Raw genomic sequence first — 72089 nt, 5'->3', positions numbered from 1 at the left:
ATATATATATATATATATATATATACATATATATATATATATATATATATATATATATATATATATATATATATATATATATATATATATATATATATATATATATATATATATATAGGAAGGGAGTACCACCTCTAGCTGGAAGAAGGGGGACCCATAGCCTCGGAGGAAACCACGCATAACGCATTAGAGGGAATGTTTAGATCCCCTCCAATACAGTTTCTGTGTGCTTTTCTCCTACCACCCCCTTCCTTGAATATTTTTTGTGCTTTATTATGCATTTGATGGTTACAAGATATACATGGGTTGATACAAAAATAATAATGCAAAAAGGTGCTTAAAGGTTATGGATCTCTTGAAGAACACAACAATGGGAAACATTGATGAATGTCACAGACGGGTTCGATCATTGTTGCAAGTCAAACACTTCTTCGAATTCCTCTGAAGTTGGACTAGTGCCCAAGACGCAACAGGCATTTCCCCTCTGAATCGCAACACTGAGGCGCTGGAACAAGAAACTTTTTGCTCTCTGGTCTTTTGTAGCGCTGATCAATTTGTCCCCCAATTCCTTCAGGAACTTCAATGCACATTTTCCCCACGAACCGAGGGTCTCCGAGCCGATCGGAACAAAGCTGTAGCAGTGTGCTAGACCTCTGTATTTAATAATTTTCTGCGATATCCTGAAAGAAGCAGCACCACCGCTTTCACGTGTGCTGTAGTGGAGGTAGGTACTGGCCAGTGTGGCAGCGCACGTGTAGTCCCATACCACTTGCTTACCATCCTTCCAAGGTAGCAAGGTGACCCCATCAGGGCGCTTCTGAGGGTCGTTAGGTCTGGATAAGTGTGGTTCTCTTTGTGCCGGGCAGCGGGCTGTGGCGAGGCTCCTCTTGATGATGTCGTTGACTTCTTCATGTCTTGCAATTTTACCCTGTGATTTACGACGTACCAGACCATGACGACCATATTGGTCTGCCATCGCAGTTCCGCAGATGCACCTATGTTCGGTGAGGATGGGGGCGGCAAGGCGAAGGGCAACTCCAATGCGGAGAGCGTCATGACTGAGGCGAGTTCCCAGGGCTGCATTGGGCACAGCAAATAAAAAATCCCCGGCGTGGGGTGCTGTTACCGCTAGGAGGCGGGCTTTGTTTTCAGCATCAGCGTTGTCAATCATTGCTGTGACAGTCTTTTCCATTATGGGGCTATCCCAGTGGGCCTGCTTGTGGTCTTTTGGGACTTGTGGTCGGGGTTGAGGGTGTGCAATGGTGTCCCATTGTCTGGCTGCTTCGATGAACGTTTGATCATGAGTTCCCGCTGTCTCTCTCATACGCTCTGGTAGGATCTGCCCTACCAATTCGTTGGCTGCTGTACATGAGGATAAGAATGCTGGAAGTGCTACCTCAGTTGCCTTTCGTATGCCTATCCCTCCAAATCTCACTGGTAGTGTTGCTTGGTCCCACTGACTGTCATCTAAATCTAGGTTGAGCGCCTTCCTGAATATTGACCTGAGGAGCTCATCATATTGATTTAGAAGTGGGTTGCCAAAAGTTGGTGCACACCTTAAGAAGTATGTTAGCCTGGGCAGGGTAAGGCACTTTGTGAGAAGGTAGAGGGCATCGTGGGAGTCCAAGTCCCCAATTCTCTCTTCCATCCTCTTTAGGTCTCTAAACTTTTCGTCAAGGACTGCAGCAATGGCATTGTGGCCCAGAGGTGCTCCGAGTAGTGTGCTGTCGGTAGGTTTAACGACTGAGGCTTCTGGTAGAACTGATTTCACTGCTCTAATGATTACTTCACTAGATGCAATAATTTCGCACTTGGAGGGGCTAAGAACGAGACCCATGGACTCCCCCCGTGTCTTCACCAGCTGTAAGTCTTCTAGCAGGGAATCTTGTGTGCCTGCCAGAGTGCCATCATCCAGGAACCAGATGTTGAGCTCGCTGGACAGTCTGGTTGTAATTTCTCGAACCGCTATGCAAAAGAGGAACGGTGCAAGTGGGTCACCCTGTTGAATTCCCACTGCTGAGGTGACTTCATGTTTGCCAAACAGGAGGGTTGAGTCTTTGCTGTAGCCTGCTGACACAAACGGGAGAATGCTTGGGCAATGTTCCTGGACTGCAGTGAGGATTGCTTCCCTTTTGACCGAGTTGAAAGCGTTTTTAAAATCTAATTTTACTACTGCCTGGTCTTCAGTAAGAGAGCTAATGTAGGCTCGTGCAGCATGAGCCGCTGCTTCACAGCCTTGGGGGACTCCAAACCCCAGCTGGTTGGGTTGCAGCATGGTGGCTGCTTCCGTTCGGATACCTCTGACAGCAGCCCTTGCAACTAGGCGGCGAAGGGTATTACCAACGGCAATGGGTCTGATTCCTCCCCCCTTCTTTTTGAGGGCACATAGGGATGCACCAAAGAAGAATGGTTTGATTTCATCAGGGATTAACCCGGCGAGGCAGTTGTTGACAAACGTTGTGATTTCTGTCAGGAGCGCTTCTGCAGCTGGGCCAAGAACAGGGTTCACCATTTCCTTCACATGTTGAGGTCTTACCCCTGTGTAGCCTCCTGAGGAGCCCGGGGGAAATGAAACGATAGCTTTATAAACCTCTGACTCCCGGAGGACGAGAGGTTCCTGATTAGGGGCGAGCCTGACCTGTGGGGGAGGTCCACCTACGGCCCTGACGGGGTGTTTTTCTCTCAGTGCATGGGCTGTGGTTTCATCACTGGGCAAAATTTTGTCCTCACTTGTGATTAACCTGAGTGCCCCGACTGTATTGCCCTCTTCAATTTTCTTGCTGACTTGGGTACCTAAATTTCTGTTGTCGCTGATTGTCGTACTTGGTCTGCCTCGGCGGTGTTTGGTGTGTTTGGGGAGGCGGACTAGGTTGTCAGCCCTCGGAAAATCCCTAATTGCTTTATTGACGGATGAGGCCAGTGTCTTGCCTCCTCCTTACATATATATATATATATATATATATATATATATATATATATATATATATATATATATATATATATATATATATATATATATATATATATATATATATAACTGAAAACTCACACCCCAGAAGTGACTCGAACCCATACTCCCAGGTGCAACGCAACTGGTATGTACAAGACGCCTTAATCCACTTGACCATCACGACCGGACAAAATGAGGTGATAGCCGAGGCTATTTGAACCACCCCACCGCCGGCACTCGGATAGTAATCTTGGGCATAGCATTTTACCAAATCACCTCATTCTTTGGGGCACACGTGAGGAACACAAATGCGAACAAGCCTGAATGGTCCCCAGGACAATATGCAACTGAAAACTCACCCCAGAAGTGACTCGAACCCATACTCCCAGGTGCAACGCAACTGGTATGTACAAGACGCCTTAATCCACTTGACCATCACGACCGGACAAAATGAGGTGATAGCCGAGGCTATTTGAACCACCCCACCGCCGGCACTCGGATAGTAATCTTGGGCATAGCATTTTACCAAATCACCTCATTCTTTGGGGCACACGTGAGGAACACAAATGCGAACAAGCCTGAATGGTCCCCAGGACAATATGCAACTGAAAACTCACACCCCAGAAGTGACTCGAACCCATACTCCCAGGTGCAACGCAACTGGTATGTACAAGACGCCTTAATCCACTTGACCATCACTACCGGACAAAATGAGGTGATAGCCGAGGCTATTTGAACCACCCCACCGCCGGCACTCGGATAGTAATCTTGGGCATAGCATTTTACCAAATCACCTCATTCTTTGGGGCACACGTGAGGAACACAAATGCGAACAAGCCTGAATGGTCCCCAGGACAATATGCAACTGAAAACTCACACCCCAGAAGTGACTCGAACCCATACTCCCAGGTGCAACGCAACTGGTATGTACAAGACGCCTTAATCCACTTGACCATCACGACCGGACAAAATGAGGTGATAGCCGAGGCTATTTGAACCACCCCACCGCCGGCACTCGGATAGTAATCTTGGGCATAGCATTTTACCAAATCACCTCATTCTTTGGGGCACACGTGAGGAACACAAATGCGAACAAGCCTGAATGGTCCCCAGGACAATATGCAACTGAAAACTCACACCCCAGAAGTGACTCGAACCCATACTCCCAGGTGCAACGCAACTGGTATGTACAAGAACGTTGATGTACGTTGCACCTGGGAGTATGGGTTCGAGTCACTTCTGGGGTGTGAGTTTTCAGTTGCATATTGTCCTGGGGACCATTCAGGCTTGTTCGCATTTGTGTTCCTCACGTGTGCCCCAAAGAATGAGGTGATTTGGTAAAATGCTATGCCAAGATTACTATCCGAGTGCCGGCGGTGGGGTGGTTCAAATAGCCTCGGCTATCACCTCATTTTGTCCGGTAGTGATGGTCAAGTGGATTAAGGCGTCTTGTACATACCAGTTGCGTTGCACCTGGGAGTATGGGTTCGAGTCACTTCTGGGGTGTGAGTTTTCAGTTGCATATTGTCCTGGGGACCATTCAGGCTTGTTCGCTCCAATATAGAAGCATCAAGAAATATGGACCAATAGGCTTTCTACAAACACTTCTATTCAATACCCATTGTTTCTGTTCTGTCTTGTGTTGATACTTTTAATACCCTATTAATATCCTCTCCTGTTCTGTCTTGTGTTAATGCCACATCACCCTTCCCACCTCACTCAAATGTAGATATAAAATCAGAGATACGTTCTAATCAGTTGTGTATTTGTGAAGTCTTTGAAAATGTAATAAGTTTTACGAAACGCGCCCGTGTCGCGTCAGACTAGAAATAAAAATGAATTTTAGAGAAGTGGTTACTCATGAGAAGCCTACTCATGAGAAACTCTCCAGACACAAAACAGAACGCTTTAAAAGAGACTAACGTCGTCTATGCCTTCAAATGCCCACTTGGGGACTGTAAGCTCCAAAAAACCCAGTATATAGGCAAGACAACAACATCTCTTTCTAGGCGTTTAACGATGCATAAACAACAGGGCTCCATTAAGGAACATATAATCTCTTCCCATAACCAAACCATCGCCAGAGAAATCCTAGTAAACAACACAGAAATCATCGATAGATACAGCGATAGCAGGCGGCTTGACGTTTGCGAGGCACTACACATCAAGAAGTCAACACCAGCAATCAACAGCCAATTATTGCACAACTATATTCTACCCACCTCAAGACTCCGCTCCAATATAGAAGCATCAAGAAATATGGACCAATAGGCTTTCTACAAACACTTCTATTCAATACCCATTGTTTCTGTTCTGTCTTGTGTTGATACTTTTAATACCCTATTAATATCCCCTAGTGTTCTGTCTTGTGTTAATGCCACATCACCCTTCCCACCTCACTCAAATGTAATGCCACATCACCCTTCCCACCTCACTCAAATGTAGATATAAAATCAGGGAAACGCAAGTTCTAATCAGTTGTGTATTTGTGAAGTCTTTGAAAATGTAATAAGTTTTACGAAACGCGCCTGTGTCGCGTCAGACTAGAAATAAAAATGAATTTTGGAGAAGTGATTTTTGATTTACCTCCAACAGTGAAGCGTAATGTACGAAAGATTGAGAAAATTCGTGTTAGAATTATTAATCTTACTTTTTCGGTCATATTTAATAATATATGTCTACAGGAAAGACTGCTACCTAAATATACTAATATATATATATATATATATATATATATATATATATATATATATATATATATATATATATATATATTTGAATACAAGATAAGAAGAAGGTAATAAGATAAGTAGTAAGTAACACAATAAGAAGTAAGGAAACTGTAGAAGGCCTATTGACACATGGAACAACATCACCTCACTCTCCTTTACATATGCAGTTGCTGCAGCTAATTGTATCCACTTGTGCTCTGCATTTAAAAATATTTTCAGGGTCAACGAAAGGCATCTCTTAGCTTAGGGCCATAATAATTGTAAAATGAACTATTTGGAGTCAATTTATCAATCTTATCGAATGAGAAACATAAGACACACAGAGGAGATTCATGATAGAATCATTGATCATATCCTTACTGGTATACACAATATGTAATGTTTACAATTAAGACTACCAGAATTTTTAGTAAATATGAATACTCAAATGTTTATGCAAGGTTACTCTAACTGGAACTTTGGGGCATTAGAAAAGTCACTACAGAGTAGAAGAGAAGAGAGGAGAGTGGATAAGAACAGTGATGAATCAAACAGAGTACTAAAGAGACGAGAGTGAACCATAATTACCAACCAATGAAGAAGATGTTACAAGCTGAGAGGGAATACAAGACCTCAGTGGGGCGCGCGAGGACGGGGAGTTAATTGACGTTAGAAGCAGTCAGACGGCGGTGGTTTACTGAGCCCTCGACCCACGGGCAGGTGTATATATTGGCTACGGACCTGCGCACAACACCACGACAGCTGAGCATCTACGCACAACACCACGACAGCTGAAGATCTACTCACACCACCAAGACAGCTGAGCATCTACGCACAACACCACGACAGCTGAGCATCTACGCACACCACCAAGACAGCTGAATATCTACTCACATCACCAAGACAGCTGAAGATCTACTCACATCATCAAGACAGCTGAATATCTACTCACATCACCAAGACAGCTGAACATCTACTCACAACATCACGACAGCTGAACATCTACGCACACCACAAAGACAGCTGAAGATCTACTCACACCACCAAGACAGCTGAATATCTACTCACACCACCAAGACAGCTGAATATCTACTCACATCACCAAGACAGCTGAATATCTACTCACATCACCAAGACAGCTGAAGATCTACTCACATCACCAAGACAGCTGAATATCTACTCACATCACCAAGACAGCTGAAGATCTGCGAACACCACCAAGACAGCTGAATATCTACTCACATCACCAAGACAGCTGAATATCTACTCACATCACCAAGACAGCTGAAGATCTACTCACATCACCAAGACAGCTGAATATCTACTCACATCACCAAGACAGCTGAAGATCTACTCACATCACCAAGACAGCTGAATATCTACTCACATCACCAAGACAGCTGAATATCTACTCACATCACCAAGACTGCTGAAGATCTGCGAACACCACCAAGACAGCTGAAGATCTGCGCACACCACCAAGACTGCTGAAGATCTGCGCACACCACCAAGACTGCTGAAGATCTACGCACACCACCAAGACTGCTGAAGATCTACGCACACCACCAAGACTGCTGAAGATCTACGCACACCACCAAGACAGCTGAAGATCTACGCACACCACCAAGACTGCTGAAGATCTGCGCACACCACCAAGACTGCTGAAGATCTGCGCACACCACCAAGACTGCTGAAGATCTGCGCACACCACCAAGACTGCTGAAGATCTACGCACACCACCAAGACTGCTGAAGATCTGCGCACACCACCAAGACAGCTGAAGATCTGCGCACACCACCCAGACAGCTGAAGATCTGCGCACACCACCAAGACAGCTGAAGATCTGCGCACACCACCAAGACAGCTGAAGATCTGCGCACAACACTGACGGAGGTAAATTACACACGAGACCTAACCCATTCGGAACACTTTCCAAGAACCACATTGGTTCGACGATGAAACAACGTTATTACCAACGTTGAATTACCGTCTATGACGATGATTTGCCTGTAAAAAGGAATATGACGGGATGTCACCGTGTGCTACTCTAAGGACCTGCCATCACGTCCTTGATACTTATGAGGTCAGCATTTGAAGTTCGTTTAATCTAACTCAATCATACCTGCGGTATATTACCTTATATTACTCAAATTTAATTCTATATCAAGATTACTTTTGGCATCACAAGTGAGGAGACGACCAACTAGTACAAGAACCATCTGCTGAGTTTATATTGTTGCTGGAGTTGTTAATGCTGAGTGACAGTCACCCCGTGTGTTACTGTGAGGGACGGTCACCCCGTGTGTTACTGTGAGTGACGGTCACCCCGTGTGTTACTGTGAGTGACGGTCACCCCGTGTGTTACTCTGAGGGACGGTCACCCTGTGTGTTACTGTGAGGGACGGTCACCCTGTGTGTTACTCTGAGGGACAGTCACCCCGTGTGTTACTGTGAGGGACGGTCACCCTGTGTGTTACTCTGAGGGACAGTCACCCCGTGTGTTACTGTGAGGGACAGTCACCCCGTGTGTTACTCTGAGTGACAGTCACCCCGTGTGTTACTGTGAGGGACGGTCACCCCGTGTGTTACTCTGAGTGACAGTCACCCCGTGTGTTACTGTGAGGGACGGTCACCCCGTGTGTTACTGTGAGGGACGGTCACCCCGTGTGTTACTGTGAGGGACGGTCACCCCGTGTGTTACTCTGAGGGACGGTCACCCCGTGTGTTACTGTGAGGGACGGTCACCCCGTGTGTTACTCTGAGGGACGGTCACCCCGTGTGTTACTGTGAGGGACGGTCACCCCGTGTGTTACTGTGATTGACGGTCACCCCGTGTGTTACTGTGAGGGACAGTCACCCCGTGTGTTACTCTGAGGGACGGTCATCCCGTGTGTTACTGTGAGGGACAGTCACCCCGTGTGTTACTGTGAGTGACGGTCACCCCGTGTGTTACTGTGAGTGGCAGTCACCCCGTGTGTTACTGTGAGTGACAGTCACCCCGTGTGTTACTGTGAGTGACAGTCACCCCGTGTGTTACTGTGAGTGACAGTCACCCCGTGTGTTACTGTGAGGGACGGTCACCCCGTGTGTTACTGTGAGGGACGGTCACCCTGTGTGTTACTGTGAAGGACGGTCACCCCGTGTGTTACTGTGAGGGACGGTCACCCCGTGTGTTACTGTGAGGGATGGTCACCCCGTGTGTTACTCTGAGGGACGGTCACCCCGTGTGTTACAGTGAGGGACGGTCACCCCGTGTGTTACTGTGAGGGACGGTCACCCCGTGTGTTACTCTGAGGGACGGTCACCCCGTGTGTTACTGTGAGGGACAGTCACCCCGTGTGTTACTGTGAGGGACGGTCACCCCGTGTGTTACTGTGAGGGACGGTCACCCTGTGTGTTACTGTGAGGGACAGTCACCCTGTGTGTTACTGTGAGGGACGGTCACCCCGTGTGTTACTGTGAGAGACAGTCACCCCGTGTGTTACTCTGAGGGACGGTCACCCCGTGTGTTACTGTGAGGGACGGTCACCCCGTGTGGTACTGTGAGGGACGGTCACCCTGTGTGTTACTCTGAGGGACGGTCACCCCGTGTGTTACTCTGAGGGACGGTCACCCCGTGTGTTACTGTGAGGGACGGTCACCCCGTGTGTTACTGTGAGGGACGGTCACCCCGTGTGTTACTGTGAGTGACAGTCACCCCGTGTGTTACTCTGAGGGACGGTCACCCCGTGTGTTACTGTGAGGGACGGTCACCCTGTGTGTTACTGTGAAGGACGGTCACCCCGTGTGTTACTGTGAGGGACGGTCACCCCGTGTGTTACTGTGAGGGACGGTCACCCCGTGTGTTACTGTGAGTGACAGTCACCCCGTGTGTTACTGTGAGGGACGGTCACCCCGTGTGTTACTGTGAGGGACGGTCACCCTGTGTGTTACTGTGAGGGACGGTCACCCCGTGTGTTACTCTGAGTGACAGTCACCCTGTGTGTTACTCTGAGGGACGGTCACCCCGTGTGTTACTCTGAGGGACAGTCACCCTGTGTGTTACTGTGAGGGACGGTCACCCTGTGTGTTACTGTGAGGGACGGTCACCCCGTGTGTTACTCTGAGGGACGGTCACCCGTGTGTTACTGTGAGGGACGGTCACCCCGTGTGTTACTGTGAGGGACAGTCACCCCGTGTGTTACTGTGAGGGACAGTCACCCCGTGTGTTACTGTGAGGGACGGTCACCCCGTGTGTTACTCTGAGTGACGGTCACCCTGTGTGTTACTGTGAGGGACGGTCACCCCGTGTGTTACTGTGAGGGACGGTCACCCCGTGTGTTACTGTGAGTGACGGTCACCCCGTGTGTTACTCTGAGTGACGGTCACCCCGTGTGTTACTGTGAGGGACGGTCACCCCGTGTGTTACTGTGAGTGACGGTCACCCCGTGTGTTACTGTGACGGACAGTCACCCCGTGTGTTACTGTGAGGGACGGTCATCCCGTGTGTTACTCTGAGGGACGGTCACCCCGTGTGTTACTGTGAGTGACGGTCACCCCGTGTGTTACTCTGAGTGACAGTCACCCCGTGTGTTACTGTGAGGGACGGTCACCCCGTGTGTTACTGTGAGGGACGGTCACCCTGTGTGTTACTCTGAGGGACGGTCACCCCGTGTGTTACTGTGAGGGACGGTCACCCCGTGTGTTACTGTGAGGGACGGTCACCCCGTGTGTTACTGTGAGGGACGGTCACCCCGTGTGTTACTCTGAGGGACGGTCACCCCGTGTGTTACTGTGAGGGACGGTCACCCCGTGTGTTACTGTGAGGGACGGTTACCCTGTGTGTTACTCTGAGGGACGGTCACCCCGTGTGTTACTGTGAGGGACGGTCACCCTGTGTGTTACTCTGAGGGACGGTCACCCCGTGTGTTACTCTGAGGGACGGTCACCCCGTGTGTTACTCTGAGGGACGGTCACCCCGTGTGTTACTCTGAGGGACGGTCACCCCGTGTGTTACTCTGAGGGACGGTCACCCCGTGTGTTACTCTGAGGGACGGTCACCCTGTACTCACCTAGTTGTACTCACCTAGTTGTGCTTGCGGGGGTTGAGCTCTGGCTCTTTGGTCCCGCCTCTCAACTGTCAATCAACAGGTGTACAGGTTCCTGAGCCTATTGGGCTCTATCATATATACACTTGAAACTGTGTATGGAGTCAGCCTCCACCACATCACTTCCTAATGCATTCCATTTGTCAACCACTCTGACACTAAAAAAGTTCTTTCTAATATCTCTGTGGCTCATTTGGGCACTCAGTTTCCACCTGTGTCCCCTAGTGCGTGTGCCCCTTGTGTTAAATAACCTGGCTTTATCAACCCTGTCAATTCCCTTGAGGATCTTGAATGTGGTGATCATGTCCCCCCTAACTCTACTGCCTTCCAACGAAGTGAGGTTTAATTCCCGTAGTCTCTCCTCGTAGCTCATACCTCTCAGCTCGGGTACTAGTCTGGTGGCAAACCTTTGAACCTTTTCCATTTTAGTCTTATGCTTGACTAGATATGGACTCCATGCTGGTGCCGCATACTCCAGGATTGGTCTGACATTTGTGGTATATAATGTTCTGAAAGATTCCTTACACAAGTTTCTAAAGGCCGTTCTTATGTTAGCCAACCTGGCATATGCTGCTGCTGTTATCCTCTTGATATGAGCATCAGGGGACACGTCTGGCGTGATATCAACCCCCAGGTCTTTCTCTCTCTCGGACTCTTGAAGTATTTCATCTCCCAAGTGATACCTTGTATCTGGTCTCCTGCTTCCTACCCCTATCTTCATTACATTACATTTGCTTGGATTAAACTCTAACAGCCATTTGTTCGACCATTCCTGCAGCTTGTCCAGGTCTTCTTGAAGCCTCAAGCTGTCCTCCTCTGTCTTAATCCTTCTCATAATTTTGGCGTCGTCAGCAAACATTGAGAGGAATGAGTCTATACCCTCTGGGAGATCATTTACGTATATCAGAAACAGGATAGGTCCAAGTACAGAGCCCTGTGGGACTCCACTGTTGACTTCACGCCAGTCTGAGGTCTCACCCCTCACTGTAACTCTCTGCTTCCTATTGTTTAGGTACTCCCTTATCCACTGGAGCGCCCTACCAGTTACTCCTGCCTGTTTCTCTAGCTTATGCATCAACCTTTTATGGGGTACTGTGTCAAAGGCTTTCCGACAGTCCAAAAAAAATGCAGTCCGCCCACCCTTTTCTTTCTTGTTTAATCTTTGTCACCTGATCGTAGAATTCTATCAATTCTGTAAGGCAAGATTTACCCTCCCTGAACCCATGTTGATGGGTTGTCACGAAGTCTCTTCTCTCCAGATGTGTTACTAGGTTTTTTCTCACAATCTTCTCCATCACCTTGCATGGTATACAAGTTAAGGACACTGGCCTGTAGTTCAGTGCCTCTTGTCTGTCACCCTTTTTGTATATTGGTACTACATTAGCAGTCTTCCATATTTCTGGTAGGTCCCCCGTTTCCAGTGACCTACTATACACTATGGAGAGTGGTAGGCAAAGTGCTCCTGCACACTCTTTCAATACCCATGGCGAGATTCCATCCGGCCCAACAGCTTTTCTCACATCCAGCTCCAATAGGTGCTTCTTGACCTCATCTCTTGTAATTTCGAACCTATCCAAGGTCACCTGGTTTGCTGCCACCTCTTCTAGCGCCGCGACATCTCCCTGTTCTATTGTAAAGACCTCCTGGAACTTTTTGTTGAGTTCTTCACACACCTCTTTGTCATTCTCTGTGTACCTGTCCTCGCCCACCCTAAGTTTCATCACCTGTTCCTTCACTGTTGTCTTCCTCCTGATGTGACTGTGTAGTAGCTTGGGTTCGGTCTTGGCTTTATTAGATATATCATTTTCATACCTTTTCTCAGCTGCTCTTCTCGCACTAACATACTCGTTCCTGGTTCCTGTGTGTTACTCTGAGGGACGGTCACCCCGTGTGTTACTCTGAGGGACGGTCACCCCGTGTGTTACTGTGAGGGACGGTCACCCCGTGTGTTACTGTGAGGGACGGTCACCCCGTGTGTTACTGTGAGGGACGGTCACCCCTTGTGTTACTGTGAGGGACGGTCTCCCTGTGTGTTACTCTGAGGGACGGTCACCCCGTGTGTTACTGTGAGTGACGGTCACCCCGTGTGTTACTCTGAGTGACGGTCACCCCGTGTGTTACTGTGAGGGACGGTCACCCCGTGTGTTACTGTGAGTGACGGTCACCCCGTGTGTTACTGTGAGGGACGGTCACCCTGTGTGTTACTGTGAGGGACGGTCACCCCGTGTGTTACTCTGAGGGACGGTCACCCCGTGTGTTACTGTGAGGGACGGTCACCCTGTGTGTTACTGTGAGGGACGGTCACCCCGTGTGTTACTGTGAGGGACGGTCACCCCGTGTGTTACTCTGAGGGACAATCACCCCGTGTGTTACTGTGAGGGACGGTCACCCCGTGTGTTACTGTGAGGGACGGTCACCCTGTGTGTTACTGTGAGGGACGGTCACCCCGTGTGTTACTCTGAGGGACGGTCACCCTGTGTGTTACTCTGAGGGACGGTCACCCCGTGTGTTACTCTGAGGGACAGTCACCCCGTGTGTTACTCTGAGGGACGGTCACCCTGTGTGTTACTCTGAGGGACGGTCACCCCGTGTGTTACTCTGAGGGACAGTCACCCCGTGTGTTACTCTGAGGGACGGTCACCCTGTGTGTTACTCTGAGGGACGGTCACCCCGTGTGTTACTCTGAGGGACAGTAACCTCGTGTGTTTGGTATTTTATAAGGAAAAGCAACACCAGGTCTATGACGTGCATTATTCTTTTATTTGTGAAAGGTCTCCGTTTCATCAGGGCTACAACACAAGAACAACAAAATAAGTTACCTATTTGCTAAATGCCCAATGCATCCCTTCCTCGGGTTATCCTTGTCCACGCTGCAACCAACCCCAAAGACGCAATTATAAATATGTCTGTACTGTATATTTCCTCATCTTTATTTTCTCGTTTACATTAATATCTTTATATTTTAGGAATTTGTACGTAGTTAGGCCTAGGTTAGGTTAATTGTATACATACCTTTGGAAATTATTTAGATTTGCAGCACCCAGGTGGCGCATTTCGTCAGGTGCAGTTGGAATATAGGTAGAGAGCAGCGAACTGTTCAGGAAATGATTGGATGTACTCAGTTGTGTCATATGTAAAATTTACCCTCGTGAACACGGGGCTTGGCGGCTGGATTGACGAGCCTTTGACCACTGTTGACGGGCGGAATTATAAACCAAACACTAGTAGAGTGCAGGTGATCGAATTATATTAGTGAGACTCCATTTCTCACTGTGAGCATCGTCTCTTAGGATATTAAGGTCAAGCCAATGGAAGGCTGAAAGCCAATACACTGAAGTCTGTCTGAATGATTGTGGCCAACTGTCCGAGAATAGTCACGGTCGTCAAGACAGAAAAATTGCCTTAAAGGATGGTGAATAATGTAAAGAGGAGTTCGGAGACCAAGACGATGAGAGAGAAGACGAGGCCCAGGACGAGGAGTAGGAAGGGTCCCTGCATGTGACGGAGGGTGAGGGCCTGGTTACTGTTGGTGTCCGTCTCGCTCAGGGACGCTCTCTCCTCTGCTGACTCCTGCGACTCCAGCACTCTCCTGCGGCTCTCCTGCTTCGCCTTCTCCAGTACATCCTTAACCCACTTCTCGTATAATCCCGCCTGGAAAACATATGGTGGTTATCTATAACTATTATTTCTGGTGATTTATTGAAAACTTTAAAATATATCATTGTTTACGTTGCTTGTTTCTGTATGATGCTTTCCTTTGGGAAAACAATATTTGAATTGTATGTTGTTTTATAAATAATTGTCAGCGTCGTATTCTAATGTTAAATCTATCAAATATGAAGAAATGGACACCATGTATCTGACATGATGGATTAAGTACTACTTATGGAATGTCAGTAATTTGAAGTGGCATTAAAACTCTCTTAAAATATAATGTGTTATATACACACATGTATAGTTAAGGGGCCTATGGTCTGGATTGGTAAAAGATTAGGTTATGTGAGTTGGCTGGATTTGTTTGTGTATCGTGGATGAAGATCCATGACATACTCAGTATCATGGATGAGTGTCATAGATGGTGGTTATTGAACAATTTAAAATATATCATTGCTTGTTTCTATGCGATGCTTTTCTGAGAGAAAATACTTGAATTGTATGCTGATATATATATATATATATATATATATATATATATATATATATATATATATATATATATATATATATATATATATATATATATTATTGGTAGCGTCCAGGTCTTACATTAAATTAATAAAATCATTAGATTAAACCATGTAGCTGACATGAATTAAGTACTCACGGGACGTCAGTAATTTCAATTAGCATTAGAACTCTCATATAAGGGTTTTTTATATAGGCAAGTATATCAAGGTCCTATGGTTTGGTTTTGTAAAATCCAAGGCGTAAAATAGGGTTTGTCACCCACCTTGTAGGTGCGTTTATTTGGTAAAGGAAACGTAGTTGTTTATTAATGTGAAATGAAAGGCAGACGAGATACAATCAGAATATTACAGACGTGAAGTGAAGGTCTAGGAGATGACGTCAGGCAAGTGGCAAGAAATCCGTGTGTGTTCAGCAATAAATACAAATAGCAAGTGTTTATGATGTAATTGGGTTTTGCGTCTTGTCGTTAGTGTCTGAATAAGTACGAATATTTGTTTCTATCACCCACTTTTTCATTTTTGTGTACTTTACTGTATGTGGTTAAAGAAACTGAATGGTTACAAATTAATGAGCACAAACATGCATTTATGCCTCATTACAAATAAAAGTTAAAAGAAAAACAAAACACAAATGGATTATGCAACACATATCACAAATCTACTTGGCGCACATTCAAGCATCTCCTGGAGCTTCTCGGGTTAATTGCGTGCCTAAGATACAGAAAGCACTTCCCTCTGAACCTGAACACTAAGGTGGTGGAACAAGAAACGTGTTGCTCTATGACCTTTCGTTACCCATATTAGTTTATAACCCAGTTCTGTCAAAAGCTTCAATGCACAGTTGCCACATGAGCCATCAGTTTCCGAGTAAATCGGAACGAAACTCTAGCAATGTGTCAGTGTTCTGTATATGACAGTGTTCTGCTTTTCACTGAAAGCAGCAGCACCATTTCTCTCTTTGCACTGTATTGAAGGTAGGAAATGGCCAATATGGAGACTCGCCATCCTTCCAGGAATGTCGTTCGGGCTGTATGTGTGTAGTACTCTTCGTGCTAGGCAATGGACCGGGGGATAAGAGATAGAGAAGCAGTGGTGTAGGGAAGGAAGCAGGGAGGACGATGGGAGAGACACCGGGGGTGTGGAAGAGGGCTGAAGGTTTTGGAGGAGAAGACGGATACATAAATAAGTAGATTGATTGATAAATGGACAGATGCATGGATAGAAATAGAAATAAATGGATAAGTGGATGGATAAATGCTGAGTGTATGGATGAATAGATGAATTAATATATATATATATATATATATATATATATATATATGAATGAAAACTCACACCCCAGAAGTGACTCGAACCCATACTCCCAGAAGCAACGCAACTGGTAACTACAGGGCGCCTTAATCCGCTTGACCATCACGGCCGTCAAAAGGAAGTGATAGCCGAGGCTATTTGAGCCACTTCCCCGACGGCAACTCGGATGGTAATCTTGGGCATAGCATTTCACCAAATCACCTCATTCTTTGGGGCACACGTGAGGAACACAAATGCGAATATAAATATATATATATATATATACAATATAATATATATATATATATATATATATATATAAAAATATATAAAAATATATATATATATATATATATATATACATATATATATATATATATATATATATATATATATATATATATATATATATACATATATATATATATATATATATATATATATATATATATATATATATATATATATATATATATATATATATATATACATATATATATATATATATATATATATATATATATATATATATATATATATATATATATATATATATATATATATATGTCGTACCTAGTAGCCAGAACGCACTTCTCGGCCTACTATGTATGTGTATGTACAGTAATTTCAATTAGCATTAGAACTCTCATATAAGGGTTTTTTATATAGGCATGTATATCAAGGTCCTATGGTTTGGTTTTGTAAAATCCAAGGCGTAAAATAGGGTTTGTCACCCACCTTCAGGGTGGGTGGGTGGGTGCCACAACCAAACCATCTGGCGATGGTTTGGTTGTGGGAAGAGATTATATGTTCCTTAATGGAGCCCTGTATATTGGGCTTAGCCCTGTATATGGAGCGCGATGGAGCACCATCGCGCTCCATTCCCTGGAGCGCGATGGTGGTATAGTGGTGAGCATAGCACAGGGCTCCATTAAGGAACATATAATCTCTTCCCACAAACAAACCATCGTTTGAGAAATCCTAGTAAACAACACAGAAATCATCGATAGATACAGCGATAGCAGGCGGCTTGACGTTTGTGAGGCACTACACATCAAGAAGTCAACACCAGCAATCAACAGCCAATTATTGCACAACTATATTCTACCCACCTCAAGACTCTGCTCCAATATAGAAGCATCAAGAAATATGGACCAATAGGCTTTCTACAATCACTTTTATCCAATGCCCATTGTTTCGTGTTCTGTCTTGTGTTGATGAAATTAATACCCTATTAATACTCTTGTTCTGTCTTGTGTTGATGAAATTAATACCCTATTAATTAATAGGGTATTAATTACCACATCTTGGTAATAATACCACATCTTGTTCTGTCTTGTGTTAATGCCACATCACCCCTTCCACCTCACTCAAATGTAGATATAAAATCGGAGATGCGTAAGTTCTATTCAGTGGTGTATTTGTGAACTAAAGTCTTTGAAAATGTAATAAGTTTTACGAAACGCGCTCGTGTCGCGTCAGACTAGAAATAAAAAATGAATTTTGGAGAATTCATTTTTGATTTACCTCCAACAGTGAAGCGAAATGTACGAAAGATTGAGAAAATTCGTGTTAGAATTATTAATCTTACTTTTCGGTCATATTTAATAATATATGTCTACAGGAAAGACTGCTACCAAAATATACTAATATATATATATATATATATATATATATATATATATATATATATATATATATATATATATATATATATATATATATATATATATATATATATATATATATATATATATATACATATATATATGTCGTACCTAGTAGCCAGAACGCACTTCTCAGCCTACTATGCTAGGCCCGATTTGCCTAATAAGCCAAGTTTTGATGAATTAATTGTTTTTCGACAACCTAACCTACCTAACCTAACCTAACCTAACTTTTTTGGCTACCTAACCTAACCTAACCTATAAAGATAGGTTAGGTTAGGTTAGGTAGGGTTGGTTAGGTTCGGTCATATATCTACGTTAATTTTAACTCCAATAAAAAAAATTTACCTCAAACATAATGAAATGGGTAGTTTTATCATTTCATGAGAAAAAAATTAGAGAAAATATATTAATTCAGGAAAACTTGGCTTATTAGGCAAATCGGGCCTTGCATAGTAGGCCAAAAAGTGCGTTCAGGCTACTAGGTACGACATATATATATATATATATATATATATATATATATATATATATATATATATATATATATATATATATATATATATATGTATATATATACATATTATATATATATATATATATATATATATATATGTATATATATATATATATATATATACATATTATATATATATATATATATATATATATATGTATATATACATATTTTATATATATTTATATATATATATATATATATATATATATATATATATATATATATACAACAATCTTTGGACAACACCCACCAGTGGGACTCGAACCCAGAAAGCACAACTACCTTCCAGTAGCTGGCATAACTAGTATGCTTTAACCCACTACGCCATCAGACCTTACAAAAGAAGTAGATAGTTCGAGATATATATCTCAAACATCTCTACCTCCCGAAGGCACCAGATGAGTGAGGGGTCAGTCTGCATTTTTCGTCAAGCCACTGTCAATGTGAGAGAACTCGTGTCCAGCTTATAAGCCTATACTTGCATAAACCACAAGTGAAGATAAACAATCTTTGGACAACACCCACCAGTGGGACTCGAACCCAGAAAGCACAACTACCTTCCAGTAGCTGGCATAACTAGTATGCTTTAACCCACTACGCCATCAGACCTTACAAAAGAAGTAGATAGTTCGAGATATATATCTCAAACATCTCTACCTCCCGAAGGCACCAGATGAGTGAGGGGTCAGTCTGCATTTTTCGTCAAGCCACTGTCAATGTGAGAGAACTCGTGTCCAGCTTATAAGCCTATACTTGCATAAACCACAAGTGAAGATAAACAATCTTTGGACAACACCCACCAGTGGGACTCGAACCCAGAAAGCACAACTACCTTCCAGTAGCTGGCATAACTAGTATGCTTTAACCCACTACGCCATCAGACCTTACAAAAGAAGTAGATAGTTCGAGATATATATCTCAAACATCTCTACCTCCCGAAGGCACCAGATGAGTGAGGGGTCAGTCTGCATTTTTCGTCAAGCCACTGTCAATGTGAGAGAACTCGTGTCCAGCTTATAAGCCTATACTTGCATAAACCACAAGTGAAGATAAACAATCTTTGGACAACACCCACCAGTGGGACTCGAACCCAGAAAGCACAACTACCTTCCAGTAGCTGGCATAACTAGTATGCTTTAACCCACTACGCCATCAGACCTTACAAAAGAAGTAGATAGTTCGAGATATATATCTCAAACATCTCTACCTCCCGAAGGCACCAGATGAGTGAGGGGTCAGTCTGCATTTTTCGTCAAGCCACTGTCAATGTGAGAGAACTCGTGTCCAGCTTATAAGCCTATACTTGCATAAACCACAAGTGAAGATAAACAATCTTTGGACAACACCCACCAGTGGGACTCGAACCCAGAAAGCACAACTACCTTCCAGTAGCTGGCATAACTAGTATGCTTTAACCCACTACGCCATCAGACCTTACAAAAGAAGTAGATAGTTCGAGATATATATCTCAAACATCTCTACCTCCCGAAGGCACCAGATGAGTGAGGGGTCAGTCTGCATTTTTCGTCAAGCCACTGTCAATGTGAGAGAACTCGTGTCCAGCTTATAAGCCTATACTTGCATAAACCACAAGTGAAGATAAACAATCTTTGGACAACACCCACCAGTGGGACTCGAACCCAGAAAGCACAACTACCTTCCAGTAGCTGGCATAACTAGTATGCTTTAACCCACTACGCCATCAGACCTTACAAAAGAAGTAGATAGTTCGAGATATATATCTCAAACATCTCTACCTCCCGAAGGCACCAGATGAGTGAGGGGTCAGTCTGCATTTTTCGTCAAGCCACTGTCAATGTGAGAGAACTCGTGTCCAGCTTATAAGCCTATACTTGCATAAACCACAAGTGAAGATAAACAATCTTTGGACAACACCCACCAGTGGGACTCGAACCCAGAAAGCACAACTACCTTCCAGTAGCTGGCATAACTAGTATGCTTTAACCCACTAAGCCATCAGACCTTACAAAAGAAGTAGATAGTTCGAGATATATATCTCAAACATCTCTACCTCCCGAAGGCACCAGATGAGTGAGGGGTCAGTCTGCATTTTTCGTCAAGCCACTGTCAATGTGAGAGAACTCGTGTCCAGCTTATAAGCCTATACTTGCATAAACCACAAGTGAAGATAAACAATCTTTGGACAACACCCACCAGTGGGACTCGAACCCAGAAAGCACAACTACCTTCCAGTAGCTGGCATAACTAGTATGCTTTAACCCACTACGCCATCAGACCTTACAAAAGAAGTAGATAGTTCGAGATATATATCTCAAACATCTCTACCTCCCGAAGGCACCAGATGAGTGAGGGGTCAGTCTGCATTTTTCGTCAAGCCACTGTCAATGTGAGAGAACTTGTGTCCAGCTTATAAGCCTATACTTGCATAAACCACAAGTGAAGATAAACAATCTTTGGACAACACCCACCAGTGGGACTCGAACCCAGAAAGCACAACTACCTTCCAGTAGCTGGCATAACTAGTATGCTTTAACCCACTACGCCATCAGACCTTACAAAAGAAGTAGATAGTTCGAGATATATATCTCAAACTATCTACTTCTTTTGTAAGGTCTGATGGCGTAGTGGGTTAAAGCATACTAGTTATGCCAGCTACTGGAAGGTAGTTGTGCTTTCTGGGTTCGAGTCCCACTGGTGGGTGTTGTCCAAAGATTGTTTATCTTCACTTGTGGTTTATGCAAGTATAGGCTTATAAGCTGGACACGAGTTCTCTCACATTGACAGTGGCTTGACGAAAAATGCAGACTGACCCCTCACTCATCTGGTGCCTTCGGGAGGTAGAGATGTTTGAGATATATATCTCGAACTATCTACTTCTTTTGTAAGGTCTGATGGCGTAGTGGGTTAAAGCATACTAGTTATGCCAGCTACTGGAAGGTAGTTGTGCTTTCTGGGTTCGAGTCCCACTGGTGGGTGTTGTCCAAAGATTGTTTATCTTCACTTGTGGTTTATGCAAGTATAGGCTTATAAGCTGGACACGAGTTCTCTCACATTGACAGTGGCTTGACGAAAAATGCAGACTGACCCCTCACTCATCTGGTGCCTTCGGGAGGTAGAGATGTTTGAGATATATATCTCGAACTATCTACTTCTTTTGTAAGGTCTGATGGCGTAGTGGGTTAAAGCATCCTAGTTATGCCAGCTACTGGAAGGTAGTTGTGCTTTCTGGGTTCGAGTCCCACTGGTGGGTGTTGTCCAAAGATTGTTTATCTTCACTTGTGGTTTATGCAAGTATAGGCTCATATATATATATATATATATATATATATATATATATATATATATATATATATATATATATATATATATATATATATATATATATATATATATATATATATATATATATATATATGTCGTACCTAGTAGCCAGAATGCACTTCTCAGTCTACTATGCAAGGCCTGATTTGCCTAATAAGCCAAGTTTTCATGAAATAATTGTTTTCCGGCAACCTAACCTACATAACCTAACTTTTTAGGCTACCTAACCTAACTTTTTAGGCTACCTAACCTAACCTAACCAATAAAGATAGGTTAGGTTAGGTTAGGTAGGGTTGGTTAGGTTCGGTCATATATCTATGTTAATTTTAACTCCAATAAATTTTTTTTTACCTCATACATAATGAAATGGGTAGCTTTATCATTTCATAAGAAAACAATTAGAGAAAATATATTAATTCAGGAAAACTCGGCTTATTAGGCAAATCAGGCCTTGCATAGTAGGCCGAAAAGTGCATTCTGGCTACTAGGTACGACATATATATATATATACATATATATATATATACATTATATATGTATATATATATATATATATATATATATATATATATATATATATATATATATATATATATATATATATATATATATATATATATATATAGACTTGCTTTAAACCACAAGTTTTGAAGTATAGAACTTTAGACAACCACATCCACCAGGAGACTAGACCCCTGGCCGTCAAGATGGCAGGTACGCACTTGTATCCACTACACCACACTCAGAGCCCTTAAGAGGTGGGAATTCCGGGGTATTTAACTCCCAGATATCACCACCTCTCCAGGCAATGAAAGTGGAGGGATTACTCAAATTTTCCATCAAGCCCTGTTATATGGGAGAACACAGTATCCATGCTTAATGCACTGACTTGCTTTAAACCACAAGTTTTGAAGTATAGAACTTTAGACAACCACACCCACCAGGAGACTAGAACCCTGGCCATCAAGATGGCAGGTACGCACTTGTATCCACTACACCATACTCAGAACCCTTTAGAAGTGGGAAATTCGGGGTAATTCCTCCTGCTAGGAAGATAGCAGAGCCTCCTGCTATCACTGTATCTATCGATGATTTCTGTGTTGTTTGTTAAGATTTCGCTGGTGATGGTAGAGCCGTGATCTTTTATGAGCCGTGATCTTTTTGACTACTCATAAAACGGAGGAAAGGGTCCTGAAAGATATTGTTGATAGGAACGTTATCCCTACAGACAAAAATCAGAAAATACAATTAAAGATTTACTATAAAGCCAAGACACCGAAGAACTTACTCATGAAGAACTCTCTAGACACCAAGCATAATGCCTTAAAGGAAACCAACGTCGTCTATGCATTCAAATGCCCACTTGGGGACTGTAAGCCCCAAAGAACTCAGTATATAGGCAAGACAACGTCTCTTTCCAAGTGAATAACAATGCATAAACAACAGGGCTCCATTAAGGAACATATAATCTCTTCCCACAACCAGACCATCACCAGAGAAATCTTAACAAACAACACTGAAATCATCGATAGATACAGTGATAGCAGGAGGCTCGACATCTGCGAGGCACTACACATCAAGAAGTCAACACCAGCAATCAACAGCCAATTAATACACAACTATATTCTGCCGACTTCAAGACTCCGAACCAATATAGAAGCATCAAGAGGAAGTGTTGATGCTATGGGCCAATAGGCCTTCTGCAGTTACTTCCATTCTTATGTTTATATACCCATTGGTTCGTATATATATATATATATATATATATATATATATATATATATATATATATATATATATATATATATATATATATATATATATATAAATATATATATATATATATATATATATATATATATATATATATATATATATATATATATATATATATATATATATATATATATATATATATATATATGTGTGTGTGTTACTTTTCACTGTTGATGGTAATTGAAAAATCAATTTTCCAAAATTCATTTTTATTTCTAGTCTGACGCGACACTTGAGCGCGTTTCATAAAATTTATTACATTTTCAGAGACTTTAGTTTACACACACACAACTGAACTATACCTGAATAGAGCTTAAACATCTTCGATTTTTATACCTGCAATTGGGTGAGGTGATATGTTACAACTGTTTTGGATGAGATGAAAACAAACTTTCAACACAAGACAGAACACGAAACAATAGTTATTGAATGGAAGTAATTGCAGAGGGCCTATTGGCCCATATTTCTTGATGCTTCTATATTGGAGCGGAGTCTTGAAGTGGGTAGAATATAGTTGTGCATTAATTGGCTGTTGATTGCTGGTGTTGACTTCTTGATGTGTAGTGCCTCGCAGATGTCAAGCCGCCTGCTATAGCTGTATCTATCGATGATTTCTGTGTTGTTTGCTAAGATTTCTCTGGTGATGGTTTGGTTGTGGGAAGAGATTATATGTTCCTTAATGGAGCCCTGTTGCTTATGCATCGTTAAACGCCTGGAAAGAGATGTTGTTGTCTTGCCTATATACTGAGTTTTTTGAGGCTTACAGTCCCCAAGAGGGCATTTGAAGGCATAGACGACGTTGGTCTCTTTTAAAGCGTTTTGCTTTGTGTCTGGAGAGTTTCTCATGAGTAGGCTGGCCGTTTTTTGGGTTTTATAGTAAATCGTCAGTTGTATCTTCTGATTTTTGTCTGTAGGGATAACGTTTCTATTAACAATATCTTTCAGGACCCCTTCCTCCGGTTTATGAGCTGTGGAAAAGAAGTTCCTGTAAAATAGTCTAATAGGGGGTATAGGTGTTGTGTCAGTTGTCTCTTCAGAGGTTGCATGGCGTTTCACTTTCCTTCTTATGATGTCTTCAACGAAACCATTGGAGAAGCCGTTGTTGACTAGGACTTGCCTTACCCTACAGAGTTCTTCATCGACTTGCTTCCATTCTGAGCTGTGGCTGAGAGCAAGGTCGACATAAGCGTTAACAACACTCCTCTTGTACCTGTCTGGGCAGTCACTGTTGGCATTTAGGCACATTCCTATGCTCGTTTTCTTAGTGTAGACTGCAGTGTGGAAACCTCCGCTCCTTTCTATGACTGTTACATCTAGAAAGGGCAGCTTCCCATCCTTTTCCATCTCGTAAGTAAAACGCAACACAGAATTCTGCTCAAATGCCTCCTTCAGCTCCTGCAGATATCTGACATCAGGTACCTGTGTAAAAATGTCGTCAACATACCTGCAGTATATGGCCGGTTTGAAATTCATGTCGACTAAGACTTTTTGCTCGATGGTACCCATGTAGAAGTTTGCAAACAGGACACCTAAGGGAGAACCCATGACGACCCCATCTACTTGCTTATACATGTGCCCATCCGGGTTCAAGAAGGGTGCCTCTTTAGTTCAAGCTTGGAGTACTAAAGTACTAAACTGGAGTACTTGGAGTACTAAACTTTCAACACAGGACAGAACACGAAACAATGGGTATTAATTGGGTAAATGGAAGTAACTGCAGAGGGCCTATTGGCCCATATTTCTTGATGCTTCTATATTGGAGCAGAATATAGAAGCATCAAGAAATATGGGCCAATAGGCCCTCTGCAGTTACTTCAATTTACCCAATTAATACCCATTGTTTCGTGTTGTCATGTGTTGAAAGTTTTGTTCACCTCATCCAAAACTGTTGTTGCATATCACCTCACCCAAATTGCTGGTATAAAATAAAATGAAAGCTGTTTAAATCATAGCATAGTAAGAACTCGGTTTAGTGTTTGCAGGTTATAGTTGTGTGTGTGTAAACTAAAAGTTTTTGAAAATGTAATAAGTTATTACGAAACGCGTTCAAGTGTCGCGTCAGACTAGAAATAAAAATGAATTTTGGAGAATTGATTTTTCAATTACCATCAATAGTGAAAAGAAACATAAGAAATATTGAGAAAATTCGTGTTAGAATTATTAATCTTACTTTTTCGGTCATATTTAATAATATATGTCTACAGGAAAGACTGCTACCAAAATATACTAATATATATATATATATATATATATATATATATGTCGTACCTAGTAGCCAGAACGCACTTCTCAGCCTACTATGCAGGGCCCGATTTGCCTAATAAGCCAAGTTTTCCTGCATTAATAAATTTTTTCGAATTTTTTTCTTATGAAATGATAAAGCTACCCATTTCATTATGTATGAGGTAATTTTTTTTGGTTGGAGTTAAAAATAACGTAGATATATGACTGAACCTAACCAACACTACCTAACCTCACCTAACCTATCTTTATAGGTTAGGTTAGGTTAGGTAGCCGAAAAAGTTAGGTTAGGTTAGGTTAGGTAGGTTAGATAGTCGAAAAACAATTAATTCATGAAAACTTGGCTTATTAGGCAAATCGGGCCTTGAATAGTAGGCTGAGAAGTGCGTTCTGGCTACTAGGTACGACATATATATATATATATATATATATATATATATATATATATATATATATATATATATATATATATATATATATATATATATATGTCGTACCTAGTAGCCAGAACGCACTTCTCAGCCTACTATTCAAGGCCCGATTTGCCTAATAAGCCAAGTTTTCATGAATTAATTGTTTTTCGACTATCTAACCTACCTAACCTAACCTAACTTTTTCGGCTACCTAACCTAACCTAACCTATAAAGATAGGTTAGGTGAGGTTAGGTAGTGTTGGTTAGGTTCAGTCATATATCTACGTTATTTTTAACTCCAACCAAAAAAATTACCTCATACATAATGAAATGGGTAGCTTTATCATTTCATAAGAAAAAAATTCGAAAAAATTTATTAATGCAGGAAAACTTGGCTTATTAGGCAAATCGGGCCCTGCATAGTAGGCTGAGAAGTGCGTTCTGGCTACTAGGTACGACATATATATATATATATATATATATATATATATATATATATATATATATATATATATATATATATATATATATATATATATATATATATATATATATATATATTTAATGAGAAAATCCTAGTGATTCAGGTGATTCCCAGACACCTGCCTTAACCAACTCGGCCATGATGGGACATAAGACGACCAACCCGGAACTATACTGAAATCACCGGAGGGTTCTGGAAGCCCCAAACTAGAGCCCAACCACGAATTTACAGGCGGCCCACTCACACTCTGGCCCCCATGTATTGGTGTTCATACTCTTATGAATTACAATTACATTAAAATCACACTGGTGTGCTCTATCAATGAGGAAATCATTTTGAGGCAATGGAATGACTCGAACCAGAAAATCACCGGAAGGTCAGTTCAAGTTCTTTACATGTAAATCTTACTGCAGTAAGAATTGTTAACATTGTAGATGATCTCACCTCGATGATAAACATCATTATTCTATCCAGCTGAGGTTTGTAAGGAGCGTCGTGAGGTATGGGCCACGCTCCCGTGCTGGAAACAGCACTCTCTCTTCCTACGTACAGTATAGTACTGCCGTCCACCCTCGTGTAGTGGTCGGCGATCGTCTGCTTCAGGTAAAGTCGCCCGTCCATGAAAGCCTGTCTGGACAGTGACACAGTAGTAGTTCCTTATAAACACGAAAATAATGAACAAGGTTGGAATTGGATTGGATCATGGCTTTAAGGCTTCAGCCAAACAGTGAGACTAGAAATATATTCTATGCTCTTCACTCTTTCTGGCTGCTTTCCTAAAGGTAGCCTTGCAAATTAATACTCATTATAGATAAGATTATATCCATGCAGTTCAGAGACTTTACTTATATTCAAATGTACACAAGCACCCCGTCCCCTCCCCCCGGCTCCACACATGTAAACAGAAACTCGAGGAATTATCTATCTATACCTGTAAGAGAGAATGTCTGTCTGCCCGACGTTGGATACCAGTTGGTTTCTGTTAGATTCACCCAACTTTCCATGATAAATTGTGACTGTATGGGGAGTGTCATAGGAGACTATGACACTCCTACTTAAGGAGAGGCCCCATGCCTCTCCTTCAGTAGAATTGGCTCCTGTTGCAACAACCAATGACTCTTGTGAAGTCTCAAATGTGGCGTTGATTTTTCATAGTGTGTCAGTGTCGTGTCATAATCCATAGCAAGACTCGTGGCATAGAACTTTCTCTTATAAATCAATGAGCCACCTGGCCTCAAACTGTTTAGGTGAAATAGGTCAAGAGTAGAGTGAAAGTCTAAGTAAAATCCACAGTTTATTTGGGTGAACTTATCTTCAGACAGTGGTTCTTATATACACAAATCTCTCTATACATACTCACAACCAATAACAATGATATAAATTAACACAACACACAAATCATTGCGGCTAGATGGAACTAACCGAAAATCACTTAACAACATTGGTACACTTGTCCACTCAAGACTGGCGAAAGATTTTGAACAAGGTGGGTAGTGACGTTATATAACGAGAGTTGGGGTATAATGTCTAAGCAAGAACATCAATAACACAAGTCGGTAAACTATAATTTTGCCTTCAGAAACTAAGTTCAAACTGGACTGGTAAATGGCAAAGTCTAAACGCTTCTCTAATTAATCAGAGTCCACCATGACTGGAATTAGAAGTCCAGGCTCGCCCTCTCTAGGGTGAGGTCGTGTCAGCTGAGCTCCGCTGTTGCTACCTGGAGTGTGTGGTGATTGGCTGTTGCTGGTGACGTGACGGGTGCGTCGCAGCTGTGTTGTCGGATGGGATAGAGTCACCATTGCCTCCTGTGAAGCGGTTGTTGACGGCTGAGTTGGGATTTTCCGACTCGGTGACTTATTCTACGGTGGAGGTGGTTTTGTCGGACCTCCTGCGAGTTGATGTGGCTTTCATCGGGGGTGTCCAGATAATCTCTTCCTATCGGTCGGTCGTTACTACAGCAAATGTATTCGCGGCTTTGGTGGGCTGTTATGCTGGACGCTCGTTTACGTTACCCGAAGGTGCTGGGACTGTGATCGTGTCAGATCGCAGTGATGCTACGATCTTCGTGAGTGTCCATGGTGCATTCTACGAGTTCCCTGATGATTTGCTGCACCGATATTTTGGAGAGTTTGGCCGGGTGTTGAACATTCGGATGAATGTCATTTCATCTGGCCCACTGAACGGTGTGCCCAATGGGATCCGGACCCTCGTGATGTGGCTTGCGTCAGCAGTCCCGTCTGTTGTGCTCCTGATGGGATATTATATTTGGAGTTTTTATGCAGGTCAGCAGAAGACCTGTTTCTGGTGTGGCTTGTTGGGCCATCAGGCTGCTGGATGCCAAGCGGGCGCCGTGGAGCATATCAACCTATTCCGGGAGGAGGCCTTTCTTCCTCTGGAGGCCCAGGAGGACCTCCAGAGGAGGTTGTGCTGAGGAGGTTGTTGTGCCTGCGTCATTGGGGGTTGTGAAACGTACGTTGGGAGTTGGGTTGGCGCCTGCTGCTTCCCTGGTGGACTGTGGGGGTGCATCTCCAGGTGCTGTGTCTTCTGCAGAGGTCTCTGGTGGTGCGTTGCCGCGTGATGGGGGGTTGTGTGAGATGAGTGTCTCTGTGGATATTCATGCGTTACCGTCCGTGTAGTTGGGTGGTCTGGTGCCTCCGGTGGTGGAGGCAGCTGCGGTGTTGCATGATCGGGCGATGAGGGATCATGTTCGGCGTCTTGGTGATCCTGCTGCAGCTCCTCTGAGAGAGGTCGACAGTTCAGACGACGTGTGCCCAGAGTCGAAGTGTTGCAGAAGGGCTCTCAGTCTGTCCACAAGTATGAAATTTGTCTAAGTACTGAACCTTCTCACAAGAGGTAAAGTCCACACAGGCACCAGAATATGACAATGTCCCCAAACGGCTCGAATACTGTAGAATCTGTGAAAACACTTTGATACGCAGACCCACACAAATAATTCTCCTTCTTACATACTGGTAAGAAGGCAATAGATCTATATATACAAATATCCAGAGAGTACACACATAACGTGTGACCCCTTACACCCAGACACACCAGTCACACAGGCAAGGGGAGGGCGGAGGAGGGGGGGGGGTTATGACAGCAGCCGTGCCCGACCGAAAAAACTAGCAGTTCTCACACACACACACGAACAACATCATTAATATTACATAATAATATAAATACCATAGAATATAGTAGAATACTGTAGAATACACGTGTATATAATCCCATTTCACATACTGCAGAATGAATTACATTGGAATAGAGGTACCTTGACACTTAATAGGTATATATGACCTCATCGTATCCAGTCTGAACTGGTATGTTGGGTTAAAACAGTCACACATCACAACATAATCACAACATTCTTAAAAGTTTGCATAAAATTAATAATAAAAATAACTGAGTTTATGTTTTATGTTTGCTGGGTGCATATATTGAATGTTCTGAAAGAGAATGGGAGGGAGAGAGAGAACAGTAGGTAGGAAGAGAGATTGGGTGGGAGGGGGAACGAAGTAGAATGGGAGGGATGGGGTAAAAGGGAGAATGGGAGAGAGAGAGACAGAGCCAAATAGAAAGACTGAGACCCCCCCCATGCAGCGCTGGGTACTCCATCTATATCTATAAAATAGGATGTCTGTCAGTCTGTCTATCTACCTGCCTGAGGCTGGATGCCTGGGCTAGCCTATGAAACGTTGCAGGATTAATGCGGTTGATATGAGTAGTGTCACAAGAGGCATCTTGGTCGGTCCAGTGCTTTTGAAACGTATGTTTAAAAGACAGATTCGCATTCTGGCCACGACCTTCTGGGCATAATGATAGGGATAATATGTTAAAAAAAACGGTTACAATGATGTGGGGAGAGAGGGAAAGTGTGTGTGGGAAGGATATAGGAGGGTATGTGAAGAGACAGAAGGGGAGAGTGAGTGGAGAGGGACAGTAGGGTGGAGTTGTAGAAAAGAAGAGATGGGTGAGTAGAGAGAGAGAAGGGATGTCGAAAGGGACACCAAGAACCGACCGGTTCACACCAAGGGAACCGGTCGGCCGAGCGAGGGAACCGGTTGGCCGGACGGACAGCACGCTGGACTTGTGATTCTGTGGTCCTGGGTTCGATCCCAGGCGCCGGCGAGAAACATTGGGCAGAGTTTCTTTCACCCTATGCCCCTGTTACCTAGCAGTAAAATAGGTACCTGGGTGTTAGTCAGCTGTCACGGGCTGCTTCCTGGGGGTGGAGGCCTGGTCGAGGACCGGGCCGCGGGGACACTAAAGCCCCGAAATCATCTCAAGATAACCTCAAGATGTAGAGAGGGTTAGGGGGATGTAAATAGCGAGAAGGGGATGTACAACGTGAGAGGCCGGGGTGTGTGTGGAGAAGGAGGTGGAAAGGAAAATCAGGTGTGTGGGTAGAGAGGGAGATGGCAGTGTTGATAGGGAGATAATGGAGATGTGGAAAGCTGGCTACAGGTGACGGATCTCCCAATCCTGAGCACTCCAGATGCAAACTCTGTGAGCAGGAACTGGGTCATGATCTCATATTCTACATCACTGAATGCCCAGTTATTAGACTCCTAAGACCCCTTGACATTCGGTACCTGGAGCTTTGCAATCACTTTATTAACTCTCGTGTTCTTGAGAATATACTTATAATGCACTCACAATTTGGTAGTGCAGGCTACTTGATCACATGGTCCAGTATGACTAACCATCGTGTGAGATGGGGGACCTTTTTGTATCATGTGGCTAATTCTTGACACACTTTGTGCTTCTTTTCATATTGTCCAGGGTAGCTGCATAAATTCAGATGTACCTAAATGTACAAATAAACAAAAAATACCTGTAATATCCCAACTTACAAACAGTGTAATCATATGAACAAATCCACAAGGGCCGTAACGCGAGGGTTCGAACCTAAGTCAGAGAGAATCCCAGACGCTACCTTAATCGACTGAGCTACGACATGGTAAAAAGAATGGTAAAACATGGTAAAACCCTGGTTTGTGTCTCTGAGAGACTGCAGGATCCGTCGGTAAATCAGGATGATTTCCCGGTTGCAATTCTTTTACCATGTCGTAGCTCAGTCGATTAAGGGACCGTCTCGAGTGACAACTCTCAAGTGTCACTAAACTAGATACTGAGCAACAACTTTAAACAAACGTTAATGAGGCTATCTTGAATAATTGTATTATGTTAACCATTATAACCTCACACAACAGACAGACATTCCCTCTTATGGACACTAGGTGGGGTACCCAGTGTTGTCCAAGTTGCTCCTGTGGCCAGGTCTCTTCCATACACCCCTTCCCCTGGTCTCACACCTTCTCTATCACACCCGGAACAAACCCTCACTACCTCCTGCAACACACCAACACACGCCTTCCTCATCACCTCCTCTACAAACAACCACCTCATCTTACACCCCCCCCCCCCGCTCCTGCAGTCTTCACTCATCTCATCTCCCTCGAACACACACACATGGGAATGTCTGTCTCTTCCTCCCTCCCTGCTTTCTCCTCCTTCCACCCTCTTTCCTTCTCCTCCACGCTCCATCCTCCCAATTCCTTCCCCCTATTCCACCCCTCTTATTTCTTCCCCCTCTCCTCCTCCTCCTTCTTCCCACACTTTCCCCCCTCTCAATTTCACTCCCATCTCCATTTCTATCTACTCTCCATTCCTACTTGCTCTCTCCCCATTCCACTCCACGTCTCCCCTTCTTTCCTCACCCTCTTATACTCCTTGTTCCCCTGCTCTCTCTCATACCCCTCTCTACCTCCTCACTTCCACTCCCCCTCCCTTCTCACTCTCACTCTCCCTTTCACTTCCTTCCCCTTCGTCTCTCTCTATAAAGATGCAAGCCTAGCAAGTAAGTAATTATCAATTGAAGGCACCAAGCCGGGAAAGCTATGTAGCACTGTTACGGCCACTATGGGTCGCAACCGGGTTCTTTGATGGTAGAACCAAACTTATAGTATCCGACCCCAAGTCGGTTGTACGCTTTCAAGAAAGTGGCTATGTAGTGCATAAAAAAGGAGGGGATGAACAAAACACTGTTCCTTTCGTCAATGTATTAAATATCTTTCCACCACCGTTAAGTATATGTATGTAAACCGTCACCATAAATAATATATAACGAACAGATAGGCTATTACTACACCTATGTACAATCCTTTCGCTCAGGATATCAAACGTGTTCACGTGCAGAGTTCATCAATCCCCAGTATTTCTTCACTGTCCAGTTGCGTATCCAACCTTACTGGGAAGAACACCGGCGAGTTCACCTATACGTGGGCCATCCCACTGACAGTGTCATGAGGTGATTGTACCCCCAAGACCGCTCTCCAGCTAGTTGCTGGCAGAGTACCTCAGCCACACGCTGAGCGGGGTCACAAACTAATACAGGTGAAGCGATCCCCTGGCAGCAGTCTCTAGCGACCAGCCAGCAGCACTACTCAACAGGCACCTCCCTGTCGTCAGTCTCTCCTTTGAGCCTGTCCCAAATGTACGCCGATCCTTTTCAACACTTAAGTACTTGCAGCTACCACACTGCTTCATCGGCGGCTGCTTACTCGGTCGTTTCCAGGACCTTGTAGGGAGACTGTGGACTGCCCAAGATGAAGTGCCGTCTCCAGTTTTGTTGCCCCCAGACGTCACCTCTGTGGATACAAAAAACGTCATCAATGACCTAACTGATACTAGCGAAACTAGGAAATATCCCTACCCACTAGGGAGTTGACATTGTGCTCTGTAGCACACACTAGGTGGCACTGGTCTTAATGCGTCACCTCACCAGAGGTCACTCACAACGACCCCTCTGGCTGACCAAGGCAGGAATCTTTAACCATTTGCAGGTTTTAGATAGCCACCACCAGATGGCATTGTCCATATTACGCACGATTCCCGGGCAGTTCGGGTGCGGACTCGTAGGTGGCGCTGGAACTGCCACTCTACCCCCTGACAAGGGTGACGAGTCAGTAACAAGCATCATCAAATGTGCTGAATAATTATAGGGCGCTAAATATCACTAAGGGTGCCAATATGAGAACAGAAATGCATACGGCAAACGATATCAAAATTTTCCGATTCACCAAGAATTCTATCAAGGGACAAGTGACCGTGAGGGACGGTCGTGAAGCAAGACTCATGCACGTCCTGGAAGTCAGGACATTCAACAAGGATATGCACAACTGTAAAAGGAACAATCCAGTTTGAACAATAAGGAGCAGGGTGGCACTCCATTAAGTGCCCACGAGTTAAACGTGTATGACCAATATGTAACCTCGCCAGAGCCGTTTCCCATCGCCGGTTACGGTGGTAGGAGGAAAGTCCATGGGGACACACTACTCTTAAGAGCAACCAGTTTGTTACCAGTAACAGAAGACCAACGACCTTGCCAACAGGCAAGGCTTGAGGAATAAATAACTAGGTAGAAGTCTGAATAAGAAACACCTTTACAGGAGATGGGACAAGTGTGGATAGCCTCCTTAGCGGCAGCGTCCGAACGTTCATTTAAGAGCACACCAATATGGCTGGGAACCCAGCAAAACTCCACTTATGACTTTTTGGTCCCGCCTCTCAACCGTCAGTCAACTGGTGTACAGATTCCTGAGCCTACTGGATAGCTAAATCTAAAACAACAACATGGTTGGAGACCGGGCCACGGGGCCGTTAATCCCCGGAAGCTACACACGGTAGACACAAGGTAGGTAGAGGTAGTAGGGGGTGTGAGGGAGGGTGGGAGGGGGGGGGGGGGGTGGTAAGGGGTAATCTAAATGACAATGCGACTTGAAGGTCGCTGAGGGGTCATGTGAGGCCAGCCAGGCTCCTCTCTCCCCCCTCTCATTTACCCCCTTCCCCTTGTTGACTCATCACCTCGCCTTGACTCATCATACTCACCTTCCTCGGGTTGATTCATCGTACATTTCTTAAGATGACTTGTTACTCTTGTTCGTACTGAACTACAGTTTTTTTTTCTACCACAGACTTGGCCACACATTTTCAATGCTAACCAACATATCTCTCTCTCTCTCTTCTTGCTTACTCACCATGCAGCCTCCTTCCATGTGCTGACTCATTGCCCTGATTCGCACTTCGTTTCATTCACATTCGTAATATTAATAAACGACCTTGTTTTAGTGGAGACGAAAGCCTACATCTTCACTACATTCACTCTTCATCACCGTAACACCTTCACAGCAATGGTCCTCCTTCCCAGCTTACCCCCCCCCCCTCCCCTCCACCCACCCCCACCCACATAACCCGAAATTCCTGGTTACTTGGAGTTCATTTTGGCTCGCGGGCCGGCTATGAGGGGGCCCATTTTGGCCCACTTTTACGAGGGCTTTATTTCGGGGGTTAGTCGGGAGCCCTTAGAATTTGGCGTCTGTCAAGAACACAGAAGTATTCGAGTGATTAATCAAATAATGTTACAGAAGCTTCCAACATACATGGTACAAAAAAAATACCAATTTTAGCTAAATTCATTAACCTGGCTGTGATTCTTGCATCAATATACGTGTAGCGGAGCACAATAGCCTGGTTGGCAAGTCCGTCAGCCAGGAGCCCTCGTCAAACGTCGGGCCATGAGACCATTCTCAAAAACGTCTCTAGGTAGACTCAAGGTCGGGTGTGTTAAGTTTGCAACCCAGCCTCAAGGGGAGTATGTACCTTCGTGGTAATCACCACACCTTGTCTCTCTCTCTGTTGTATGGTAGTAGTACCAGAATTCACCGCGTAATTAATGCTATGATGTACTTCTGATTCTTGGTTGGGTTACGTTACGTTAGGTTACGTGTATTGTATCCTCAATCATCTGGAACTTGTGATATTATCGTCTTCCTGATTACCTCAAGAATTTGACATTGAAAAAAAATGGCCTCAGGGTTTATTAAAGAAAATTATATATTTTTAATATACATTTAGTCAAAAGTTATAAATATATTTTTATTAAAAAGCTATACATACACATTTATTAAAAAGCTATACACATACATTTATTAAATAGTTTTAAATATACATTTATAACTTGAGAATAATCTCTGTATATGATAATGTTTTACTTGCCAGTTGACCAAGACTACTAATGGAACCTTAATAATGCTTGAGAGTATCATAACTATCTAGATTAGTATCCAGGTTATCTAACGAGGGAGGATACATACTTATTACAATCATTAAGCCCAGTTCTTAGACGTATTTTCTAAATAGTAGTAAAATGCACTGTGTATCATTTTTTTTAATGAATTAACTAACCTGAAGATGGGCGGGTTGATACTAAGATGGGGTTAATTATGCTGAGATTCACATTCTTAATTGATTCATTCTACTAATTTTGTGTTTGTTTTCCTCTTGCTGTCTGATAAATCCTGCCTGTTGACTTTTGTTGGTTTTGGAGATCAATGCCCCTACCGCCCGCTCATTTTTTTCTACTTATTTCTACTTATTTTATTATTTCGCCCGGTCATTGATAGGCCAGGAGGCCTGTCTCTGACCTGGCCTTCTGGTTGATGGTCTGATCAACCAGGCTGTTGGATGCGGCTGCTCGCAGCCTGACGTAAGGAATCACAGCCTGGTTGATCAGGTATCTTTTGGAGGTGTTTATCGATTTCTCTCTCTTGAACACTGTGAGGGGTCGGCCAGTTATGCCCCTTATGTGTAGTGGAAGCGTGTTGAACAGTCTCGGGCCTCTGATGTTGATAGAGTTCTCTCTCAGAGTACCTGTTGCACCTCTGCTGTTTGTTAGGTTACTATCCAACATACTATTTTTCTTGCAATTGTGACAGCTAAATTATTGTGTTCTTTAAAAGTAACGTCTTCCAACATTATTACTCCGACAATTGTTATATTGCTTTTTCTTGCAATATTGTGGTTTGACTGCATTTTATACCTGGTTTCCTTTTTTATATTTTCTTTTTTTTCCATATCGCAGAAGCTGGAACATATCCTCATAAACATGCTATTTTTTGTGGCCTATTGAAATACCTGATTGAAAGCTTGCTGTGTTCTCCATATTGTCTACTCTCATGCAAATCCTAGTGTCATCTGCATGGTATGATACAGTACTATAGCTTTTGTCCTTGTTTATGTCAGATATGAGGATAACAATTACTGGAGCGAGCATAGTACCCTGGGGGAGCGTACTTTTCACAGTGAATGATCAATATATGACTTTGTTGACTATTATGCACACAGTTCCGTTCGTTCGAAAATTACAAATCCATTCCTTATGTTGCCAGTACAGTAATTCCTCGTGTGTGCAATAACACCATGGTCATATTTGTCGAATGTCTTCTTCGAAATTATCAATTGTCAGTCACTACTCAAATTAGCTATACGTTATTCAGTTTGACTAAATATGTACATTTTTATTTGCTGCTTTACACGTGTTCAGTAGAGTCGGACTTGGAACGGCTTGTGCAAGTTGTTACAAATACAGAATGTGGATTTGTAACTTATTCTTCTTGCTTGTCACGCCATCTGTATTTGTCTACCAGAATTAAAGGATCTTTTTTTTTTTTTTTGTCTATGATCTTAAGTTTGGTCGAGGGATGACCCGTATGTGGAGGAGTGTCTAGGGCTGCTGCTGCTGCTGCTTCTGCTGCTGCTTCTGCGGCTGCGGCTGCTGCTGCTGCTGCTGCTGCAGGAAGAGAGGGGTAAGGTAGGGTGTGGTCGTGTTGACGTGTCGTTTCGGGGGGGGGGGAGGGTAGGGGTAAATATGTATGTGTGCGCGCTCGCGAATGCATATGCGCGTGCGTTCGAGTGTTTGGTTTGACTGATAGTTTTTCTTGTGGTTTTACTGTGGTCGTTTTCACCAGTGTTTCTTGTGTTATTCTTGGAGGCTTGCCTGAGGGGGAGGTTGATGATGATGGTGTGATCAGTGGGGCTGTTGGTGTTAGTTTACATGATGCTGGAGCCCCAGTGGGGGGAGGGGGAGACAGCCTGCTGAAGGTGTCGCCTGGTATTCACAAGGGAAATCACCAGGACCTAGATTCAGGAAGCTCTGTGTATTTCTTCGTAAGTGGGTTTGCTACGAAGGTTCCTAAGTGCGCCCTAAGAAGATGCTTAGGTGCGATTCAATAAGGTATACTTAGGAAGAAAATTGTTGGTTCACCTGCGTGCCGATAGAGGTCACTACTGTGTTTCGTTTGGCCAATCAGAGAGCAGCAACATTCTTCATATTGAAGATTTAGCGCTGGCTTATCGCAGCTCTACTGCCTCCTATTTACGTCGAATTTTCTTATAAAATTAGTATATTTCGAAGTAAAACAATGTTTTTTCAACTTCTACAGCCAGCACCGACATTGTAGTAAACAAATATGTTACATTTGTTGTTTACCTACGTAATTCTAAGAGATACTGTGTAGCTGTCCTTGTTGCTCGGAAGATGCGCTGACAATTATTGTATATATTTACTGAATTTACCCAAGGGCCACTAACTATCTAGTGACCTCGAAGAGGACAGAAAGCCGGCGGCTTGTTGAAGGGCCCGCCAATTGTCTTAATTATATTTTTTAGCTGGAATTTGGCATTTACGGCTTCAGCGGGTAGGCGGTTCCATGGGTTTATAGCCCTCTTGGTGGAAAAAAAACATCTGTTTTCAGTCCTACTTGAGAGAACATACTCTCCAACACTATATCTGTGATTGTCCTGTTATCAGTGAGTTCATACCAAATGGTATGAGGTATTTTGAGCTCTGTAATTACTTCATACACTCAGGAATATTGGAAGATATTCTTGTGCTGCACCCAGATTTTGCCAGTGGAGGCTAATAGATCAGCATTAAGTATTTTGTTCTCTCCTAATTCCATGTATGACTGGCCATCCTGTGAGGTGAGCTTGTAGCTGGTTTTTGATCTACACTGTGTGGTCCTTTAGACAGAATAGGGAAGCAGCACATTGCTGTGTATACCTAAACATGTTTAAAAATACATTGTTTGAGAGGAGTTTTGTAGAAACTGGTAAGAGTAATTATAATATAATGTTTCCATGATTCAGTGCTTACCTCTTGTGAAAATTGCTTAGAGTTGTTTAGTCAGAGTTGATTTGTTTTTTGTATTGAGGCTGGTATTTTCTAAATTGATTCCATGTACAGTATGTCTAACCATCCTGTGAGATGGGAGTATTAGATAAACTTATAGCTAGTTTTTTATCTACACTGTGTAATATTCCATATAGAATAGGGTAGCAGCACATTGCTGTGTATACCTAATCTTCTTAATAAAAAAAATCAGTAATAAAGATTTTAAATTATAGTTTGTATTATTACAAATACAGTACTGTATTATCCTTATTAAATCATGTTGACCATGGATCATTAAGATCTCATGTTGATATGTAATACAAGTCATATTTCTTTTGAACTGCTAATCCATGCTAATCATTCATTAAATTGTGCATTATGTCTCAATTTTTCACTTCCTTGGATATACTGTACAGTACAAAAAGATAGGAAAAAATAAACCAGTAATATTTCTTTCATTATATTTTTCATTTAAATAACTGCATCAATATTTTTACAGCTGACAGGATTTGTTTTCCCATACAGTTGCATTATTTGTTAAAAAAATTTGGTTTATTGTTACACACAATGGTGCTACATAGCCTTCCCAGCTTGGTGCCTTCTTTTAATACTTACTGATTAAAAAATAAATAATAAATACATTTTATTCAGGAAAAGTACATACAGTTGATTTACAAACATAATGTTGGATTTATAGGCAGAGCTAGTACATACAATACCTAAAGCCACTAATACTCTAGCATTTCGGGCAAGGTGTGGGGGGAAAAAAACAGACTAAAACTTAATAGTAATCGGGATTAGGTATAAATTGTGTTGAAAGAAGGAATAAAAAATACAAAAAGGGGGTTAACATAGCATAAATCAGCAATTGCACATGTTGGTGAACAGCGTTGTTTAAAAAATAGCAAGACATGGGTTGACATTTTGGAGGTAAGTTAGGTTACATGGAGTTAATTAGGCAGTACTTGGTTTAACTCTTAAACTGGTTGAGAGAGGTACAGCCGTTGACATGATTCGGGAGGTCATTCCACATTCTGGGTCCCTTGATTTGTAGAGCACTTCTAGTTTGGTTACACACAGCCAAATTGAGTAACAGGAAGAGGTCTTGGACACAAATTTGTTCCATGCTAAATGTAGTGGAATCAGCTGAGTATTCCTCAAATAAAATAAGTTGCCTCAGCTTATAAGGTAAATAAAATAAAGCATTTCTCAAATAAGTAGCTGCCTCACCTCACTGCCTCACTGCTACACAGCCTTCCCGGCATGGTGCCTTCTTTTCATAATTACTTGTTCCACACCCAAATTGTATAACAGGAAGAGGTCTTGGACCCCTACTTCCCTCTCTCTTTTTTAATAATCTATATAGTCATAATTATAGCTTTAAGTATTCAATGAATAAAGTTTTTGACATTTTTACCCTTCTCCTTACCTAACATCATTTGTGCAGCATATTTTTATTTTATGTCTCACCCAGATTTAATTTAAAAATAAAACCAAACTAAATAAATTAGAAATGGGTATGTATAGCTAAGGTACACCCTTACTACTAGGTGAACAGGGGCATTTGGTGATAGTAAATGATCCCATCAGGCAGGGCTCATCACCTTCTCTCATATTTCATGTTCACCAGTGTTTATTTACTTAATAACTACTGGTATAATATCTTGCTATTATAAAACTAATTCTATTATCATCAAACACATATTTACTTCAAGTTTCAAGCAGAGAATGCATATATAACTAACACGAAGGATTACTCTCCACTAGATTCACCAGCTATAATGTTTTGGTCATGTTCCAATATCATAAATCGATCCCAGTGTTATGTAGTAGAGAAAAAATGACTTATATCCAGTTTACGTAAAGCTACGAGTGGTCGAAACCACACTTAAATCCCGGAATGAACTTACGAAGATTTTTCCACTTAGGGTAGCTCTTTGAATACGGACGTAGCCGCCACGAAGGCGCTAGGAAGGAATTCGTTCTTAGCTAAGAGGAAAAACCTTCGTAAGTACCTTCCTGAATCCGGCCCCAGGTCTTGGTTGATGCTGCACGAATGGAACCCCCTTGTCAATATGTGTACTCACCTAGATGTATTTGCAGGGTTGAGCTAGGCATCTAGCCCACCACCTCCCTAACGTTCTTAAGATGAGATATGATGTAATCTTAAGATTACTCATATCTCAGGCTCTTACGATACTTGATTAAGGCTCGTGAGTTCGTACGAGGCTCGTAACACTTTGGCCTGGTTTCCCCTACTGTATCTCTTAATACTTTTTTTTGTTTAAAAAAAAAAAAAAAACTTTTTTGTTAGAAAAATACTTTTTTTGTCACAATATTGGAGTGAATAATATTGGTAGAGAGAGTCCACGTGTACAAAACCATGATTATAATGTGGGTATTATAACATAAACATGCCTACAGACTGCTGTGGTCCTTTAAGGGTCCCAGTCCGGTCCCAGTCCCAGTTAAGGGTCCGTTAAGAGTCCCTGTGGTCCCAGCAAGGATAAGAAATATTGTCGGAACAACCGTGGACATCTTCAAGAGGAAACTAGATTTATTCCTCCAAGGAGTGCCGGACCAACCGGGCTGTGGTGGGTATGTGGGCCTGCGGGCCGCTCCAAGCAATAGCCTAGTGGACCAAACTCTCACAAGTCAAGCCTGGCCTCGGGCCGGGCTTGGGGAGTAGAACAACTCCCAGAACCCCATCAAACAGGTATCAAGCAGGAGGTAGTACATACAATGCCCAAAGCCACTATTATGCAAAGCGTTTCGGGAAGGAAAAACACTAAGACTAAAACTTAATACTAATTGAGATTAAAGTATATATTGTGTTGAGAAAAAATAAGAAAAAATGAAAAAGGGTGGGGGGGGGGGAAACATGGCAGAAAAAAAGCAAAAATACAATTTGGTCAACAAACAGCATTGTTTAAAATAGTAGACATGGGTTGACATTTTGGGGGTGAGGTAGGTTAAATGAGTTAATTAGGTAGTACTTAGTTTTTATCTTAAACTGGTTGGGAGAGGTGCAGTCTTTAACATAATTGGGAAGGTCATTCCACATTCGAGGTCCCTTGATTTTAAAGCATTTCTAGTTTGATTAAGTCGTACTCTTGGAATATCAAATAGGTATTTGTTTCTGGTGTGGTGCTCATGGGATCTGTTACAACCTTCTAGGAAGCTTTTAAGGTCAGGTCATTGTAAGGTCTTTTTGTAAGGTTATTGACATTACAGTTCAGCATTTTATATATATAAAATACACATGAGAGGATGTGCAGTGACTTAATATCTTACATAATCAGATATTTGAGTAAGGGTACTGAGTGATGTCTGGGGCCAGAGTTAGATATTGTCCTAATAGCAGCTTTGTGTTGAGTAATTAGAGGACGTAAATGATTATGGGTAGTAGAACCCCAAGCACACATACCATAGTTGAGATAAGGTTAGATGAGAGAGTAATAGAGTGTCACCAGGGCAGGGCGAGGTACATAATATCTGATCTTAGAAAGATTGAAACTGATCTTAGAACAGTTTTGAAACTTTTTTTTATATATTTAGAATGTTTCCCTGGAAATTCAGCTTGTGGTCAATGAGAACGCCAAGGTATTTGCCATCTACTTTGTTACAAATTTGGGTATTGTTAATCCTGAGATTTATTTGAATTGAGGACTTATTGCTAAATAAAATATAGAAAGTTTTGTCAATATTGAGGGTGAGTTTGTTGGCAGTTAGCCAGTGATGAACTTTATTTAACTCAGTATTCACTGTAACATTTAGAGCAAGGGGGTCAGGACTGGAGTAAATGAATGTCGTGTCGTCAGCAAATCGAATTGGTTTGAGATGTTGGGACGCATTTGGAAGGTCATTAATGTAGATGAGAAAGAGGAGAGGGCCAAGTATGCTGCCCTGGGGAACACCAATGTTGATGGGTAGGGTGGGAGAAATTGAATTATTCACAGAAACATATTGAAGCCTGTCAGTAAGACTTAAGGTACTGCAGGGAGTGACCTCTGACTCCATAATGTTGTAATTTAAGAAGAAGGTTTTGGTGGTTGACAGTGTCAAAAGCCTTACGCAGGTCCACAAATAACCCAACAGGGAACTCATTTTTATCAAGTGCTGCATGTATCAAGCTAATCATTCTAATAAGTGCATCGTTAGTGTTTTTTGGGGGTCTGAAGCCATATTGACAAGAGCTAAGTATATTGAGTTTGGCTAGATAAGAGTAAAGCTGCTTGTAGATTAGTTTTTCAAACATTTTTTACAAGTTTGGCAGAATTTATATAGGTCTGAAGTTGTTAACATCAGTGGGATCACCACATTTATGGACAGGGGTTACTCTCGCTTTTTTTTTAGAATATCTGGAAAAGTTTGGAGTTCAAGTGACTTGTTGAAGAGCAATGCAATGGCAGGAGCTAAAAATCTGGAGACTATTTTGTAAATAAGAGTTGGTATCTCCTCAAGGGCACTAGACTTGGTTTTAAGGGAAAGGATTATGTAAGTAACATCAGTGGAATTAGTAGGCATTAGGTACAGAGACTGTGGATAGTTACCTGTAAGATAGTCCTGAATATTAGTACTGGAAGATGGAATATCATTTGCAAAGGATGATCCAATGGAAGAGAAGAACCTATTGAACTCAAAAGCAATGTCAGAGGCTGAAAGCAGACCATCACTATTTGACAGGAGTATTGGTTTATTATTTAAAATCTTCTTTGATCCCAATATTTGTGAAATTGTGCTCCATGTTTTCTTAATGTTGCCCTTTGTGTGGGTAAATTTATCTTCGTAGTATTTAATTTTGGCTCTCCTAATTATTTTAGATAGCAATGATGAGTAATTCTATGGAAATTCTTTGGAGACGATTCCTAACCTATACTTCTTCTCAGTTGGCAAAGAGTATACAAAATAGCATAAAGTTCAACAGTAAAGATGCTAGTCTCTGGTGGCAGGCGACACATATACGTGTGGTCAGGAAAAACAATAGAGTAACCTACACCGTCTGCAGACTTAGACCCATTGCTGAAGATGGAAATGGAGCGGGAGTGTGAAGAAAAGGGTTCAAGTTAAGGGCGTTTCAGAACTGTAGGAGGGGTAAAAGTTTTAGTCACATGGGTCAAAATTTTACAAAACTTAGGAAGGGGCACCCCTCCACGGGGGCAAGGATGGAACGACACAAGGAGAAATATTGGTAACACGAACTGAGAGAGAATCTTGTAAGGAAGACAATCGTACAGAAAGAGGTAATTGGTGAAGGGGAACGGGGACCACAGGAGGGGTAAAGATCAAAGTACAACATAAGCGAGAATGAGGGAGTTGTAAGGACCGTGCAAGGTAGCAAAGACAGTAGCGATCACGGCGTTCCTGTAAAGACAAGACGCCGGTTTCAACATACAGGCTTAGGGTAGGAGTTGAACGAAAGGCACCAGAGCTGAGGCGCAACACAGTATTGTGCAGAGTATCCAGATGGCGAAGAGTTATTAGGAGAAGCAGATGAGTAAGCAAGGCAACCATAATCGAGTTTAGACAGTACGAGAGAGGAATGTAAAGAGAGGAGCAAGCGTCTCTTCGCTCCCCAAGAAGTATGGGCCAAGGCCTTAAGTAAATTAAGGGCCTTAGAGCATTCAACTCGAAGGTAGGAGATATGGGGTGACAAAGACAACGAGTGTCAAAGATTGACCCCAAAAGCTTAGCAGAATCTTTGCTCACAAGGGGATGACCATAAAGCGGTAAATGGGGACGAAAAACGCCCTGCTTCCGAGTAAAAGTCATAGCACAAGTTTTAGTTGTAGAGAACTTAAAGCCATATTTGGTAGCCCAAGATGACACGGCATCAATAGCAAGTTGAAGCCGCCGCTGAAAAATAGGCGAGTCATCACCTCGACAGCAGAGGGTAAGATCGTTGACATAGAGAGCGGAGAAGATGTCAGAAGGAACGGAGGAAAAAAGACATTAAGGGCAACCAGAAAATGAGTAGTGCTCAGAACACTACCTTAGGCCACACCTTCGTATTGCCGAAAAGAGGCAAAGAGAGCGGCACCAAGCCTCACTCTAAAGGAATGACTAGAGAGGAAGCTTCGGAGGAAGAGAGGGAGATTACCACGATGGCCAAAAGAAAAGAGTTGGGACAGAATTTGATATCTCCAGGTGGTGTCGTATGCCTTTTCCAGGTAAAAAATGGACAGCAACAACGAAGGTCTTCACAGCAAAATCAGTACGAATATAGACCTCCAAGTTCACCAGGACATCAGTCGTGCTGCAGTACTTGCAAAAACCAAATTGAGAGGGGAAGAGGTGTAGATGGTGTTCTAAGAACCACATCAGACGAACTTTGACCATACGTTCAAAGAGTTGAAGACGCAACTCGTGTGGGCAATTGGGTGGAAGTCTTTAGGGGATGTCCCTAGATGTCTTCATTCCCCCGGAGAACGCACCTGCGCCTGCCCGGTGAGGAATAGCGAGAAACAGAGCAGAGGGCAGTGTCCAATACAGTGTCACGAGAAAGGAGGAGGACTCGAGGGAGAGGCAGAGCGGAAAGGTCGGAAAAAGTAGCATGGAGGGTGAATAGATTCCAGTCATCCTTGGCAAACTGCCAAAAAACTTTACTGTAGTAAAGTAAGCTTGAGTTTAAATGGGATGCGAGCAGCCAGTTTATAATTCTGATAAAGCTAGTACAGCTATTGAATGATATTTATTTTCTCTGTATTAAATGACATTTTTATATACTGTGTGTCACCTCCTTTCTGTTGTTTTATTTACTGATGATGACCAACACATACTGAATTTGAATATTGACAGCTGAGATACACTGCCGGATATACGTGTGTGAAGGAAGAAGCATGGCTAGAGGAATTGTAGCACATATCACTTGAGAAATTGGATTCTTAATGTAAAATGTTTGCTGATGATGCAGAACTAATGAAAGGGATTAGAACAGAAAGTGACTATGAAATCCTGGGAAGTGAAATTGACACTCTACAGAATGGTCCAAAAATTCGCTATTGTACGGAACCAATGGCAAAGTTATGAGAAGAGGAACTGACGTAAAATCACCCGGACAGAATGAAGAAGAGTCAGACTCCTTCATTATAAAAAGTAATGAGGTCTTTGAGTAGACAGATCCCAAAATATAAGAACTGAGGGAGGTCGAGGCTAATTCCATACTCAGTTTCTAGAGATTAGATAACCAACAGCAGAAAAGTCGTGGCCCAAGGACTGATACTCGACCTAGTAAACACAATTAGGTAAACACACATATTGCTTAAAAATGACAGTGATATCATAACACACTAAATTCACTGGACATTACATTTGAATAACAAAAATGTTCACCTACTTCTTCTCAACAACTTGTTGCAATCCGTATTCAGCAGACGGGACTATCTCCATGAGGCGAGACAGAGCCTGGAACACCTCGGAATCCGATTGTTTGAAGAACTGTCGAAAAGACTCTCCAAAAGACGGCATCGTTACCCTGAGGAAGAGGGCACCAGTTGCAGCACTCGATGGTGAAAGCTCATACAGAAACTCATTTTATTAGAATATGTGTACTGAACTTTATATTATATCTCTGTAGAGGGTTACATTACATGGAGCTGTGTGTTGATGTAAGATATGAATATATGAATATGTTGTAGATGTAGTATATTAAATATATATATATATATATATATATATATATATATATATATATATATATATATATATATATATATATATATATATAGAGGCTCATAGAGGCTCATGTTACAACAGATATATATATATATATATATATATATATATCTGTTGTAACATGAGCCTCTATGAGCCTCTATATATATATATATATATATATATATATATATATATATATATATATATATATATATATATATATATAGAGGCTCATAGAGGCTCATGTTACAACAGATATATATATATATATATATATATATATATATCTGTTGTAACATGAGCCTCTATGAGCCTCTATATATATATATATATATATATATATATATATATATATATATATATATATATATATATATATATATATAGAGGCTCATAGAGGCTCATGTTACAACAGATATATATATATATATATATATATATATATATATATATATATATATATATCTGTTGTAACATGAGCCTCTATATATATATATATATATATATATATATATATATATATATATATATATATATATATATATATATATATATATATATATATATATATATATATATATATATGTCGTACCTAGTAGCCAGAACGCACTTCTCAGCCTACTATGCAAGGCCCGGCCCAAGGTCGGTTTTTTCGACTACCTAACCTAACTTTTTCGGCTAGGGTTGGTTAGGTTCGGTCATATATCTACGTTAATTTTAACTCCAATAAAAAAAATGCCCTCATACATAATGAAATGGGTAGCTTCATCATTTCATAAGAAAAAAATTAGAGAAAATATATTAATTCAGAAAAACTTGGCTTATTAGGCAAATCGGGCCTTGCATAGTAGGCAGAGAAGTGCATTCTGGCTACTAGGTACGACATATATATATATATATATATATATATATATATATATATATATATAATGTATATATATATATATATATATATATATATATAATGTCGTACCTAGTAGCCAGAATGCACTTCTCTGCCTACTATGCAAGGCCCGATTTGCCTAATAAGCCAAGTTTTTCTGAATTAATATATTTTCTCTAATTTTTTTCTTATGAAATGATGAAGCTACCCATTTCATTATGTATGAGGGCATTTTTTTTATTGGAGTTAAAATTAACGTAGATATATGACCGAACCTAACCAACCCTAGCCGAAAAAGTTAGGTTAGGTAGTCGAAAAAACCGACCTTGGGCCGGGCCTTGCATAGTAGGCTGAGAAGTGCGTTCTGGCTACTAGGTACGACATATATATATATATATATATATATATATATATATATATATATATATATATATATATATATATATATATATATATATATATATATATATATATAGAGGCTCATGTTACAACAGATATATATATATATATATATATATATATATATATATATATATATATATATATATATATATCTGTTGTAACATGAGCCTCTATGAGCCTCTATATATATATATATATATATATATATATATATATATATATATATATATATATATATATATATATATATATATATATATATAGAGGCTCATAGAGGCTCATGTTACAACAGATATATATATATATATATATATATATATATATATATATATATATATATATATATATATATATATATATATATATATATATATATATATATATATATCTGTTGTAACATGAGCCTCTATGTAGAAACATCACTCACATGAGGACCCTAACTTTATAGAAGTTAGGGAAGGAGATGGGGAAGGTGGAAGGAGAGGGGAAAAAGTGGAGAGGGGAGGATAAGAGGAAATGTGAGAGAAACCAAATTTCAAATTGGTAAGCATAGCGTTAGAGCTTTCAACTCTCTCGGGTCCGAAGGCATATTAGAAAGCGATCTATTGATTGATGAAGATCAAACCACCCAAGACGTGGCACGGGCATGAATGGCCTGTAAGTGGTAGATCTTATTTTTTGGAGTGAATACATACTGTGTGCTGAGGTCGCATTTATATCGTCAGGCTGCTATCGCGGGGGAGGATACTGGTTGACAGTATTTATGAGGGTGTCCAGCTACTGGACAACTTTTTGACCAGAAGAGTGGCTGTGTTGATGGCTTCAGGGTGGTTACTGCAAGATTTAGGAACTCTTAAAGCTTTTCTAAGGTCGTTGGTTGTTTGACATTCCAGGAGATAGTTAAGTAGTGACTTCTGTCATTGTTTGGCAGAAGATGCATTCACTCTGTCTGGGGTTTACCAATTTTCCCAGTTGCATCTGTAACCTAGACGTAGTCTTTATAACCGAACTGCAATTTCCCATTGGATTCGTTTTGGGGTATTTAACCTTTCCAACTTGGTGGCGTGAAGATACCATACTGCAGAGGGTGAACCTTCTGCTACTCTGTGGTGTAGATGGGCTTTGTTGAGGTGTGCGAGTTCTTTGGTGATGGTGTTTTTTATGTACTCTAGGCTGGGTTGGAATGTTTTATGTATCCAATTTAGCAGTTTCACCGGCTTTCTCATTTATGGGATTCCAACATGGAATAGAATTTATGTTCAGGGATAGGATTTATGATCAGTTCAGGGTTATGTTGAGTGTTGACCAAACCACACATTAGAAGATGAAGAGACGACGACGTTTCGGTCCGTCCTGGACCATTATCAAGTCGATTGTGATCTTGATAAACTTGACAATCGACTTGAAAATGGTCCTGGACGGACCGAAACGTCGTCGTCTTTTCATCTTCTTGTGTGTGGTTTGGTCAACATTCTTCAGCCCCGTTATTGTGACTCATCATCTACTTATGTTGAGTCTTTTGCCTTTAGCTACTGCTCCTACATAGAAAATGGTGGTAATTATTTCCACATTGTCTTTCCACTGCTTTTTTCGAAATATTTGAAGTGCAGCTTTTCAGTCTCTGTGTATGATTGCGTTTTGAGTGTTTTGTGCAATCACACATTCGAATACCCATTGTATGGCAAACCATTGGGAGAACCAGTATCATCAGTTTGGGTTGATGATACAGGTTTTCCCAGCCTCCAATATTCCTGTTCGCTATCCGTGCAAAGAGCAGCGCCAGCACACTCGTATTCTGTGTCCACCGATCCTGTCTGTAAAGATGTGGGTGGCTCCTGCTACTGCAATGCTGCCCGTTTGCTTTTCTATGATGCGCCATAGGATTGTTGGATCATTGGCAGCCTTTTTCATCTTAAGACCTATTACTATTCTGAAGGCAGGCTCCTCTCACGGTGGGGAACATGTGTAACTTAGTTATGGGTGATCACCTCCTCTGTCAAGAATCATGTTTTTTAATTGTAGTCTGTTTAGGACTTTTCCCGCTCTGGCAGCCCAAGAGTTTCCGTTGTTTTGACCAAGTCCAACCACCAAAGCCTGTCATACTGGGACTGGATCAGGGGAAACAATTATCTTGCTGATAATCGTAGCTGTTCTTTGAGATATTCTTTCTTGAAGATTCCAGTTCCGTTTCCAGTCTGAGAGTTTCTAGCCTGGTCCACATAGGGGGGATTCCAGGGCAGCTCTCATAGCATTGTTTTGGGCTGCGAAGGCGAGGCAAGACACAATTATTTATGACTAGTCCTGGGAACTGGTAGGGGTAGAGGGAGGGGGTGGAGAGAGAGAGAGAGAGAGAGAGAGAGAGAGAGAGAGAGAGAGAGAGAGAGAGAGAGAGAGAGAGAGAGAGAGAGAGAGAGAGAGAGAGAGAGACAGACAGACAGACAGACAGACACAGAGACAGAGATAGAGAGACAGAGATGCAGAGAGAGAATGTGGAAAATTTTCTACCAACATTATAGCATAACATGTCTTAGTGGTCTATGAAAGCACATGGGACAGGCCTAGCTATTCATAGGACAAGCCAAGGTCTCTTGAGACAGAGTGTCTAATCAGCATATTATGACCATTTTGTGAACCACCATCCCAGAAAGGTCTCTCTCCATAAATGAATTCATTTCAGGATATGTAATTACATCTAACACCTATAAGCGTATCATTGTAATATGTCAAAAAAATGCATATACTCAAGAAATACTCGTCTAGCCATATACATTTGGCTAACAATAGTATAAATTGGATCATTAAAACAGGCAGGGCAATGATGCCCGGTTTGAGTGGATCACATCAATGTCAAGATGCTGGTTATGACAATGGTAAACATACTCCTCCACCATGAAGATATACTCCATGATGTTCAAGGTGCTTAATTGCTGCCGTTTAACAACCGTGGATCTGATTGGTGGTGTCAACTGCACATACAATGTGTACTAACACATTGAGAGAGAGAGAGAGAGAGAGAGAGAGAGAGAGAGAGAGAGAGAGAGAGAGAGAGAGAGAGAGAGAGACAGAGAGAGAGAGAGAGACGAGTAACTAAGTTATCGATGTTATCCATATGATGCTAAGGAGAAGAACATAACATAATAAATATTACTTGTGAACAGCTTTGACCAGCTGCTGGAGGGTCTCAGGTCTGGGTGGGTACTTGGGCATGGTGAGGGCGGCGGTGAGGTTGCCCCTGTAGACGGTGCCCACCACGAAGGAAAACACCAGCCACGTCACCAGCAGCACCCGACTCGAACTACTGCCAGGAAGGTGCTTGTTGGTGCCCTGGCCGAGCAGTGCCCCAACAGCTATCTCGGCCGCGTCTGCCATAGATATTCCCCCGCTGTGCTCCTCTCCGTGTTTAGGTCGACCGATCTATAAGTACGAACATATTGTGTGTTCTTAAAATATAGCACTGATTGTTAAATGCTCCAGATTTTTTATTTTACATTTTTCTTATTAAGTTTACGTAGTAAGGTGAAGTGGTCATTGACATCGAACTAGTTCAGTAAAGGACAATTCTCATCTGTATTGTGTGCATGCGTGCGTGCATGTATATGTATTTATGTCTATTTATCTATCTTTTCTATCTACATCTATATTGTTGGAAAGTTCCAACACTGATACATGCCTATTGTATCATAATACATCACTATTGCACATTAAGCATAGTATCTATTAACCCTATTAACTGTAGTACTAATATAAATAAATATTTTTCTATCTATGCGTCATTTACTAAAATTCTCACCATATCGCGAGGTAGTATTGCGTCAGATAATATCCAGCAAGACAGTTATTGTCAACATGTTAGAGAATTGAATAATATTCTCAACTTTTATCAGTATTCTTTATAAGAATTAATATCTGATAATATATCAACTAGTGATTCAATAACCACGAGTTACTAACTAAAATATCACTATATAACATGTTTATCTGTTATATCCAAACATCATGGAGGAAGTAGAAATTCTCTCCATTTCTCGTTTAATAAGAACACTGTTCATAATTATCATCATCTAGCGAGCATATAAAAAATATTTAATTCCCTACAATTGCGACCCTAATCTCATTAACGTATTGCAGAGAGTAATTACAAGGAAAAGAATTTTTCGTCTCTACTAAAATATGTTGCGAATGCGTCTGAGAGAGGTTGAGGGAGAGGGAGGCGTGGCAACGCCACCAGCAGTACAACACGAGCAACGCTTCTGGCAAGAGTGTCGGACGGGAGACAACGTGGCGTCCACTAGACCAGGGAGAGGCGAAGTTTCCAACAATTCTACGACAGCCCCTTGCTATTAATCGGCCTGGGAGTGTGCAACTACTTCATTAGCAATCTAAGGATTGCATCAGTGGACAACCAGCAGGTTAAGTGTTCTAGTATTGTTATAGGAGCTCACTATAATTTTTACTGTAAGCTTGTCCATCGTTACGCCGTAATACTTCCCCAAACACCAAGTACGTCTGCAAGGAATTTGCTTTTCCCTTCCATTCAATAGTAATGACACATTCTACTTTGTGTAGACAAATTTTACATTCCATTGGGTTTTCAGCGTGTGTCGGAGTTGCCGTGATCTCAACATTTCCCACGCTACGCTAATGGATCACGTGTTCTAGCAAGTTCCAGATGGCGCCATCTCGACACCGCATCTCCGTTCACTGTCACAGCTAAGCAGCTGAACCAGTTTTAATTTAGTTCTTATTTACTAATGAACGGTGAAACCTAATAATAATTTGAGAATATATTTCATTTACGTGATTTAGGAAATCAAGTATAATTTGATAGCCTCATGTACTTTAGATGAGAATAATTTTCTTGTTTAATCATTATCCAATATATTCTTGCTACTAACCAATTTATCAAATGATTATTTTATTTATATCTTAATAAGAGTTACTAATTTTATTCGAGCAAGAACCAGCCTCGATGAAGTGTACTGGGAGTACTTTACTTCTGGTATTAACCTCCCATTTTGTGAAGGAGGGAACGTTTACCCTTTGAATAGTCATTTAATATACAGTCCATTAATGTTCAAGTAATAACTCTTAATAGTTACATTATCCACAGGCACTGGTATTTCAGTCCTTTTTCTATTGTTCATTTATCTGTTTCCCTTTTCAGTAAAAATAGGGTGGTCCTTCGATTAATTTAAATCAGTTAATTATATATCAATATATTGAGAGTAAGCTTTCTTTCCCGACATATATACATATACATATACATGCACATATACAAATCTCACTAAGAACTCTATTGACCTGACCAGGATTTTAACCCCTGCCGCCTAGGATTAACTCTTGGTGTACAAGTACCATAATCACTAGACCAATGATCGCCTATAAGGATTAGTTAGTCCTGGAGCTTATTAACTAAGCTCTATGACTAACAAACCCCAGACAACACTCATGGTGAAATTCATATACAGTTTTTCAGAAAAGTCTGGCGCATGCACGGGCCGCACTGAGCATGCAATTGTGACACAAAGGCGCACATTTGTGTCACAATTGTATGTTTAGTGAGTATGACACAAAAGGCAGCTTTCTTTGTCATTTGTCATAAACACAAAAAATTAATAATTCCCACATATGGGCCTTAAGCCCAACCCCCCCAAACCAAACAAGACAATAACCCACATCTACCCTCAACAGAAATAGAGGAACCACCAGAGAATAGCCCACACGTACCAAGAACAGAAGGACGGGAACCAGAACCAGGGAGGCGATGACTGATGCCCAGACAGTGTCCGTCAGAGGAGAGTAAAGAGACTGCCAGTTAGATATGAGCGATGGTGTTGCCAGTGTGAAATCAATAGAATCATGTTCGTAACTAAATGTGTAATCATACAGCAGTTGGCGCTGTGGCATCTGTACGTGGTTGATAGAAGCCATGAAGGAGGTCCTCTCCGACACTAGGCCTGTCACCTGGACAAGAGGTTTTCACAACAATAAATTAATAATTTTGCTTATTTTTTTTTAATATTTACAGATGTTTAAAATATTTAATTTCATAAATTATTTAATTTAGAGATTTTAAGTAGTTTAGCACCATGCAATTCGAGAGAGTAAAAGCTGAAGCAAATGTTGGAAAAACTGCTGTGAAATGAAAATATGAAACTATTATTTCAAATTTCATGTTGTCTGCGTGTCAATTTTGTAACATAGGAGACAATACTAAGTACAACATAAAAGTAAACGGACCTGGTCCCAGGTGGTCACAGGAAGGACATTAAAGGTAAAGTTGAGGGCCTCAGCTATGGTCATGAGCATCTGGGCGTCGCTGCCAGAGTACCTGGTCACACCCCCAGAGCCTTGGTCCTTCGCCTCGCTCCAGAATGGTTTATATGGCAGAGCTGTCACGTTGACTGTGGCTCCGTAAAAACTAAAAAAAATTCTTAATTATAATTTTTGTTATAAATTCTGTAAGGTAATGTTATTTTTTAAGCACAAAAGGTGAATAGTGCAAATTAATTAATTGTTCATTACAAATAACATTCCTAAAGAAGCTAACAGTTGCACTGTTTACGGTCTGATTGATTCAAATTAAAGCGATAACGGTTCATGACAGTTCATTAGGAAGCAAAGTTAGAGCACCAACAGTTACAGAGATTTCAAGTAAGTAATTATCAATAGACAGCGCCAAAAAAAATTAATGGCTTTCCAAATTTAGGCAAACTTTTTAGGTCAAAGGAAAATAGTTTTCTTTAATCAAATAGTAAACATGTGGAACAGTTTATAAAATGATATACAAGTCAGTGCACTACGGTGAATACATTTATACAAAGAACTGACACTTCTCTTCAAATCTATGCCTTAAATTGTTTGTACCAAAATAAGCTTCCCATAAATAAACAGCCTAATTCAGATTTAATGGACAGCGGCTCTTTGAATTTCATGCACTACCACGAGACATTGCAACTTGACTATATTATAAGTTGTAGAAGGTGAAGGTTTTTTGCGTGTATCGAAGTTGTCATCTTACTGTACCATTGCAACGAACAGTAACTAATAATCTAGTAAATATTGCCTTTTTACCCAATCTGTCCTCTCGAACAGTACACCGCATTTTAATGTCAATATCCGGCATGGATAAATATGGGGTAGTATAAATAAATCATAGCTGCTTACAAACATTCACGTTTTCTATATATGGTCGAAAGGCAATTCTAGATTAGGTTCGAGTGTTTTACCACACCATGTTCTGTTCGTTATGGTAAGTTGAGAGTACTGACTTTTTCACCACCTACATAAAATTTCTCAAAAGCAGGTCAATTATCACATTCTCCAAAAAATACAGATTAAAAGGCATGTATTTAGCAGGCCATCCTCAAATAATAATAGTACTTAATGCAACTATTTGGTTAAATGTACAAAAATGGACTATGGTCCTAAACAAGTTCACAATTGTATTATTGAACTAGCCCAAAACTGCATGTTAAGAAAACACAAAAAATTAAAGAACCCAACCAAATTCAAGTAATCCTGGGGGTAATATACGTTGTATTAGGCCTAATACGTGGCTTAGGAACGTTTAGAATTTTGTTGGTGGTGCCCTCTCCAAAATGAATAATATAAAACGTAGACATTGTTGACTGCAGCAACGAACATCATTGTTCATTGTTGGACTGATGACGAGAACTGACCCTCCTCAGTAGTGATGTGAGGGTGACTTACCTTCCTCAGTAGTGATGTGAGGGTGACTTACCTTCCTCAGTAGTGATGTGAGGGTGACTTACCCTCCTCAGTAGTGGTGTGAGGGTGACTTACCTTCCTCAGTAGTGATGTGAGGGTGACTTACCTTCCTCAGTAGTGATGTGAGGGTGACTTACCCTCCTCAGTAGTGATGTGAGGGTGACTTACCCTCCTCAGTAGTGATGTGAGGGTGACTTACCTTCCTCAGTAGTGGTGTGAGGGTGACTTACCTTCCTCAGTAGTGATGTGAGGGTGACTTACTGTTACGGCCCTCTCGGGACGCAACGGGGTCCTTACTCTGATGTTGTTAGAGGAAGATATATGTATCCGTTCCCAAGCCAGTATTGGCTATCAAGGGATGAGATCCGTGACGCAAGTAACTTAAAGGGAGTAGGGAAAGAAAGCTAAGAACTTAATATTATAATTAGTACCATCACCATTTAAATATATAAAATAAAAGAGTGCACAAGGGGGAGGGGTATTAACACTTGACAAGGGGATTAATCCTCAATCGATGTCCTCTGCTGAAGACGCTGGTGCCATAACTCTCGGTGCTTTCTTCGTGGCCTCACTACGTGTCCTCTAAGAATGCCGAGCCTACCCGGGCCACAGGTCAGCCAAAACACAGGTCCACTGGGGGCACCGTCGTGGAGGCCGTCAACCACACGTCCAGCTGGTCTGCTGGCAGGTACTGAGCCACCAAGGCTGGTACGGCCACTCCACGAACGATATAAGGGGTACGCCCTAGACAGGAGTCTCGTGTGATATCACAAATCACCCTCCTGTCCTCAATACCCCAGTGGATGATCGTCTCCAACAGTCGGTCCCGGGTAAATCCTTTCACTGCCACTCCACTGGCAGGCTAACACACCACAGTGTTCTTCCGGGAGGACGACGTCACAACAGCTGCAGCAAACTTCACAGTATGGAGACTGGCTGCCTCGGGTAGACTGACTCAACCTTCAACACAGTGGTCCCAGGTCGACTCTGTAAACAGACACGTCATCAATAACTGGGACACTAAACCACCTCACTTACGGGTTCGGGCGCAAACACCTGACGTATCCAGTCCATAGATGGCGCTGTCGTCGGAGCACCACCTCACCAGAGGTCAGGAGCGGCTGTGTTGTGAGCTGCACAGGACTGGAAACTGGCCCTTGTGGCCGATATTCGCCGTCCTCATCCGGTGTCGTCGTTCGTTTGGCGGGGGTTTCGGGAGCTGACCCACAGATGGCGTAGTTGTTTCGGCTCCTTGCTCGGACGCTGGATCCGGGTTCGTAACACTTACCTTCCTCAGTAGTGATGTGAGGGTGACTTGCCTTCCTCACTAGTGATGTGAGGGTGACTTACCCTCCTCAGCAGTGATGTGACCGTGACTTTCCTATCATTTTCGCATGTTCGATCAAATAGTTGATATAAGTACCGTCATTTTTGGATATGGCTGTTATTTAATTTATCATCCATTTCTTTGTCATAATCTGTTACTTCTCTTATTTAATTTTAATGGCGTATTTCTTGCCCTAACTGTTGTTTAGAATGTGTGAATGAGCCTTTTTAATTACTCATCTTGTAGCATTGATAAAATGTTTAAAGTATATACATTAAAGTTTTTTCACAGCCAATGATATATCACTGAGCCTTTAAGAAATCCATGAGTTTCCTTGCCTTGGCCTCCTCCTTTAGTGCCACAAGGTACCTAAAGAAAATAGCCCCCTATCAGTGATAGTCCACTTTAGCCCTCAAAGCACGTAGTTCCGTCAAGTCCTGTGCTACACAAGTCATAGTGCACACTAAGCGCTGAATATCACGTTCTTCCTTGACAAGGCACAAAACGCTGTTGATATATTCTCGAAATAGACCTTCAATTTCCCCCCAAACTCCCAAGTGTTCAAATAAATTATCCGAACTTCCCAAGTCTCATTGATGTTCTTCTGATCGCTGTGACGTCAGTTCTCGACACCTCACGTCTAAGGTTTTCCCAGCTTAGGGATCGACTTCCTCTTGATCAGCTGCTTTTCATGACACCTCCAGAAATGCTTCCTCGCTGGTGAATACAGCGAGGACATCCTAGCATGCATCTTGTCCACACCAAAATAATGCTCAGACTCTTGTCTTATTCAGGACATGTTCGACAATTGCCATAGCAACACATCTGCTCTTCTGCACATAATGGATGCTTACGGACAAAATGTTAAATGATTCATGATAGATTGAATTGAGCACGAGTAATCGACCCTTACATGTTTAATATACATAATTCGTATGTATAGAGCCTCATTGTGCCAAAAGTGACATCCCATCCATCAGCCTCACTTTAATTACTCATCCTCCCTCACAGCTACCCACGTCTTCTCCATACAACCACTACAAATATAAGATCACTAAAGTTCGTGTCACAGCTTTGGAAAATATGAACAAAAGCCTGTCGACAAATAATTGAGGCTGGTGCTGGCATAAGGTAATGGAGGCGGTGGAGGTTATACGTCAAATTTGGACAAGAAAGTACCAAACGACAAGGTACCAACAGCCTCATAATCTGGTAATTATGGGTTCACTCTCAACTCCAAGATGTGAACCCTGAGGTCATAATACATTGTTCAGTTTGTTTTGTCTCTCTCGACCCTCAGCAATGGTCGACTCTTGTGAAATGTATCTTTCACTAATAGGGATTTATATTTTCATAAATGCCTTTGTTATATTATTCTTTTGACATTCGTAAGAACTGGACCAATACAAGTTATATTTCGTATTGTGTAATTTCTAGTGGAAACTTCATACTTGTTGAACTTATCCGGGAAGAGAGGATAGGTAGGGAGCAGGAGGCCACGAGCTGCCGTCCACCAAGCAATCCTCACTATCCTGGCTCCAGAGGCGCTATACGGCAGGTTCACATACACGCTCACAATAACATCACATCGCCTGATTAAACATGGAAAGAAAACGATGAGTCACAATAACGGAGCTAAAGACATGGTGACCAAACAACACATCAAAAGATAGGGAAACTACGATATTGTTTCGGTCCTATCTGACCCATTATCAAGTCATCATTATTATACGATTTATACTGGTCCAGGACGGTCTGAAACGTCGTAGTTTCTCCATCTTCTGATGTGTGGTTTGGTCATCAACATGTATAGAAGTTTTTTTTTTGTCATTAAGTAGGTGTTTGTGTAGTTCCACTAACCTATCTATATAATACACACATTGGCAGTCATTGCCAGTCCCCGTGGCGAAGTTTTTTCTTTATTTATAAAATAAACACAAAATATACAAAAAAGGACAAATAACATTGTACATAGAACATGAAACAGACATGAAGTAGAAAACACATAGCACAATGCTCTGAACCTTCCACAGTTTACAGAACATAAACACAAATTGGAATAAACATACAGAAAATAACACAGAAAACATGTACAAAGACAAGCCGCTACTGGGCACAGGGCAAGAACCATATACACTTGAACACACACAGACCGGGAAAGACAAACCAGACCCACACACACAAGCACACACACTGGAAACAAAAACCGGCACACGCAGGAACCGGGGAGGAGAAAACCCATCCACATGGGATACACACACAAGTTTTTCATGAAAAACCATGAAAGCCACACACCATATAAAACAGACACATAAATTCAATAATAAAGAGGAATAGAAAAGAATAACATAACATAAATCAGTAACAGAGCAAGTCACGGCACCAACACAGGGAGCACAGAACAGGGCAAGCCAGAAAGGCCACACGGAAACCCTAAGAAGACCGGCACACACAGCAACCGAGAAATACAGAAGCACAGGCTAGCGCAGGAGCTGGGAAATGACACCCACACCACACACACATGCATACACAACTAGATCCACCGGAACACGCAGGAACCGGGAAGAACAGCGCACGCACACACCAGGAGCAGCACAAGAATACAACACTCACACAACCCACAGCACCAATCATCGAGGAGGGCCGAAGGAGGGTGAGGGGGAAGACAATAGGAAAACCCACCCACACTAACAACCGAAATCCAACAACCCGAACCCAACAAACCCACACTCCAAACCAAGCAAACACCCCAACCACGCCCAGATGCAAGCACCCCCCAACCACCAACCTAACCCCCCACCGGCCCCAGAGCATCACCCCGAACATACGCACCCGTAAGCCAACTACAAAAATTCACCGGAAAAGAACGCCGCAACCACCACCAGGTAAACCGCAGCAGCCCCTCTCCCCCAGAACCCGAGCAAGCCCATAATCTTCAGGCCGCCCAACCCACATACAATACACATAATCCGCAACAAGACACTCAAAGTACTGTGAAGCCTCCGGGAACCCGGAGGAAAACAGAGAAACAGAAACTGCGTGTACAATGCAACCTCGCGACCAGCCCCAAATCCACCAAGTAACTAAAACCAACCAAACAAAAGAAGACACTCAATGCATTGAGACCCCCATCCAACACCAACCCCTGATGCAATGAGACCCAAAACAAGGCCCTGGCCTTGGTAAAAACGTCCGGGATGAAACCCCCCCCCCCCCCCCATCCTCCCTCACACATAAGACCAATGTAGAGAGGCGAACCAGATGGTACCTCCCGCACCACACATAACAATAAACCCGACATTCCAATGTCCGAGCCCGCTGTCGATCCATGGGGAAACACCGAGTCACAAACCACACCCAAGGAAAGGACCTTACAAGTGACAATCAGCGCCCGCTGATAAAATGTCAACGGACGTGCCGACAACAACCCGATCGCAACCCCAACCGAACAGGAAACAGCATCCCAATTCCAATCCAAAGAGCGGTCATACGAGCTAAACCAAGTCAACCCAAGAACCCGAATGGAAGAAACTACCGGAAACCATGACACTGCCCACTCATGGCAGGAGGCCCAACCACCCATCCCCATCAAACAAGATTTATCACGATTGACAACGGCTCCTGTGGCCAATTCAAACCGCCGAATGAGATGCTGCACCACATCAATAGAACCTTCGGAAAGCACAAATAGCACTACATCGTCAGCATACCCACAAATCGGCAAACGAAGACCAGAGGGCAACCGAGGAGGAACAACCAAGGCAAAAGCTTTGACTGCATGAAAGAAGGGTTCCTGTAAAAGTACATAAAGCAACATAGACAGCCCTGACGCATGGACCGGCAAACAGGAAAGGGAGCACTAAAAAACCCACTTAGACAAACATGACTGCTACAACGAGCACATAACATGCGGACCCAGGCAACAAACAATGGTAGAAACCCAAAACACTCTAACGCTCGAAACACAAAGCCCAACGATACCTGGTCGAACGCCTTCGACCAATCTAAACTAAGCATTGCAGCTGACAAGAGATACTCCGAGGTATACACGAGCACATCTTGAAAAAGAGAATTGCAATGAATCAGGGACCTACCCGGAACACGACACACCTGCTCGACAGAGAACACAGAACCAAGAACACCACGACAGCGACCCTCCAAAAGCTTTGACACAGCCATATAGTCAACATTCAACAAGGAAATAGGTCGCCAATTCGACAAAAAAAACAAATCCCCAGGCTTCGGGAGCAGCAGAATGATCTCATTTATTTATTTATTTATTTATGCATATACAAGAATGTACATAAGGAATGTGAGGATACAAATATGGTAATTACAGTCTTGTAAAGCCACTAGCACGCGCAGCGTTTCGGGCAGGTCCTTAATCTAAGAAAATTTTAAGGAGGTAAATACTTGCAAAATTTATAGACAAAAAAATGATAACAGATTACATGAAATGAAAAAAAAAAAAAAAAAAAAAAGAAGATGAGAGAAAATTGTAGGTACAGTATATTAAAGCACATAGGTAGCTAAGATTGATTGCAATGACAGCTTAAAATGGTAGTTGACAACAAATTGGTAGGCACAATACAGCAGAAACAATATAAGATTGATTGCAATGACAGCTTGAATGGTAGTTGACAAAAATTGGTAGTCACAATACAGCATATGGCTAGCACATAAAAGAAGACAGCAATGAACACAATGATAAGGTTGTTTGATATTACATAAAAATTAGGAGATTGGGTAACACTAGGTACAGAGCAAATTTAAAGCTCAGTGTAGGAAACTAAGAAGATGAAGTTAGGTACTTTTTGGTTTTGCTTTTAAATAAGGCAAAAGTTTTACAGTTTTTCAATTCACTAGGGAGTGAGTTCCATAGACTAGGTCCCTTAATTTGCATAGAGTGTTTACACAGATTAAGTTTGACCCAGGGGATATCAAAGAGATATTTATTTCTGGTGTGGTGATAATGGGTCCTATTACATCTGTCCAGGGAGAGTTTCAGAGCATGGTTTGCATTTAAGAACAGGGTTTTGTAAATGTAGTTGACACAAGAGAATGTGTGGAGGGAGTTAATATTTAGCAAGTTTAGGGATTTAAACAAGGGAGCTGAGTGTTGTCTGAAAGCAGAGTTAGTTATTATTCTGATAGCAGATTTTTGCTGTGTGATGATGGGCTTAAGGTGGTTTGCAGTGGTAGAGCCCCATGCACAGATACCATAATTAAGATAGGGGTAGATTAGTGCATAATATAGTGAGAGGAGAGCAGAGTTAGGAACATAATATCTGATTTTGGAGAGTATACCAACTGTTTTAGAGACTTTCTTAGTTATGTGTTGAATGTGGGTGCTGAAGTTGAGTCTCTTGTCTAGGAATAGGCCAAGAAACTTGCCATCATTTTTATTACTGATGTTAATGTTGTCTATCTGTAGCTGAATTGCATTTGATGATTTGCTTCCAAATAAGATGTACTAAGTCTTTTCGATGTTTAATGTTATTTTGTTCGTTGACATCCATAAGTGGACTTTTTTTAATTCATTATTCACAACATTATTTAGTGTATGTGGGTTGAGGTTTGAGTAGATAAGGGTAGTATCGTCAGCAAACAATATAGGTTTGAGAATATTAGAGACATTAGGCAGATCGTTTATATATATAAGAAATAGAAGAGGTCCTAAGATGCTGCCCTGTGGCACTCCAACGGTAATTGGTAGAGTGGAAGAAGTTGTATCATTGATGGTTACATATTGGTGTCTGTCACTAAGATAGGATCGGATGTAGTCAAGGGCAAGGCCTCGGATTCCATAATGCTGGAGTTTAAGTAAGAGGTAGTTGTGATTAACAGTATCAAAGGCCTTTCTTAGGTCAATGAAGAGTCCAATCGGAAACTCATTTTTGTCAAGGGCTGAGTAGATTACGTCAAGGAGACTAATGATTGCATCGTTGGTGCTCTTTTGGGACCGGAAGCCAAACTGGCAGGGGCTGAGTATGTCGAATTTTACGAGGTAGGAATAGAGCTGTTTGTAAATAATTTTTTCAAATATTTTTGATAGAATGGGTAGATTTGATATTGGTCTATAATTGTTTATATCCGCCGGATTGCCTCCTTTATGGACTGGCGTTACTCTTGCTTTTTTGAGGATATCAGGGAAGGTGTGATACTCTATAGATTTGTTGAACAGTAGTGCTATGGGTGGGGCAAGGGCATGGGAGGCTCTCTTGTACACAATGGACGGAATTTCACTGGTGTTCCCTGCCTTGGTTTTTAGAGAATGTATGATGGACACAACATCTGCCGGGCTGATTGGTGAAAGGAGAAGAGAGTTTGGATAGCTGCCTGAGAGATATGTGTTAATATGTGTCTGAGTCTGTGGGATTTTACTGGCAAGATTAGCACCAACCGATGAAAAGAAACTATTAAATTCATTTGCCATTTCTAAATCAGTTGACGGTATATCCCCATGCTTGTAGAGTTTTATTTGGTTATGTGAGTGTTGTTTAGTTCCTAGGATACTAGAGATAGTTTTCCAAGTGCTTTTCATGTTGCCTTTTGCTTCATTGAATCTGTTCACATAATATGCAAGTTTTGCCTTTCTTATGATACTGGTAAGCATTGATGAGTACCTTTTAGCTACTTCCTTTGAAACTAGGCCAATCCTACCTTTCTTTTCATATTCATGTTTCTTGTTGATTGAGTTGAGAATGCCACTTGTGAGCCATGGATTGTTTAATCTTTTGTCAGTTACTTGCTTGGTAAGAAGAGGACAATGAAGGTTGTAGAGGCTTAGAGTTTTGGAGATGAAGAGGTTAGCTAATGAATTTATATCATGGGTATTATTGAATTCAGAATCCCAGTTAATATTGTAAAGTGCCTCTGTAAGATTGTCTAAAGCTGATTCACTGTGTAGCCTAAATGAAAGTTTCTTGCTTTTTGGTGGTGTTATGTCCATGTTCGCTATGAGAAAGGTAGGATAGTGGTCAGTTGTTCTGTCGTAGATTATACCAGATACAAGGGGAGCTGTTATGTTTGTCCATATGTGGTCCAAGGTAGTGGCTGATGTCATCATCATACTGCGATGCGGGCAGGACGCACCCCCAGAAACAAGCCCTCACCACCTCTAAGAAAACCTCCCCAAGCACATCTCAAAAAGTAATATAAAACTTCACAGGAAGGCCATCCGAACCGGGCACCCTCCCAGACCAAAAGGATCGGACCACACCCAAAAGCTCCAACATCGAGACGTCCCTCACTAATGCAGAACAATCCGCACCCAACAACCCTGGCGTGCTACCCCGCAAAATAGAAGCGGCTAGCTCCTCATCCACTTGCACCTCCCCATACAACTCCTCCAACTCCTGCCGCAAGTACATCAGGACCCCATCCGTGTTCGATAATACGGAACCGTCAGGACTATGAAGTCCCTTATAAAGGACACAGTCCTGAACAGCTTTCTCCTTCCGCAAAAGAAAGGGAGAAAGCCGTCCCCTTTCCACCCACTCCCGCACCCGAACCCCGTCTGCCAACTCGTCCCGCAGCCCACAAATTCGCTCCTTGCACACAGAAATATCTGCAAAACAATCAATCACTGCATTCAGCCGCACATACAATCGAGACAGCCGTGCCTGAAGCAACCGCAGCAACCCAAACCTCCCCGCCTCCTCCCTCTTTGCAACTTTGCCAAAGAAATGCCGATGCTGCATCTTGCACCATTCCCACCAATCTAAAAGAGAAGAACAGGTACACTGCTGGGCAACAACCCAGACCCATCACTCCCGAAACTGAAAACATACCCATGGACAACGCAGCAGTCTACAATTCAACTTCCATCACCCCTTACCCACCTTCACCTGACTTAAAACACCAACTCGGACCACCACCAAACAATGATCAGAAAAAGCCACCGGAACAGTGCAGAACCCTCCCTCCTATGAACATAAAACTGATCAAGCCTAGAACACGCCCCAAGCGCAGCAAAGGTAATACTCCAACGCACCACCACACAACGGCAGCATCACAGAACCTGCAATTCTGCAGAGTCTCGACCAATGCCCCAGAAATATTTTGCAGCCAGGCACTATTGCAATCCCGCACATGGGTGATGCAATTAATATCCCCACCAAAAATCATATCCCGCATATCATGGCGAAAAAAATGCAGAAGCCCCCCATTGAAAAAATCATTCCTCTCCTGATGACGCGCTACCCCCGAGGGAGCGTAGACAGTCAATCACCAGTCAATCAGGAATCACCACCCCAAGCAAACCCGAGCAAACAGCACCCGTCCATTCTCATCCATCTCTGTGTGAAGCACGGAGATGGACACCCTCCGAGAAAAAAGCATCAACGTACCTCCAAAGGACATCCTCAGCGGGATAAGCATTATATGAAAATCCTTACACAGGCGATGTAAAACAGTCACATCCTTAACATTATGCTCCTAAATAAAAGCCACATCCACACGCTGCTCACGAAGTATATCAACCAGACCCAACTGTACAGCAAAATCATGCAAACCACGCACATTCAGGGATGCACATGTAAGAGAGGGCGCCAACGGAAGAAACAATCAAGCCTCCCTAACCCCTCAGGCCCCACCGGTGGCGCACACGAACTCACCACAGGAGTGGCAGCAGCAATACACTGGCTACTGACCCGCCGCCCCACAGAGGACAGCCCCGTAGAGACGGAGGCCCCAGACGTCTTCCGTAGCATCATAGAGACAGCCATACCTTCTTCCTCCAACACTACTCCAGCCACCATCTCTCAGCTCGCATCCGCATCCACATCCAGCGGGGAAACCACGTCCCGACAGCCCACCATGCCACCACTAGGTTCCACGACGACAGCAGGGGGAAGGGGGGGGGGGGGGGGGGAGTGCGCCCAACCAAAGCCACCCCTGGTAAAGCCTCTACCCTCTTCCCAGAAGGACCTTTGCTTCTAGAACCGGGGACGCCTGAGCCGCCAAGGGGGAAAGGCCCCCCTGCACCCTCAGAAGGACGCAACACACCCCGGGCAGCAGGAGCCCCACCGGCCGCGTCGACACCAGGCACGGGACCACCAACACACGAATCAGGCGAAAGCACACCGCTCCCAACTACAGGTCCTTGCACCACTGCCACCGGAGCATCCACCACAACGGCAGAAGCACTTGGAGCCGGATGCACGTCTGCATTGACTATCGTCACAACACCCGCAACAGGCACCTCAAGATCCGCAGGCCGAACTGGTAGGTCAGGCTGAGCAGGAACAGGAAAGACATCTGGTTCAGCCGACTGGAGGATGGCACAGCTCACATCAGCAGGTCCCAGGACCTCAGGCTCAACCTCACTGACACAAATGAGGGGGGGGGGGATCACTCTCTTGAAAAATGGAAGGCCCCTCAGCCGCAGCAGCATGGCACCCAGCCACGTAGTGACCCTCCCCACACCGGAAACATGTATGTGGTTGGCTTGAGTAAAAGACCCTTATTGTGAAGCCAAAGAAGTGAACTCGAGATGGAATAGCACGATTTAAACGCATGGCAAGCGTCCGAATGCCAAGATGCAAACCCTCCAAACGCCCAGAGCGTAAACAATTAACACGATGGGAAAAAAACAGTACGAAACCTTGCAAAGCAGGCACGCTGTATAGATTCAAGAAACTCTAAGGGAACCCCGTGGACACTCACAAACTTCGGCGGCATACACCGATCCGAAACCATAACAGTACCAGCAGAATGAGGCAGCTGGAGAGAACGGCCATCAAAGCTATGTACGAAATGCTGGTACGAATCAGATAAAGCAAACGTCACCACCACACGACGATCCGACACCTTCTCCAGTCCATAAAGATTCTTAATGTCCACTTGAAAGACGTCCAGGAGCACCACCTTCACAACTGCCGAATCTGCAGGCGCAGAGAACTCCAGTCCTGCAGAGTCAACCCATTCTCAAACTTGCTTATAGTCAATATTTTGCTTATGAATAAGTGCATATGTGACATACTAATTTATTGTGAATATTTGAGTTTACCTAGAAAAGCTGAATAGAAAACCACAACCTAACCTAACCTTAGTATGTTAAGATATTACAATTAGTACTGAACCTATACCTATACTGAAATTACAGTTTTATTAAAATAATATAACAAAACTAAAATATTTAAATAAATTGTAAAGTAACTCAGGATAGTGTCAAATTTTATATAAAATTTCTATTGTTTAATAAAACTGAAAGAAAAAGTTAGTGCCTTGAAAAAAATATGACTTGGAATATGTCACATACATACTTATTTATAAGAAAAATAGTGACTTAAGCAATGAGTCATATATGTTCTGTTTTGTGGGAGAGCAGGTTGGCAGAGTCAATCCGCTGGATAGGGGACCCAAACGACGCCATAACTCCTGCTGCCCCACCGGCTAGCTGGCGCACCACACCACAAACGGCGACCCTCACACACGCAACAACTGAGGAACGCAGGTGCTGTGACTGCCTACCCCCCCCCCCCCCCCCTTCCCCTGACGGCTAGGCAGCGAATCTCGGTCCTATCTGGCCCATTATCAAGTCGTCATTATCATACGATTTTATATTGGTCCATGACGGACCGAAACGTCGTAGTTTTTCCATCTTCTGATGTGTCGTTCGGTCATCAACATGGATAGAAGCTTTTTTGTAGTTAAGTAGCTGCTTGTGTAGTTTCACTAACCTATCTATATAATACACACACATAATGACACGAAGTTTAAACTATGTGGTATGTTAAGGTCTCACATCCTTGCCCATTATGTTCTTGATTGTCCGTTGATTAATGTATATAGAAACACTGAGATAAGACTGTTCCTGAACAAATAGCCTGGATGTGTCACAACGGAAAGGTTGATGATATTCTGGAGAGATATAAGAATTTTGCACCAAGACTGTAATCTTTTGTTGAATCATCTGCATGTCTCGTGCAAATTGTCTATACATTATACATAAGTCATAAAAGTATTTGTGATACCATACTACTTGTGTAAAGGAGGAAATGTATATGTTTATCTCTCAGAATGTTCGGTAATATGTTTATTGGTTGTGATGTGTGTCTATGTATGTATTAACACGATGTACTGAACAGGGTGAGAATAGCTTGAGCTACCTCATCCCTTTGTGTGTATTTTACCTCAATAAACTTATTTAAATTTCAATACACATTGGCAGTCCCCGTGGCGAAGTGGTAACACATTCGCCTGGCGTTTCACAAGTGCTTTGGCCTGTGTTTGTATCCTGACTGGGAAGGATTTACTTGGTGCTTATCCTTAACCTCTGTTCAACCGAGCAGAGAATGGGTACCTGGTTGTTAAACGATTTGGCTGGTCGTATTCGGGGGCGAATTAGAATTAAGGACTTGCCTGAAATGCTATGTGTTAGTTGCTGTTCAATCATGTAAGATCTCTTGCATATAAAAAATAATAAAAAAAAGTCCTCCAGGTCAGAAATTAGAAATATCAATGAATAGTATTAATAAGATTATTATATTTCTTTGTATAATTATAACTTAGTTATTGTGTTTAATATAGTTCAGATCTTAATGTTATTGTTAAGAAATAATATAATCCCGATTTTAAATCCATTATTTAGCACTACTTATACAACAACTCTTGAAAATTGAGGTTGAAAAATGACAGATGTTATGAGCAAGAAACAGTTGTTTGTTTCTTTAAAACAAAATTTGGAATTTATTATTGCAGGTAAATAACAGGCAAATCAACAGTCCAAAACCTAGGAGGCGGAAAACAATGTATATCAATTATGTCGGAAAAACCGACACCATTTACTGACATTTAATACAATAGGCAGATAATATTGCTGCTGTTTTTTACTAACAAATTAACTCAAAGAAAACGAGAGTCCAGTGAAAATTTCTCCAGAAGAAAACGGAGATATCATTGCCATATGTCGCCTTTAAATTCTCCAGCTATAATAATGGGAATTTGTTTAATACATCAGTCTCTAGATTGTAAAAATTTTAAGAACATTTTCCTTGAACCAACTTGATTATCAGTACTAAAATAGAGTAAATGTGGGCACTCTTTCCACGTCTTGATAAAACTTATCTGTGGAACAGCTGATGCATTAGTGGGAGGGAGGCCAGCTGATGCCATATTAAATTTTAACGTAACGATAAGTCTCGCATGGAGCTCCACAATTATTTCCTCTAGACATAGTGTCATGGGATGTAAAGAGCTCCCATTATCAGGACGATCTTCATCTACAAACAGGGAAGTGTCCTGAATCCGAAACCCGTTATCTTATTCATTCCTGACCAGTAATGTTAGGTAGATTAAGGTAAACCGGTGAGAACGCATGGAGAGCAACCCAACAGGGTAAATATTACTTAAATCTTATCCAATAAATTACCATATTTTCCCTGATATAGCTGTAATATATAGGTTAGATTATTATTGTTTGTGCCCTTTGACAGGTGAAATTGAAGGGGAATAAGAATTAGCACTAACTACCTAGCACAACCAGTATCATGTGATGAAACCAGTCTCGCCCATACGGAGTATCGGTCGGCATGTTCTTTCATGATAATAACTGGTTGTCCAGGCCAAAGCTACAGTACAGATAAGGCTTCCCCAGAATTATTCCCAATATAAATAATTGAATAAACACCCTGAGAATGTGTAGGAAACGATTTGTGGGAATTAACTCGTATAGTCAACTATAAACATCATACAGTACGCGATCGAAATATATAAATTAACCTAAGAAATTATTCACTATATAAATTTATATAAATTAATTCATTATAAATAATTCAATAAATCCCATGAGTCAGTTTCCCCACAAATGACTTAAAAATATCGATCCTGCGAGAGTTCTCTGGAAAAAATGTAATCTTTCACATTGTAGTGAGGTGAGTGACTTACCCGCCTCAGTAGTGTTGTGAATGATTTTGAGTTAAATTGAATCAATTCTGGTTTACCTAGGAAACCGTGACCATTCATCCAAGACAAGCAGCATTGCATTCATCATGGAGAAGGTCCAGTGAGAGCTCACAAGGACATGAAGGTGGTGGAGGGGGAGGCGGGTGACGACCAGGAGCCTCGTCGACCACACCAGGAGGCGGCCCTTGAGGGACCACTGGGCAAAGGCGGCGAGGAAGGCGAGGTCGTCGCTCACCACCACCACCGTCACGCACCATGACACCTGCCGCACCTGTTGACGTCAACATGGTAGACGTTATGTGAGAGTGACCTACCCGCCTCAGTAGTGATGTTAGAGTGACCTACCCGCCTCAGTAGTGATGTGAGAGTGACCTACCCGCCTCAGTAGTGATGTGAGAGTGACCTACCCGCCTCAGTAGTGATGTGAGAGTGACCTACCCGCCTCAGTAGTGATGTGAGAGTGACCTACCCGCCTCAGTAGTGATGTGAGAGTGACCTACCCGCCTCAGTAGTGATGTGAGAGTGACCTACCCGCCTCAGTAGTGATGTGAGTGTGACACTACCCGCCTCAGTGGTGATGTGAGTGACCTTCCCGCCTCAGTAGTGATGAGGGTGACTTTCCCTTCTTAGTAGTGATGTGAAAGTGACCCACCCGTCATGTTAAATTTAGTTTTGTAAACCTCCCACAAATATTAGTACTATAAGGAGAAGGAGTAATTAAAAGTAAACTAAACTACAAAAACAAAGGAATAGCTTAGCTGCTGTATGTGTGTTGTAGTTCGCGTTATCCCTCTGCCTGAGAGACTTCTGGTTGATATAAAGACAGGGGCCCCGCCTGGATGATTGCCTGCTGGTAGACTGAATTGTACTTTCTTATAAAATGATTAAACATTAATCTATTGCAGCAACATTGGTATATATATTTATTTTATGTCTGACCTAGTCTATGGTTTAAATATTAATATTATTAAATTGTAATAGTTACTTCAATTATTACTGATGTGAATTCATTTATTGCAAAGTGACCATTGCAATATATTTAAACCATTGCAGTATATCATTTAAATGTCAATTAACTTCGCAATTTTAATTATTAGTGCCAAGTTTGCACCTTAAACCTGCTGGTTTGTATGACATTATCACCGAAGTTCTGAAACAAACGATTAATGGCACAAAACATCTTAGCAAAGATCCGTGACAAAATAAAAATGTATCACAAACCGTCTGATCTTTACGGGACCCATCCGTTTAACCCACAAAGTATCTATAAGGAGGCTCGTAGATCTGCAAAAATTGAAGGGGGCCAGATCCTCGAAATTCCACTTCCGACGAGGAGGATTGGAAAAGTCAACAGAAACCCAGATGAGCTCCTCTGCCCACGGAGGTACAGGAGAGATGATCGGGGCAGGGGTGAGTACAAAGACGGGAAGGGAAAGCTGGAAGCATGCATCCAAGGCCCAGACGACCAAAGGCAGCTGACGGCGTCTGGAGTGTCCAGCCGGCACATTCCACCAGTTAGCCTCGAGCTGCAGGCGAGTAAGTGGATGGGTAGCAGGGAGACGCACTATCCATTGAAGCCAGTGACAGAGGGCGAGAAGACGTTCAAAGTGCAGGGGTCATAACTGCAATTCGGCATGGAGAGAGAGAACTGACGAGGAGGGCATAGTCCCTAGTGCTGAGCGAAGGCACTATTTTGGATGGGATCCAGCCTTGCCAAGACGGATGCTGCTGCTTAGCCATAGACCACTTGCATACATGATCTTGCTACAAATGAAGGCCTTATAGAGGGTTAGGAGCGACTCCCACGAAGCCCTCCATGCCACCCTAGAGAGCCGTTTCATGATGTTCACGCAATGAAGGCATGAGGCCTGAAGGTAATCGACATGATGCCTCCACGTCAGCTGAGGGTCATCAAGAACAACCCCCAGCCACCTATGTTCCATGGCAACTGGGAGACGATGGCCCTGGATGATCACCACTGGCTGGTCTGGCAAACGGATCCAGGAGAAGCTCATGATGTAACTTTTCCCCAGGTTAATGGAAATCCCCTTCCCCAGCACAATTGCAGAAAACACAGTCACGGCATCTTGCAGGGAGCCTTGTGCCTCCAGGAGAATCACACCATCTGCCACGAGGGTTATGTCATCGGCATAGGCTAAAACCTTGGCACCGCAGAATACCAGGAGATCAGACAAAAGAATAGAGAATAATAGTGGGCTGAGAATTGCTCCCTGGGGGACACCACGTGAGACAGGGCGGGACGTGGAGACAACTCCACCAACTGCCAATTTTAATGAGCGGTCCTGTAGATAGTTTTGGAACAACCCCAGTGCTGGACCCGAGAGACCTAGTTGAGTCATGCTCTGAAGGTCAGCAGAATGAGTCGCAGAGTCAAATGCACTCTTGATGTTGTAGAATGCTACAAGGAGCACTCTTCTCCGGCGATGTCAATTATTCAATGTTCCAAGGAGAGGAGACAGTCCATCGTGCTTCTTCCAGGCCGAAATCCACTAATACCCTCAGGTAGGAGACCTGA

At 42.4% G+C, this 72089-nt stretch overlaps 2 protein-coding genes and 1 long non-coding RNA gene across 5 annotated transcripts in view; all 3 read right to left on the bottom strand.

The window, feature by feature from the left end:
• The window catches only part of LOC123771516 (probable glutamate receptor), a 135719-nt gene extending 129378 nt beyond the window's left edge, over positions 1 to 6341 (bottom strand). For all 3 annotated transcript variants that reach the window (XM_069313813.1, XM_069313815.1, XM_069313816.1), the window contains exon 1: positions 6254 to 6341. The gene's annotated coding sequence lies outside the window, so the exon portion shown is untranslated. The remainder of the gene's footprint in view (positions 1 to 6253) is intronic.
• Positions 6342 to 13491: 7150 nt separating this feature from the next.
• On the bottom strand, positions 13492 to 69747 carry LOC123771515 (ionotropic receptor 93a-like). Its single transcript, XM_069313615.1, has 8 exons — positions 69592 to 69747; positions 58096 to 58236; positions 53827 to 54007; positions 53314 to 53550; positions 50735 to 51000; positions 45982 to 46119; positions 27074 to 27260; positions 13492 to 14399 (listed from the first exon to the last, which is right to left on the bottom strand). Exons 1-8 carry the CDS (start codon positions 69639 to 69641, stop codon positions 14151 to 14153), a joined length of 1449 nt encoding a protein of 482 aa, XP_069169716.1. The 5' UTR covers positions 69642 to 69747; the 3' UTR covers positions 13492 to 14150.
• Positions 27911 to 33411, bottom strand: LOC138357072 (uncharacterized). The gene is made up of 2 exons (XR_011224746.1): positions 33196 to 33411; positions 27911 to 29436 (listed from the first exon to the last, which is right to left on the bottom strand). It is a non-coding gene; the product is annotated as an uncharacterized lncRNA (long non-coding RNA).
• Positions 69748 to 72089: the final 2342 nt, after the last annotated feature.

This window comes from Procambarus clarkii, chromosome 76 (genome assembly GCF_040958095.1).
Source record: "Procambarus clarkii isolate CNS0578487 chromosome 76, FALCON_Pclarkii_2.0, whole genome shotgun sequence".
NCBI lineage: Eukaryota > Metazoa > Arthropoda > Malacostraca > Decapoda > Cambaridae > Procambarus > Procambarus clarkii.
This window is presented reverse-complemented; position numbering and strand designations above follow the sequence as displayed.

Excerpts from the sequence above, each read along its gene's own strand:
- LOC123771515 (XM_069313615.1), bottom strand. The coding sequence starts at position 69,641 with ATGATGAATGCAATGCTGCTTGTCTTGGATGAATGGTCACGGTTTCCT. Across the intron at positions 58,237-69,591 it reads GAATGGTCACGGTTTCCTAG|GCGATGTGATGTTATTGTGA; the intron begins GTAAACCAGAAT and ends ATGTTTAATCAG. Across the intron at positions 27,261-45,981 it reads CAACAAGTTGTTGAGAAGAA|ACAGGCTTTCATGGACGGGC; the intron begins GTAGGTGAACAT and ends GTCACTGTCCAG.